This window comes from Puma concolor, chromosome B1 (assembly GCF_028749965.1).
Source record: "Puma concolor isolate L17-30 chromosome B1, mPumCon1.1.hap2, whole genome shotgun sequence".
Taxonomy (NCBI): domain Eukaryota; kingdom Metazoa; phylum Chordata; class Mammalia; order Carnivora; family Felidae; genus Puma; species Puma concolor.
In genome coordinates, this window is record NC_141670.1 from 138,751,432 (window position 1) to 138,823,284 (window position 71,853).

At 40.6% G+C, this 71,853-nt stretch overlaps 2 protein-coding genes across 6 annotated transcripts in view; both read left to right on the forward strand.

Moving 5' to 3' along the window:
• The first annotated feature begins 1,523 nt into the window (after positions 1-1,523).
• Positions 1,524-42,208, forward strand: HPSE (heparanase). 3 transcript variants are annotated; one of them, XR_015250369.1, is made up of 13 exons: positions 1,599-1,856; positions 14,668-14,813; positions 16,799-16,924; positions 22,707-22,880; positions 25,107-25,275; positions 25,603-25,650; positions 26,213-26,306; positions 27,173-27,279; positions 28,987-29,101; positions 32,881-32,999; positions 33,863-34,009; positions 40,094-41,715; positions 42,054-42,208. XR_015250369.1 is itself a non-coding variant. In XM_025921779.2 (12 exons), exons 1-12 carry the CDS (start codon positions 1,630-1,632, stop codon positions 40,251-40,253), a joined length of 1,632 nt encoding a protein of 543 aa, XP_025777564.1. In that variant the 5' UTR covers positions 1,524-1,629; the 3' UTR covers positions 40,254-41,923. The 3 variants fall into 3 exon arrangements, 2 of the variants coding, with proteins under 2 accessions (XP_025777564.1, XP_086560823.1); XM_025921779.2 differs by lacking the exon at positions 42,054-42,208 and having other exon boundaries at positions 1,524-1,856; positions 40,094-41,923; XM_086704697.1 differs by lacking the exons at positions 26,213-26,306; positions 27,173-27,279; positions 42,054-42,208 and having other exon boundaries at positions 1,524-1,856; positions 40,094-41,923.
• A 12,137-nt stretch (positions 42,209-54,345) lies between these two features.
• COQ2 (coenzyme Q2, polyprenyltransferase) overlaps positions 54,346-71,853 on the forward strand; it is a 23,094-nt gene continuing 5,586 nt past the window's right edge. The window contains exons 1-5 of one of the 3 annotated variants that reach the window (XM_086704708.1): positions 54,346-54,638; positions 59,395-59,561; positions 68,952-68,995; positions 70,259-70,344; positions 71,752-71,853. The exon at positions 71,752-71,853 is cut by the window's right edge and continues 32 nt beyond it. In XM_086704708.1, the coding sequence (XP_086560834.1) occupies positions 54,392-54,638; positions 59,395-59,561; positions 68,952-68,995; positions 70,259-70,344; positions 71,752-71,853 (646 nt within the window). In that variant the 5' untranslated portion in view covers positions 54,346-54,391. Of the gene's footprint in view, positions 54,639-59,394; positions 59,562-68,873; positions 68,996-70,258; positions 70,345-71,751 lie in introns of all 3 variants that reach the window. The other 2 variants (XM_086704709.1, XM_025921621.2) reach the window with 2 other exon arrangements.

Below are 71,853 nucleotides of genomic sequence, written 5' to 3' on the forward strand. Positions count from 1 at the left end.
TTTCATTCAAGTTGCAAAGTAGTAAATGATACACACAATTCTGAAACCGTCACCTTCCTCAACTAACTATATAGTTAAATTTAAGTTCCCTAATATACACATCTATGCAAATTAGATATACATTTTAAAAGAATCCGTTTTTATTTACCTATTTTTTAAAGTAAGCTTTTCACCCACCATGGGGTTTGAACTCGTAATCTTGAGATCAAGAAACAGTTGCATGCTCTACCGAACGAGCCAGCCGGGTGCCCCCAATCCATTTTTATTGATTGCTTTATAGGTGGTGCAATCTCAGTAGAAAATTCTAAGGGTTTTGGTGTCACTCACTTGTTAACTCAACAAATATTTATTGGAAGCCCGCTAAGTGCCAAGCACAAAGTCATGAGGTTTAGTGAGTGCGATGGACAAGACAAACCCCATCTCTGCTTTCATGGAGTCTGTAATGTAGCAGATGAGCCCAATATGGGAGCAATAGTCACAATACTAGCAAATGTGGTAAGTTCTAGCCAATTCGGGGTGCGGTGAGAGTGTGTCATGGGGACATTCAGCTGCCTGGAGGTTCAGGCATAGCTTCTTTGAGGAAGTTATGTTTCAGCTGAGACAGGCTGCCATTTGCTAGGGGTTTGTGTAACTTTCTTCACATCCCAATTTGACACTTGGACAGAGCCCGGGCCCTCATGTGTAAACGGGGCATAAAGTGCACTTGGCAGAGTTGTGGGAATGAAGAGAATACAAGTAAAGCACTTCTTAGGGCATCTGGCCTAGAGTAAGCCCTAAGTGCGAGGTGCTAGTGACCCTTATTTATCAGTGTAAGGCACCAGGGGAAAACTGAAGGAGTTTGCCCAACAGCTAAAGATAAATGTACAGAGGGGGAATTTGGCATTGGCTCCAAATTCAAGAGACAGTCACTACCCCGGACTTGTCTGGAGGCTTCACGGCCTGAGTTTCAGATGCTGGAGCACCTGACACGTTAAGGCTCTGCCCAGCACTGTTTCCATGGTTAAATTGGTGAGGAATTTTTGAGGGTTGATCTCTTTCTAGCTGTAGGTGAGCCGACGCCCAGGTCAGATTTTTTCACGTAAAAGTAATACGCCTGGGAAACAGCTCTCTGGTCAAAGGACACACGGTTAATCAAGTGACAAGCAAGTGTTGCTGAGCCAGATGCGAGGGGGAGTGACGAAGGCTCAACTGGAGGTTTTAGCTGAGGGTCAGAAGACCCGGCGCCACCCCGATGACGCCTGGAAGTGGGGCACGTGGGCCACGACCCTGCGCTCCGGGGTTCGGGATGCCCAGCGCTGGTCCGCGAGCGCTCCCCCCCCCAGGCCTCCTGGACGCACGTATCCGGCCACGTCCGCACCCTCCGAGCGCGAGTGGGTGATTTCGAAAGTGGGCGTGACCGGCCCCGAGGGGAAAGCGTGCTAGGAAGTGGGAGTGAGCGGGGGAGGCGGGGCGGCGAGAAGAGGGAGCCGGGGGAGGGATGCAGGGCAGGAGTGGGAGGGTTGCAGGGCGCGGTGGGAGGGGTGAGGCGCGAGGGAGAAAAGGGCGCTGTGGCGCGGCGGGAGGAAGTGCGCCAGGTCCCGGCTCCCGCTGCGAGGCGCCCCGCGGGTGGGCCGGCCAGGTGAGCCTGAGATGCCGCTGCGCTGGAAGCCGGGGCCGCCGCTGCCGCAGCTGCTGCTGCTCCTGGGGCCGCTCGGCCCCTTCTCCCCGCGCGCCCCGATGGGACTCGCGCAGGCGGACGCCGCCGCGGAGCTGGACTTCTCCACCGAGCGGCCGGTGCACCTGGTGAGCCCCGCCTTCCTGTCCTTCACCATCGACGCCAACCTGGCCACGGACCCGCGGTTCCTCACCTTCCTGGGGTAAGCGCCGGCCTCTGCCTGTCCCTGGGTCCTGTCTTCCTGACAGCCATGCCCGGGAACCTTGATCTCTCTGTCTCTGCATCTCTCCTTCCATCCCGCCTTTCCTCCCTCCCTCTCCTGTGACAGCCGCCCCCAAACCGCTCGTTCCCGCCTGCATTCATTCAGCGAGTGCTGCCTGAGCGCCAACTGAGGGCCAGGTATTACGGGGAAATTTGGAAAAGAAACTTGCCACCTGCCCCAGAAACACTTCTGGAGGAGGGGACTCGGGCAGTGTACCTGGAGCCTGTGAGCCCTTGAATTTGCAGCACAGTGTAGGACAGGTAAGATTGTGGACCAGGCGTCCTTCGCTTAAACTCTGTTAGGAAGGTTAAAAGGAAAAAAGAAAAAGAAAAGAAGTCAGATGTTGAAAGTCTCAAAGAAGAGTAAGTGTGTGTGCTGTGTGTGTGTATGTGTGTGTAAAATATAATTTTATATATTTTAAAATAAACTTTCAAAGAGCAGTTTTAGGTTCACAGCAAAGTTGAGCACAAGGTACAGAGATTTCCAGGATTACACTATATTTTTTTAAAAATATTAGAGGCACCTGTGTGGCTCAGTTGGTTAAGCCTCCGACTCTTGGTTTGGGCTCAGGTCATGATCTCACGGTTTCATGAGTTCAAGCCCCTTATGGGGCTCTGTGCTGACTGCAGAGCCTGCTTGGGATTCTCTCTCCCCCCCACTCTCTCTGTCCCTCCCCGACTTTCACTGCCTCTGTCTCTCTCAAAATAAAGAAATAAACTTAAAAAAAAAAATCTAAATATTAAGTAAAGGAGACCTAGGAGACTATTGCAGTGACTTACAGAGCCTTAATAAAAAGATATTTTTCCAACACGAGACTGCAAAATCAGCTGTAATTTTTTTTCTCCCCTGAAAGAGACAAACTGGTGCATGTTCACTGCCCCCGCCTCCTAAATGCAGGCTGATCCCAGGACAGGGAGCTTCAGGGACAGTCCCAGGTCATCTAGGCCACTCATCTAGATCATGAGAGCCTCCAGAGATAGCCACACCTCAGCCAACACACACAGCTGGGAATCTCATCATTGCCAAACACCCACACCCTGTCCTTTCTGTGCCCACTCTGTCAGCTGAACTGCCATTGCTAATTTCAGTCATTTGTTCTGTCCATAAAAGCAGGTAGCCTAATGGTTAAGAGATTGGCAGTCTGACTACACTAACTTGATTCCCATCTCTGCCAGAGTTGGGTGGCTTGCTCGTTACAGGTTGCTTGGCAACCCCAAGCCTCAATTCCTTCACCTGTAGAATAGAACTTCTAAAGCCTTTTGGTGGGATTGTTCTGAGGACTTCATGAGACAATATAGAAGTACTTAGCACAGTGTTTGACACACAGTGTTCAAAATTTAAGCTCATTGCTTCTTGGACAATGAGGAGTATTGCTAACCACTCACCAGTTCTCTGTGTGTTTCTTTCCATCAGAGTTAACCTCCATGTTTCCCTGGGGTAGCAGAGGGAGAATTTCCTGGTGGAGAGGAACCCCCATGTTTTGCCCTTCCCCTTGGGAATAGGAAGCTGAATACCACACAGCAGGTCGTTGGAGACAGATTACTCTGCAGAAATGCTGAACTACAGGGCCCCATGTGTGAGCACCTCAGGCTAGCTTGGGAAGTGGTGGGGGGGTGATGATAGGAAAAGAGAGGGTGTTGGGGGTGCCTTGCTAAAAACAGAGGCACTGACTAAACCACTTTCCTGAAACGGGAGAACTCAAGTCCTGTGCTGCTGCTGCAGCTAGCCTGTGCCCACCCCTCCCCAAGGAAGGGCATCTGGGGATTCTTCCTGGAGAAACACGTCCAAAGGAAAAAACCTACAGCATGACTTTTAGGGTCCAGGCCTGATGGCCCTGCAGTCAAGCTAACACATGGACTAGCTCCATCCTCATCCTCCCAACCCCCAACACACACAGAATTTCCAGTCTGCAGTTCAGCAAGGGTGATACCTTTGTCTTGTGTCTCCCATAGCGCTCTTTCTTCCCTGTTGGCCCCACCTTTTGGTTGAAAGCTGGAGGATAATGAAAACCAAAAGACTATATTGTGCAGTAGATAAAACTCCGTGTATTCCTGCTCATACGGGCTCCTGACCACACCAGTCCACTCCCTTGGCAGCGGCTGTCTTCATGCCTGCTCCTCAGGGGCATCTGCAAGCCCTTCCATACTATTCCCAGCGAGATCTGAAAAGACTGAGGCTCAGATAAGCAGGAGCTCCCTCCCTCTCGCTCTCAGCTAAGACCTAGCTTCTGAATGAGGGTCTGAGAGTCCCTCTCGCCAGGGTGGTTAGCACAGTGCCCAAAGTGACCTGGCCATCTCAGAAGGCAACACTAAGCTTAATAGCTGTGAGATGGGTGTTGTTCTGGTACCGTTCCTCAAAGGGGAAGCCGCTCAGGCAAAGATGGCAACGGCTGAGCAGAGGAAAGCTCAAGTAATAAGGAGAGGGTAATTAAAATAATTGAGCCTTTGTCATATGCCAGGCCCCATTCGTAGCATTTCCTAGGTGTTAATGCATTTATTCCTTCCTACAAAACTATGAGGTCAGTGATATTATCATCTCCATTTTAAAAAATGAAGAGGGGCGCTGGGGTGGCTCGGTTGCATAAGCGTCTGACTTCGGCTCAGGTCATGATCTCACGGTTCGTGGGTGCGAGCCCCGCATCGGGCTCTGGGCTGACAGCTCAGAGCCTGGAGCCTGCTTCGGATTCTGTGTCTCCCTCTCTCTCTGCCCCTCCCCTGCTCACGCTCTGTCTCTCAATAATAAATAAACATTGAAAATTAAAAAAAAGAAAAGAAAAGAAAACATTGAGGTTTAGGGAAACTCTGTAACTGGCCCCTAGTCAGTCAGCTGTTCATGAAGGAGCAGAGTCTGGACCTAGATACTAATTGCAGGGACAAGATTATACAAAAACAAAGTAAGAAGTTTATATTTCTTAAAGCAGTAGGGTAGGGTATAGAGGAAAAAGATTGTCCAGAAACAAATTGAGGAGATTGATATAATGAAAAGAAGCACTGACCCGAGAGTAGGAGAATCAGGGCCCAAACCTCTGAGGTGCTTCAACAGAATCCTAAGCAAATTTAATCAGATGGCGTGGTCTGGTTTCCCATCACAGCAAACAGATGTGTTTTGTTTTGTTTTTCCACATTTGCAGTTAGGGAACATAGAGTGTGCAGAACTTAAGTGCCAATGATAGAACAATCTAGAATTGGAAAGGAACATCTTTTCAGTTTGCCTTCTTCCCAGAGGTAATCAAGAACCTGATCAAAAACTTCCTAAGCCGATGTGCAGAGCTCTGAACAGGCACTGACCCTCAAAGAAGGGAGTGTTGAGACCAGCACTGCTCAACAGATAGAACGTGAGCCTCATATGCAAACTACATGTGCAATTTAAAACTTTTTGGTGGGACGCCTGGGTGGCTCAGTCGGTTAAGCATACAACTTCGGCCCGGGTCATGATCTCACAGTTTGTGAGTTTGAGCATCAGGCTCTATGCTGATAGCTCAGAGCCTGGAGCCTGCTTTGGATTCTGTGTCTCCCTCTCTCTCTGCCCCTCCCCTGCTTGCTCTCTGTCTCTCTCTCTCTCAAAAATAAATAAAAACATTAAAAAAAAAAATAAAAACAAATTTTTTTTGGTAAGTCACGTTTAAAAGTAAAAGAAACAGGTGAAGTTAATTTTAATAATATATTTTATGTAACACAAAATATCCAAAGTTTATCATTTCAACATGTCATCAATATAAAAATATTAATGAGATCTCTTACGCTCCTTTTCACATCAGGTCTTCAAAATCTGGGGTCTATCTTATGCTCCTAGCACATCTCAATTCAGACTAGCCACATTTCAAATCCTAGCTACATTGGCTAGTGGTTACCATCTTGGCAATGAAGCCCACACTGCAAACAAGGTACAGACACAAGCACAGTCCTCTAACACGAGGTAAAAAAGGAGAGTGCGAGTCAGTGCTAGAGTTCGTAGGGACTACAGAGCGGGAAAGGTGGTGCTAAATGTCGACAGCAGTAATAATGCAGTTGTGCTTGCTTTTCATAAAGGTTTGCTTATTTTTTTCCAGCAAAGTTCATTCCTTTTTGCCAGTCTGATGAATAGTTATTAATAATGACTTTCAGTAATCAGATTCCTGCATCTTCATGGACAAAATTGCTTTTCTTATTTGGAAAGTCACTTATAATCAATGTCAGGTGCACATTTTGAAAACTGATGTTGGAAATAACCTCAGGCCCTCTGCGTGCCTATTGCTGAGAGAATGAACCACAGCCAGAGAAACAGAACTGAGGACAGTTACAAGCCATAGACTCACATTTCCTGACCCCCAAGAAGCACTCTCTCCCTGATTAAGTGCTCATTGTTCCCTTCTCTCCCAAACCTTTCATTGTGCTCTCTGGAGCCCTTTGCATAGTACCCCTGCTTTATCCTCCTCACAGACTATTCCCACCCTAGCTAAAACTTGGCTCTTCTCTGAAGACCCAAGTGGAGAAAGAGACGTGGCTACTTCCCTGAGGTAGCCCTTTGGGGTAGAAACTATGCATTCTCCAATATCGCAGCCCTTTTCCCATTCACCAATGTACCTTCTAGGTGATTGCCCACCATTTTGAATGTAGTTCAAATCCCTACTGGATTGTTACCTTGGGCAATAGCCTCCTTTTGTTCAGATTCCTTGTCTGTAAAAAGAGGATAATAATGATACCTACCTCTCTGGTTTGTTTCGGGATTGAGTAAAATATTTTATGCCAGGTGTCCAAAACACTGAGTTTGCACAAACCTAGTGCATGCTAGAGATGACGGTCATGACTCCAGTGTGAGGTACACTCCTCTATGTCTGGCTCTCATCCTATGCTCCTTATCACTGCGCTGTGCTTTATTCTGACTCATTCTCCTTATCGATGAAAGATTGGCACTGATTTCACAGTTTTCTCTCCCCTCCCACGTTCCACCGTCATCCTAGATGACTTCAAATGCACTTGCATAAACTGTCTCTCAATCTCTTCACACCCATGCTTCATAATACTCGTCACTCACTGTTATATTGGAACCAGCTTGTACTATCTTATGAAATGTGTGCAACTCTTCCCAATTCCACATTCACTGGCATCAATGCTGCCATCTTGAATCAGCCCTGGTGGGTATTTACACCACGGAAATTGGCAAGTGCTAAGAAACAGGGCACTTGCTATTAGGGAGCCAGCTTGCTAGCACACACCGCTTCACCCCATTTCAACCACTTCATGCCACGGCCATGCCTCTTTTCATCATTAAGAACATTTTAACATCTGAAGTCGTAAATGAAAATCTCCCATTCTTGGACCACACTCTTTACCCTCTTACATTTTCACTCTGTGGATCCACCACAACTATTTGTTACTTAACCTCCACTGGACAGCCTTTTCCTGTCTCTCCTTCTTCCACATCTCATTTGGGCTTCTTGGTTTGCCACATGAATCATTCTTGTGATAACATCCCCAAACTGCTGCTCCATGGTTCTTCCTGCCAAACCCAAACCTATAGCTCCGAACCTAGCTACAGTTTCCCTTTTCGGGGGAAGGTTTCCATGAAGTCTGGGGAGGAAAAATATTGCCTGATTATGAATTATAGTGCCTATTAATAAGCCACTTTTTTGTATTTGTCTTTGCCTGCTGTCTTAGTGTGCCTCCCTAAATAGCTGGGCTATCAGCTCTTGGGGCAGAGGGGAATGTCCCAGCCACATGGGTTGCCCTATAAATTCGTGGCCTCCAGACTTACTTGGCCCTAGGGCTACCCCTCAATTCTTCATTTCTCTGCCTCTGTCATTCTCCACGTCCTTACAACTCTGATCCCATTTCCACCTCATCACTTTTAACCCATGTATGACCACCTTTCTGTTTCCCAAAGAAAATGAAGTCACTGGACAAGAACTTCCTTTTCTTCTTGCCACCAAATCTGCATATATACCATGGCCACGTCTAGCTTTCTTCCTTTCTCTCTCCTCACGCCAGCGCTTCTAGCTCTGCTGTGTGCCCTGTAGCCTCCCCAAGGACTTTGCTCTATCAGTCATCTCTTCTCTTCTCCCCCATATTTAATCTCTCCCTTTTGACTGAGTCCTTCCCCACAGTGTAGAAAAATCTCAAGTCTTTCCTGTCTCAAACACCACCCTGTATGTATGCCTCTGCAGTAACTGCCCTCTTTCTCTCTTCCCCTTTGTGGCCTTCCTTACTGCCTGCCCACTCCTTCCTTGGTCCACCTTCACGATGTCCCTATCATAGTGTCATAAAATCAATGTCTCCAGTATCACAATGGCCTTTTGTTGCAAAATCCAATAAACACCTTTCAGTCTGTATCTTATTTGGTCTCAGTCATGGGTTTAATTTCTCAGTGTCCCCCACAATTCATACATTGAAGTCTTAACCCCGTATCCCAGCATGAGACCTTATTTGGAAATAGTGCCACTGAGGATATAATTAGTTAAGAACTAGTCGTACCAGAATGGAAGGGGCCCTAATCCATTATGACTGATGTCCTTGCAAGTAGAGGAAATCTGGAGACCGATATGCACACAGAGAGAGCACTGTGTGAAGACTGGAGTAAACGCTGCCACAGGGAAATCAGAAGCTGGGAGAGAACCTGGAACGGATCCTTCCCCGGTAACTTTAGAGGATGCATGGCCTTGCCAACACCTTGATTTCAGATTTCTAGCCTCCACATCTAAAAGAAAGTAAATTTATGGGGCGCCTGGATGGCTCAGTCGGTTAGGTGTCTGATTTCGGCTCAGGTCATGATCTCACAGTGCACGAGTTTGAGCCCCTCATCAGGCTCTGTGCTGACAGCTCAGAGTCTGGAGCCTGCTTCAGATTCTGTGTCTCCCTCTCTGTGTGCCCCTACCTGGCTTGTGCTCGGTCTTTCTCAGTCTCTCAAAAATGAATAAACGTTAAAAAAAATTTTTTTTTTTAAGAAAGTAAATTTCCCTGTGTAAGCCACTGGTTTGTGGTACTTTGTTACCGCATCCCGAGCAAAGTAATGGAGGCTCTTGGAAGCATTTGGCAAGGTTGACGATTGAAACTCTATGTTGCCTCCATTTCTGGGGGTTTCCCGTGCCTCTTTAACACTTCGTCTCTTTCTCTAGCTTGTCTCAAATGTTGGATATTCCTCAGGCCTCTGGCTTAGGCCTTCTTTTCACATCACGGAATCTCCTGAGTGGTCTCACCCACTTTCAGGGCTCGAATTCATGCAGTGGTATGCTGGGAAGTGTTTAGCAATTGGCTCTTGGGGACGAGGGGAAACTGATTTACGGTGTTTTGTGTTTTTGTTTTTGTTTTTCTTTTTTTCTGATTTCTGTGGTATATATACTCCCACCATGGCTGGTTTCAAACTGCCAAGAGTTTAACAACTTGTTCTCAAAATATAACAACTGGCTCTCACAGCTGGTATGAGCCAGTACGAGCTGGCTGCAGCATCTCTGCTTTTGTGTCAGAGACAAGCAGTTTATTTTTACACGTAAGGTAAGATAAAAATACCTGTAGTCTTTTCTTTCCCTTAACAAACTGCTCCCTAAATGGAATATCTGCGGCTGCTTTTATGTGTCCTTTTGTTATTTCCATACCGCTGTGGTGGTGGTAGAGGCCCCGCCCCCTTTTCTTTTTTCTGTCTGTGATAGAAACAGTGTATTTCTGATCAATTTTGTTTTTAGGACTCGTTTTGCAGCTGTTTAAAGTCTGGTTTTTGTCAGAGGACATCAGTCTTGTATTCTTAAAATAAGGAAATGTTCCCCTGCAAAGAAGATAGTGAAAAAGGTCTTTAATACAAACACTTTGCAACACGTGACTTCCTTTACTTGGCAGGAGCTATAGCACTGAGTTTCTATTGTGCTCAGAAAACAGTCTTTGTCTGGCTCTACTTGCCCTTTCACCAGGGAGCACTCGCTTATTCATTCACTTAACAAATATTTATTAAGCGCCAGCTGTGTGCCTTGCACTTATGTAGGTGCTAAGGAGATTCTGATGAGTCAGACAGATAAGAACTTACAGGGGTGGAGGGGAGACAGGTAGTAAACCAAGCAAATAAGTAAGTTAATTTCAGAAAGTGGTGAATCCTTTGAAGAACATTCAGGGCAATGTGACCGAGAGTGACCCGAGGTGGTATAGTCACTGTCTCTGGGAAGCAGGCTCTGGGACTCGGGCATCTGACACGGGCTGTGCACAGATATGTATCTTGAGGTACCATAGCTCCTTCTACATTGTGCTAGTTTTCCCTCCATTTCCCAGAGAGCACCAGTGTCTGGTATTGCTTGAGAATACCAGCTACATAACAAATCTAAATGAGCTTCCTCTATCATCCAATGCAATCAAAATGCCGAGGAATGAAATCAGTGCCTGGCCAAAGGCAGGGGAACAGAACCAGTCTCAAGAGACTCTGAGGAAGTACCTTATATCAGTTTTAGGGCTGTGTCTCTGCACCTGTGGGCTGGGGGTTACTAGTCACCGACATTTAGATCGAGGACTGTACATCCTGCACCTCGCCTAGATGTGTCCCTGAGCTCCTGTGACACATGGCCAAGGGCCAGATGGAAGTATGTTTTTTTTTGGTTTTCCTTTAGCATCTCAAATTCTACAAAACTGCGCCCCTTCCCCGCCCTCATGGCCATCTCCAGTCTATCACCTGTTCTTTATCTCAGCAAATATTACCATTTTCCAACATGCTTCCCAGGGGTAATCCTTGACTCTTCTGCAATATCCAATTAAACACCGAATCTAGTAGTTCTACCTCCACAGGTATCCTGAATGTATCCACCTCTCTCCATCCCCACTGCTGTTCTCTTACCTCAGCGCATCACTTTCAGTTTATATAAATGTGACCACAGTCTCAGTCCTTCTCTTCAGTTATTTACACTACAGCCTGAGATTCTTTTCTAAAATGGAAGGCTAGTGAGGCCATTCCACTGCTTTAAATCCTTCCATAGTTCCATATTGCCCTCACAGAAAATTGGATTCCAGGACATGGGGGCTCATAGTCCCTACATGGTACAGCCCTATCTGCCTCTCCAGTCTGTCCTCTCCCTGCTCTCAATCTGTAGGCTCTAACTACACCCATTAGCTCTTCAGCGGTGCCATATTCTCTTCTACCTCTGGTCTTTATGGACATTTCCCTACACCTGGAACACTTGCTTCAATCCCATCTATCTTTGATCTGGATTAGATTTATTCCTTTTGAATGTCTAACAGTGAAACTACTTCTCCTGAAAACCCCTAACCACACATGATCCCCAGCCCAAAGTCTGGGTTAGGATCCCCTTTGTATGTTCTCATAATACTGTTTTGGAATTGCCTACTTACTTGCTTATATATATATATATATATATATATATATATATATATACGTATATATATATGTATACATATACATATATATATGTATATATGTATGTATGTATATGTATATATGTATATATGTATACATGTATACATATACATGTATACATATGTATATATATATGTATATATATATACGTATATATATATGTATACATATACATATATATATATGTATATACGTATGTATGTATGTATATGTATATATGTATACATATGTATATATGTATGTATGTATATATATGTATATGTATGTGTGTATATATGTATATGTATATGCAAGATTGTAAATTATATGAGAGCTATCTCTGTTTTATTTGCTATTGTATCCCCAGAAACTAGCATAATGCCTGGCAGAGTGGGCCTGCCATGTATATTTATTGATTAATGAATGGATAGCTATGTGTCCCTTCACTAAATTTTGGTTTCTTCACCTCGTCTTAAAACAATAGAAACATATACACAAAACTACCTTGTATAAATTAAAATGTCATTTGCTTATTATGGAAAACTCATAAAATCAGAAAAGAGTCTACCATCCATCTCAGTACATAGTAATGACCCATTATCTCCTTCTATATATATTATTTTCATTGCTGAAATCACACAATGCAGTTTTTTTTTTAATTGTGGTAAAATATACCAAACATAAAACTTACCATTTAACCATTTTAAGTGTGTAACTCAGTGCCATTAAGTACATCCGCTGTTAGGGCACCTGGGTGGCTCAGTTGGTTAAGTGTCTGATTTCAGCTCAGGTCATGATCTCGTGGTTCTTGAGTTTAAGCCCCGCGTCGCGCTCTGTGGTGACAGCTCAGAGCCTGGAGCCTGCGTGGGATTCTGTGTCTCCCTCTCTCTCTGCCCCTCCCCTGCTTGCACTCTGTCTCTCTCTTTCTCAAAAATAAACATTAAAAAAGTTTTTTTTTAAAAGTATATCCACTGTTGTGCAACCATTACCATCACCCATCTTCAAACTTTATCTTCCCAAACTAAAACTCTGTGCCCGTCAAATAACAGTGCTCTCTTCCCCTCCCTACAGCTTTTTTTATTGGGGTTTGTAGCAAAGTGGAAGTGGGTTTCTTCTGATCCTGACATAGTCCAAGTTAGCATTTCCGTTTATTTTCAAGTGGTTTGAGGATTTCATGGCAGAGGCCATCCTTCCTGGTGTTCTTTGGTGCCAACAGATGTCTCCGTCAGTGCCAAATCCCAGGCTGATAACATTTTGGAAGCCTCACTTTGTGCTGCATTTCCTCATTCTAGGATCTACGACATATTTAGGCACCCATGAAAATATTCTAAGTTTTTTTTTTAAGATTTATTTGTTTATTTTTGAGAGAGAAAGCTCGAGCAGGGGAGGGGCAGAGATGAAGAGGGGGAGAATACCAAGCAGGCTCTGTGCTGACAGCCCCAATGTGGGGCTCAAACTCACAAACTCGAGATCATGACCTAAGCAAAGTCTGATGCTTAACCAACTGAGCCACCTAGGAGCTCCTCTAAGTTCTTTTAAGATCCACAGAAAATGAACTTTTAGGTCGAAGAAAATATTTTAATACAATAGTGTCTGTCTTTATAGAAATATCATCATAAAATATAATTTTCAGTATTTTTTAATGGAGGAATTGGACCATGAAGGCAAAAGTGCCTGTAGTACAGTAAAAATGGTGAGGAGGAATCACTGAAGTTTTTAATGCAGGAGACTTATCCTTTGGTCTATTTCCATCTTTGAATTTCTCTTACCTAAGCATAAATAAAGATATCTTTAAAAAAATTATTTATTTTGAGAAGGAGAGACAGCGAGCAGGGGAGAGGCAGAGAGAGAGGGAGAGAGAGAATCCCAAGCAGGCTCTGTGCTCTTAGCACAGAGGCCAATATGGGGCTCAAACTCATGAACCGTGAGATCATGACCTGAGCCAAAACCAAGAGTCGGGTGCTTAACTGACTGAGCCACCCAGACATCCCTGAAGACATCTTTGAAACATTTTACATAGCAGTGTATATAGTTAAGCAATATCCTAAAATTTTAGATTTAAAAAAATTTAAATTTTAGGTAAGGTCTCTATTTATTAGGATGTTAAGAGGTATTGTCAATTAGTCCTCCTAGAATGATTTTCCAATTTGAAAGAACCTACATGTAAGTTAATTAATTGGACCATTCCAAAGAACTACACAGCATTGGTTTTATGTGTTTTAAGAGAATTCAGAGCACAGTGTGGCCATAATCACATGTATGAGACTTCAGAAATGTATGGCAACCATCCCTGTTATCTGGCTCTCCTATTTTCTTAATTTTGTTTAAATATTCATGACATGTTCACCTTTCTGAGAGAAAGGATTATAAATCATTCTACTTCCACTCTATAGCATTTGGTACCATCTGAGCACATACTAGGCACCTATCAGGAGCATTTTTGACTTGATGAGATATGCATTTATAATTGCTTGAATTGAAGGGGTGCCAGGGTGGCTCAGTCAGTTGAGTATCTGACTTCGGCTCAGGTCATGATCTCACGGTTGGTGGGTTCAAGCCCCGAGTCAGGCTTTGTGCTGACAGCTTGGAGCCTGGAGCCTGCTTTGGATTATGTGTCTCCCTCTATCTCTGCCCCTCCCCTGCTCACACTCTGTCTGTCTCTCAATAAATAAATAAATACATAATAAATAAATAAAAATAAAAAAGAATTGCTCAAATTGGAGTTGTTGATGATAGGAATTAGAATCTTATCTATCTAATTCATTTGACTTAAATTTAGAAGTAAGGTTTTCCTTGAAAGCTGGAGCTAGGGAGAAGAGGAAGAATCCTAAGTCATTTATGAACTTCTCTGGAACATAAATTTTTGAAGACAGTCTATTTTTCAAAAAACACAGAGTCATCTTTCCCATAGGTTCTAGTCTCTTAACCTCTTTTCCTCCATCAATCATAAAAGGTTACAAGTTTTTTGAAAGTACTGAATGCTAGCCTACTTGTAAGTTAAAATATAAGTTCTTGCCAGAGTCAGAGGTCCCAGTTGCCTGCAGGTGCCGAGAAGTGCGACCGTGCAATTATATTCAGACTAAAGGGTGCCTGGATGGCTTAGTCGGTTGAGCATCCAACTCTCGATATCAGCTCAGGTCATAATCTCACGGTTCATGGGTTCTGGCCCTGTGTTGGGCTCTGCATTAATGGTACAGAGCCTGCTTGGGATTCTCTCTCTCTCTTTCTCTCTCTGCCCCTTCCCCATTCTCTCTCTCTAAATAAATAAACTTAAAAAAAAAATATTCAGACTGAGAAGATTTCCCGGTGATAGCCATTGGACTTCTCCCTCCCTCCCTCCTGTATAGCTAGATATTAAGAAATAGGTCCATCTAGAGAGAAGAGAGTAAACATGTTTCACTGGATTGTCTTGGAAAAAAATAACTTTAATTTCTTGCTTGTCTTCCAACAGTTCTACAAAGCTTCGTACTTTGGCCAGAGGTTTGTCTCCTGCATACCTGAGATTTGGTGGCACCAAGACAGACTTTCTCATTTTTGATCCCAAGAAAGAACCAACCTTTGAAGAGAGAAGTTACTGGCAGTCTCAAGTCAACCAGGGTGAACTTTTTAAAGATTCACGATATGTTTTGATTCACTTGAGTCAGGCTTGAGCGTTCTCAGAGAAGTGTTATTGCTGATATCTGAAAATTAATAAGAAATCAAGGGTTCCCAACTGGCCAATGAAGGCACCCACACAAAAGGAGGAGGCAGTGGGCAGGTTTCCTCCTCCTGGTGTCTTCATGAATGTGAAACCTCACCAAAAAAATGTGTGCTGGGCATAACTGAGAGTTAATTGTGCTGTAAATAGGACAATGGTTGTAGCTGAAGGACACAGCTGCTTAGCAGGAGTGTGTGGGTAGAAATGTGTCAATTTGAAAAGAGTACTTCCAGCTGAAGACATAAGTGATCGACTGAAACCCATTTATTTTGAAAATAGAATGTGGATGAAGGGTATAACAAGAGGCTGTTGAGGTACACTCTGCTTCTTAGAATGGATTTTAAGACTTCACTGATTGGGCAGTGATTGTCAAATGTTATTGACAATCCACAGTCACCTGGGGTGAGTTTGAATATTTGGATTCTGTGTTCCAACCTTAGATTATGAGTTTAGAAGCTTCTCGGGTGATTCTGATATTTGAAGTCTGTTGGTTCCCCCTGAGAAACCTGCCTTAGTGAGCGATGAGGATTTGCTCTATGTCTTTCATAAGTGCTATGCAGACATCAAATGGAAGTTGAGTCATTATCTTACCAATTATGAGAAATAAGGTGTACATCATTGAATTACAATAATGTCAGTATAATGTATATATTAGTGAATAATATGTCATTATTTCATACATTACATATTTTCCCTCTGTTTTCTTCAGTTAGGAAGTTTCCAGAACAGTTCATCAGTAATTGGGCCAAAACTAATAGAAGACTAATTAGAAAAAAATGAAAAAAAAAAAAAAAAGCAGGAGAGTTCTCTTAACATAACATATGGGAATAGTTGATGTTGGGACTTGACCATTCCCATCTGTCATGTGTATCTGCAAGGTCTCTTAAGTTCAGACAGGAAACTGGCCTTTCCCCATCAATTTTCTCCATCCTGTGTGTATATGTGGTGGAAGAGGGGAGGTGCCAGTGCCTCTGAAGCATCCTTTGTGAGCCCGGGGATGGATGAGGCACCAGCTGCCAGAAAGTCAGAATGTGCAGCTTCCCAGAAAGGAAGTTATGGGCGGGTCGCCAGTCCTGGCAGCAGGCGTGCAGCGGCTGTGCTGCCTTGTGATAAAGAAGCACAGTCAACCGACAGTTTAGTGACTGAGTTTTCCAAGCACACGTGCTGTGGTCTCAGAAGCTTTGAGGATAACATATTTGAAGGAAAAGAAAAAGTCACCATTTCCTGTCCTACTATTACGGCAAGAAGAAATCATCACAAAGCAGCTATAGTCCAGCGAAACAAATTTTTATGTATTTTGAAAGCGAACTGTAAGAGAATTGAATTGTTATCTTTTTTTAAAATGTTTATTTATTTTGAGACAGAGGGAGAGCGCAAGCGGGGGAGGGGCAGAGAGAGAGGGAGAGAGAGAATCCCAAGCAGGCTCCTCGCTGTGAAGTGCAGAGTCCAACATGGGGCTTGAACCCACAAACTGTGAGATCATGACCTTAGCCAAAATCAAAAGTCGGATGCTTACCCAACTGAGCCACCAGGTGCCCTGAACTGTTTTCTTCAGTGGGATTCTCTAGTAATTTCAAGTTTCTGAGGAATTTTCTGAATTGTTAAGTAACTTGAAGTTATGTCCAGTATATCTGTGTCCAATGTATGTCCAGTGTTTCTTAGGAAACCTGCCCTTGGTTGTTTGTGTGTGTGTGTGTGTGTGTGGTGATTGGTTAGCTGCAAATTTGACATGTAACAGAATATATCTTTTTCTGATCTCCCACCTAAAAACCAGGAACATAATTATCCTGCTTTAGTCACATAAATAGGTAACTAAATAAATGTGTGGGACTTCAACCTTATCACCGTGAAAACAGATTCTCGAAACTATTTCTTCCCTTTGCAGATATGTGTGAATCTGGATCCATCCCTTCCGACGTAGAGAAGAGATTACAGTTGGAATGGCCCTTCCAGGAGCAATTGCTTCTCAGAGAACAGTATCAGAAAAAGTTCAACAATAGCACTTACTCAAGTAAGAGATGAAAGGCACCTGCAAGTGTCCCAGCCCCCAGAATACATGGATAGTTTGAACTTGGGCTTGAATCACATAAGCCCTACTGCAGTTGTATAAAGCTGCATAATACTCAAATGTTATCAGGAGTTAATGGGAAATCTTGAATTTCTGTTTTGTTTTGTTTTGTTTTTCTTTTCTTCACCTGACTTTGCCTATTAGCCATGAAGTGAAAAATCATTCATTCATGAGCTAATAGTGACCATTCCTGCTCTGAAGAACTAGGAAGTCAAGGAAGACATGGATAGATTCCTCATGGAACAGTAAAATACAAAAGTATGAAGAATAAATAGTGGAGGTGCCTGGCTAGCTCAATCTGTAGAGCACGCAACTCTTTTTTTTAAATTTTTTAATGTTTATTTATTTGAGAGAGAGAGACAGAGAGACAGACAGAGCATGAGCAGGGGAGGGGCAGAGAGAGAGACACACACACAGAATCTGAAGCGCACTCCAGGCTCTGAGCTGTCAGCACAGAGCCCAACGTGGGGCTCGAACCCACAAGCCGTGAGATCATGACCTGAGCTGAAGTCGGACACTTAACCGACCGAGCCACCCAGGCGCCCCTGTAGAGCACGCAACTCTTAATCTTGGAGTTGTGAGTTTGAGCCCCACGTTGGGTGGACAGGTTACTTAAAAATAAAATCTTTTTTTTTAAAGAGTAAATTGTGAAAACCATTCACACCTCGTCATCCATTCTCTCTCTCTCCTTCCAGAAGCAACCCCTATTATGAGTAGGTGTACCATTAGGTAGTGGAAGACTGAGTCATATCAGACAGTCTTGGCTATCAAGAAGCGCTCTCTTTTTTTTTATTTCCTCTTTGGCTTTGTGTAGAACTAGCTCGACTAACCAGGAATTTATTTCCATTCACTGAAACAGTTTTCCAGTCTTCAAAATGGGATGATGGTGGCATGCAGAGCTTCAAAACAACTGGAACCAAGCAATCCTTACTTAACTATGAGAACTATTTTTATCTGAAAGTTGATGTTTTATACCCAACTAAGGGATGATGTTGCCCCAGATCTCAGTTAAGGAAATAATCTGCTCAGATACAACTGTCTTCTTTTGATTTTTGAAAAATAAATTATCTTGAAGTTAATTTGGGTCCGTCGGCATTTCTAAGAGTACATTACTGAAAGTAGATTATTTATCTTTGTAAGATTTTTCTGTATACTGTCTGGATTTCAATGTATCCAGTGGATTTTAATTTTTGTATTTTTTATTTATAAGGTACAGAAAGAAATGTGACACATAAGAAATCAGAAAATAGTTTACATGTTAGTAGAGTCCTCTAAATTGTTTATTACATTTAAAATTTTTTTTTTCAACGTTTATTTATTTTTGGGACAGAGAGAGACAGAGCATGAACGGGCGAGGGGCAGAGAGAGAGGGAGACACAGAATCAGAAACAGGCTCCAGGCTCTGAGCCATCAGCCCAGAGCCCGACGCGGGGCTCGAACTCACGGACCGTGAGATCGTGACCTGGTTGAAGTCGGATGCTTAACCGACTGCGCCACCCAGGCGCCCCTGTTTATTACATTTTAAAGGAGGGGGACTACTCTGACATTTTAATTAAATGACCTGTGGTTGAATGGAATTTGGCATAAGGCAGGCCTGTTTCAGATCCCAAGAAAGGAGTGACAGGAGACCCATATCAGTAAGGTCTCGCCTGTAATAAATCATTGTGATACAGGTCTGTTAAGAGAAGATTCCATGGTATTAGATAATCTATTAATTTCTACTTTATTTTGTATCGTGTTAAACTTTATACTAGTTTATCTTCAATTTTTCTAAAAAAAAAAAAAAGATTTCCTAGCTCACATGATCTTTCTGGAATCAAGATAGTACGTTTCTACCATCTTCCCCTGCCTCTGGGACTAGGACCTTCATAGTTCCTGTCCCAGAAGAAGTTCCTTCACTAACTATGTAACTGGGTCATTATAACTGCAGCTACCCTGTCGGCAATGCTCAAATATCTAACAAATACAGATTGTTGATTTGTATTTGGAAACATGTGACTCCTGGTTTGAATTTTTTTATTTTAATATACGTGTCTTAGAAACATATAGATGGGAATCTATTGTGTTCATCTGGGCATCAACTCAATATAGTGATAAGTATCTCAGTAGCTCATAGGTGTTTTCACACATTGTTCCACACTGATGACTGAGGTTGGTAATGTGTGAGTACCTTGGGCTGGCATTGTCCAATGGAGGAAATAGCAAAAGTCCACTGTGGCAAGGAGAGGTTAATTGCTTAGTCAGTGGCCTGCACCCTTAAAACAGGTGTCTTAGAAGATATAGGTAAGTTTTCTAATTACAGGACCCATTAGGTGGTGGGTTTCACTTAAGTAGAAGATGACAGAAACATTTGTCACAAGACTACAAACTTTGTAAACCTGTTTAGGCAGGAAAAGGAAGCAATGTTATAGATGTAATTCTGGGTGTGGCTGACTGCATAATGAAATTTCTTATTACAATAGTTATATTTAATGAGCTAATTCTTTGTTCTCCTTCTTCTCTACCTCTCTTCCTCATCGCCTGACTCCTCCACCTCTATCACTCACTAGAACTGGACACATTTATATAAACGGACAAGGCATAATGCCAGGGAAAGAGTCAGTGCCAGTTTTTTTGTTTTGTTTCTTCTTGTTTGTTTTTTTTTTTCTTTCAGTGCCAGCTTTTAATGTGCCATTTAGATTATCTTTGTCCCAGGGGTCTTTCTACCCCTCATAAAGTAAGAGACAAGAGACTGGGTAATGATTGGGAATTAGAAAATTAACTGTGAGTTTTCTTATTCTTATTTTGAGGAGGGAGTAGGCTGGGTGGTGTTTTGGTTGGTTTTATTTTTAAGAGTAGAGTCTAACTGAGTAGTATACAGCCCATATTCTAGGAGATGTTACTATTCTGTTGTAGGAGGTGTACAATAGAATTTTAAGCTATGTAAATTCCAATTGCATTTGGAAAAAGGAAATAGAAAAAGAGTAGAGCATAAGTTGAATAAATACTCCAAAATGCAAACATTCCAGGCTTTGTGGAAATGCCATAGAGGGAGTATGTAATAACAGTGCCTAATATGTATAAGGACTTTTTATGATTTACAAAGAGTTTTCACATATGTTGTCTCAACCTCAATTTTGTGAGTAGGCACACGATGGTGCTAGTTCCAGGATCGTGGATGCATAGCTGAGGCTTATGCAGGGCGAAGGCGTCACCTCGTTGTACAATCTGTAAGTGGGAGAGCAGGGCTGGAACTCAGGTGTTAGGATTCCTGATCCAGGAAACTTTCTGCTGCATGATTTTGCAATACACAAGTCTAACACGGGGCTGTGACTAAGACAGTCGAGTCACCCCTTGACAACAGGCTCTCGTAATGGCACTGCCACCAAATAGCCATGTGTATTGGGCAAAGCACTTCATTTCTTTGGTGCCAGTTTCCTCAGAGAAAAATGGGGGTGGAGGTTTGGGAAGAAGTCAATAACCCTGGAGGTTCTGTGTTGGCCCAAAGTGTGGCTCAAGATCCAGTGGAATGCTGGGCCACAGGACGGGAGAGCTTTTCAGCCCCTGTTGTCTGTAACTCCTTGATGATAGGCAGCAGTCCTGTGGAAGTGGGTGACACAGCAAACACCCTAAATAACTCAAACAACTTGCTAGAGCCGTTCTGCCCCCAGCCTTTATCGGCAGTATTAAATTTAGGTTTCATTGTTATGCTGATCCAAGGAATTCACTTAGATTTTTTTTTTAAGTTTATTTATTAGAGAGAGAGAGAGAGAGAAGGCATGAGTGGGGAGGGGCAGAGAGAGAAGGAGAAAGAGAGAATCCCAAGCAGGCTCTTCACTGTCAGCACAGAGCCCGATTTGTGGCTTGAACTCACAAACTGAGAGATCATGACCTGAGCTGGAACCAAGACCAAGAGTCAGTCGCTTAACCAACTGAGCTAGCCACGTGCCCCTCACTTAGATGTTTTTAAACTAGGAGAGTTCAAGGGGTGCCTGGGTGGCGCAGTCGGTTAAGCGTCCGACTTCAGCCAGGTCACGATCTCGCGGTCCGGGAGTTCGAGCCCCGCGTCAGGCTCTGGGCTGATGGCTCAGAGCCTGGAGCCTGTTTCTGATTCTGTGTCTCCCTCTCTCTCTCTGCCCCTCCCCCGTTCATGCTCTGTCTCTCTCTGTCCCAAAAATAAATAAACGTTAAAAAAAAAAATTAAAAAAAATAAATAAACTAGGAGAGTTCGAGAGTGAATTTCTTTTCAGCAAATGACTCTAACTATACCTGAAAATTACAGACTTCTGCATATGATACCTGACTTAAAGATGATATTCGGACCGACATTGTTGCCACTCTGAAGAAGTGATTTTAGACAAGCTAATGGTTAGAAAAGCAGAGTTCAAAAGTTCCCAAAAGTGTATGGCACTGTAGTGACTCAGTAAGTTTTTTTCACATCTTATTTAGCCCCAAGGAAATACCTAAGTGTTTCAATTACTAAGTTGTTAGGTCCAAACAACCTAATAGTAATAGTTCTCATCGTGTCCAACACGGTTGATATTTCCCTTGTAAATTGTTTATTTATTTTTATTAAACAATTTTTTTAATGTTTATTTTTGAGAGAGAGAGAGAGAGAGAGGGAGACAGAACGTGAGCAGGGGAGGGACAAAGAGAGACAGAGAAACAGAATCCGAATCGGGCTCCAGGCTCTGAGCTGTCAGCACAGAGCCTGAAGCGGGGCTCGAATCCACGAACCGTGAGATCATGACCTGAGCAGGAGTCAGAGGCTTAACTGACTGAACCACATAGGTGTCCCTCTTTATTTATTTTTAAAGTTTATTTATTTATTTTGAGAGAGCGAGTGAGTGGGGGAGGGGCAGAGAAGGAGAGAAGGAATCCCAAGCAGCCTTCGAACTCAGTGCAAAGCTCCTACACAGGGCTTGAACTCACAAACTGTGAGATCATGACCTGAGCTAAAATCAAGAGTCAGACACTTAACCAACTGAGCCACCCAGGAACCCTGTTTCCCTCATAAGTTTAAAGGCTCCTGTAGTGCCCCTGTGAGTAGGGTTCCTGGTTAACTTTGAATTTCAGATAAGTGAATTTTTTTATTGTAGTTCTCAAATATTGCATAGACCTGCATTAAAAATTACTCATTATTTGTCTGAAGTTCAAATTTAACCAGATGCCTGTATCTTCATTTGCTAAATCTGACAACCATGTGGTGAATGTATTGAGGTTTGCCAGGATCCCTTGGCACATAGTTTGGAAACCACAGATCTATAGCCCTAGGCCAATTTTTAAAGTCTAATTTTACTTATTTAAAATTAATAAATCATATACATGAATTTTCCAAAAAATAATTTTAAATATAGCTAAATTTCCCAAAATATTTTGTGACTGAGTTTGTAAGTAGACATGTTTAAATTATGAGGAGCGGGGCTTATGTTGACTAATGACAGTCTGGCCTGTGTGTGAAGTCACCTGAGGTCATTTGAATCAACAAAACCTGAGTGCCAGACCAAAGCTTCTGGTACTTTACATGGTTCAGCACGGAAAGTTGATTCAAAAGCTGAAGTAATTAAGTCATATTAATTTTTAATCTTTTAATTTGCCTGTGCGTTTTTTGTCTCTCACTTATAACTCAGGATTGTAATTCCCTCAATTTTACAACCAAAATGGTAATTCACTGGAGAACAAATCTGGAGGCCTTCATTATTGTGGTGCTGACCTAACCATTAAATCGCCACTATTTTTCTTTTAGGGAGCTCCGTGGATATGCTGTATACTTTTGCAAATTGCTCAGGACTGGACTTGATCTTTGGTCTAAATGCCTTACTACGAACAGCAGACTTGCAGTGGAACAGTTCTAATGCTCAGTTGCTCCTGGATTATTGCTCTTCCAAGAATTATAACATTTCTTGGGAACTAGGCAATGGTAAGTGCCCCCAGGGACATTTCACTAATAAGGAGATTACCCTTTGGCATTAGTTGTTCCTATGTATGACATTCTTTTTAATATTAGCAAATATTCTTCTGGCTTGGCACACTTGCACCCGTGCTCAACAGTGCAACTTTTCTGCTTATGCCAGAAAACTCCTTCATACATCCCAGAGCCTATTGTTAATCCCAGTTTTGTTTTACTTGAGCTGAAGACAACTAGTTGGACCCAGAAACTTCCACAGCTCCCAGGTTCACTTGACATTTTTAGGGTCACTGAATCCTATTATGGATGGCAGGCTGGACTCAGCAAAACTGTAAAGCAGGCACTTTGCTTTTACCCCCCTTCCATTTCTTTCTCTGTTTCTCCACCTGTCAGTTTATCTTAGCAACTCCATCCCAACCGTCATGATATGCTTAAGCTAGAAATTCCTAGTATAGAATCCTACCCAGGTCAAGCTCCTGATTGTTTCCTTCCTTCTTCACTTTTTTGCAAGGAACTTGTAAATTCTAACTAAAGTACTAATGATCAACCACATTCATTTAAACATATTTATGGTGCTTTTTCCACACATGAGCCAATGGAACTGAAAAAAAATGGGAAATGAGATGTAGTGATGTCATGGACACATACTCCATTCCCGGAACAGCTCTGAGCATTTAATAAGTATTATTTTACCTTTATAACCACCCTGCGGTGGATACAATTATGACTTTCATTTTACACATGACCAAAGCAGGCACAAAAATTGAGATAAATAACTGTGTGATGCTGGGCTACCAAGTGGAGGACTTGGGATTTGAACCCAGGTAGTCTGGCTCCTGAGCAAGGTCCCTGCTTTCTTGGGAGATCCATTCTAGAGGAAGGGAAGCAGATCAACAAGAAGGCAAGCAAAGAAATAAGATATATGTCTATAGTGGTGTGTATTATAGTAATGTCTAGAGGCAGATTTAGAGATCAGGTTGCTGAGAGTTACTGGCAAATTGAAGCACAGAACATAAATATAGGGGTAGAGGTAACCATATCTTAGCTGGATGCTGAACAACTTTGACTAATGGCAGCCACGTGGACAATGGGTCATCTGAACCCATCCTTACACATCTCTATATATCCCTCTCTCCCTACTTTTCTACTGAACCCATTCCCCACCCGTGCTCTTCAGAGTAAGATAAAAGAGCTATGCCATCATGATTTCCTCTTCTTGGGCTCCATTTTGCAAGGAAGAGGTCTGTTTTCCAGAGACAAGGAGAAGGGAGAGCCTGGGCAAGGTGTTTTGGGGAAGTAGATTGAACACTTCTGTGTCCCCCTCCCTTGTGTTCAGCATGGCCATTTCTAAGCTCACCTGTACATCTGATTTGTGAATGAACAGTCTTTTTTTTTTCAATTTTTTAAAATGTTGATTTATTTTTGAGAGAGAGACAGAGACAGAGAGCAGGGGAAGGGCAGAGAGAGGGAGACACAGAATCTGAAGCAGGCTCCAGGCTCTGAGCTGTCAGCACAGAGCCTGACGTGAGGCTGGAACTCACAGACCTCGAGATCATGACCTGAACTGAAGTCAGAGGCTTAACCAACTGAGCCACCCAGGTGCCTGTGAATGAACAGTCTTAATAAGGCCTTTAATGGCATTGAGAAATCAATTTTTAAATGTCTTCCCCTCCTACCCAAACTTTTTGTCTTTTTAAAGTAAATTAGTTTATTAAAGACTGGATGTAGACTATTTCCAAAATACCCATTAGTTTAATATCCCCATTAATTAACTTCAAATTGTTTTAGTGCCCTCTCACACTTCAGTTTTGTCACTTAAATTTTTGTTTTACTGAAGTATCTTCTTTATAAAAAGGGAGGTTTTACTATTCTTGCCTTTGGACTCTAAATTTTTGTAATTGGGAAATGTTTTCCTGCTTTTATATGCTGCCATTTTGTTTGTGATTTTTTTTTCATTTTATTAAAATTTTTTTTTTTAACATTTATTTATTTTTGAGACAGAGACAGAGCATGAACAGGGGAGGGTCAGAGAGAAAGAGACACAGAATCTGAAACAGGCTCCAGGCTCTGAGCTGTCAGCACAGAGCCCGACGCGGGGCTCGAACTCACGGAGCGCTAGATCATGACCTGAGGTGAAGTCGGCCGCTTAACGGACTGAGCCACCCAGGCGCCCCTTTGTTTGCTTTTAAATGCAAAATTTCTAGATACGTGATTATTTTGAGAATTGCTGTCTTTCAGAACCTAACAGTTTCCGGAAGAAGGCTGGTATTTTCATCGATGGATTGCAGTTAGGAAAAGATTTTGTCAAGTTGCATAAGCTTCTAGCAAAATCCACTTTCAAAACTGTGAATCTCTATGGTCCTGATATTGGCCAGCCTCGAGGAAAGACTGTCAAGATGCTAACGAGGTAGGAACTAGAGGAAGCAGAACCACTTTTCTTAAAAATAATATTGCTCTCTGGTGGAGAATCCTCATGTTATTAAACCATTTGCTACCTAAGCAAATGTTTTACCAAAAGAGGAAAAGATTGACTGGCTCAGAATACCAAGAATCTGGGGGCAAATGGAACCTACAATATAATTTGTATAAGAATTAGGAAGTTTGTACTTGGCCTGATACTAAAGCAGTAACCAGCCCATTTCTAAGAAATGAAACTCCTGTGCATATATTGTGTACATATATACACTGTGCATATGAGGATTAAGTGAAGATCATAATAGATTTCTTTTTCTAGTTTCCTGAAGGCTGGGGGAGAAGTGATTGATTCAGTTACATGGCACCAGTAAGTATGTCTCCTGCTCTTAGTACTTAGAAACTAATGCTAGTTTTACTTATTACTTAGTTTTCAAAAACATGTTTTCATTTAACTGCTAATGCATAGTTCCAGTAAGAAACAAATAATATCTCAAGCAGCACTGTACTACACACTTAATATTAATAAAACAAAAGTTTTAACTTTATTTTAAATAATGTGGTAGGTTCTATAAGATCAAGGCATACTATCATTTAAATCATGGAGCAGATAAGTAGCTAAGATCAATATGCTTGCCCGTAAGTACCTGCACTGTGACTATGTCTTTTCAAAACAGAGTAACTGATTCCCTTCCATCTTGGTCTTTTCTTACTAGAACAACTCTTCCTCCTCCTCCTCCTCCTCCTCCTCCTCCTCCTCTCCCTCCTTCTTCTTCTTCTTCTTCTTCTTCTTCTTCTTCTTCTTCTTCTTCTTAATAACAGAGGGGTGGGAAGAGGTAGGAAGGAGAGCAAGGGAGCCAACTAACTTAAAAGCAGAAAGTAAAGTTTGTTTGTTTGTTTGTTTGTTTCTGAATATTTTCTGAATAATTTAGCTACTACTTGAATGGACGAATTGCTACCAAAGAGGATTTTCTAAACCCTGATGTGTTAGACACTTTTGCTTCATCTGTGCAAAAAATTTTCCAGGTAATAGTCTTTTTTTTTTTTTTAATGTAGAGTGGTCCCCTTTATCTGTAGGGTATATGGTCCCAGACCCTCAGTAGATGCCTGGAACCACAGGTAATATCAAAACCTAAATATACTTTTTCCTATACATACATTCCTATGATAAAGTTTAATTTATAAGTTAGGCACAGTAAGAGATTAACAACAACTAATAATAAAATAGGACAATTATAATAATATACTGTAATAAAAGTTATATGAATGTGTTCTCTCAAAATATCTTCTCATACTGCACTCACTCTTCTTGTGGTGATGTGAGATGATAAAATGCCTACGTGATGAGAGGAAGTGAGGCAAATGACATTTGTATTGTGACATAGCATTAGGCTACTATTGACTTTCTGATGATAGGTCAGAAGGAGGATCATCTGCTTCCAGACCACGGTTGACTATGGGTAACCGAAACTGCAAAATCGCAGATAAGGAGGCACGTCTGTAAAACCAGTCCTTATTGTGTAGTCTAGCTAATTCTAAATTCTATAAGTATATAAATTTACATGTTTTTCCAATTTTAGATAACAGGTACTTATTCACCATCAGTCCCCCTTACCATCAGATCTTATCCATGCACATCGATTAAAAATTAAAAATACCTCCTTATGGAATAGCCTCACGGGCCATAGGAATGGGATTATTTAAATTCCTTCCACAATTTAGTATTCCAATAAAAGTAAATTGCCCAAGACCTCAATGACCACGAACATGTTTTGTTGTAACTATATTGGACAAATCAGTCTGGGAACACAAAGTTTTAAACGTCATTAATCTTCAACACCGTATTTGGTCAGCTTGTTTGCAAATATAATGGGGACTTTCCTGTTCCACAGGTTGTTGAGGAGACCAGACCCCACAAGAAAGTTTGGTTAGGAGAAACAAGCTCTGCATACGGGGGTGGAGCGCCGCTGCTGTCCAACACCTTTGCGGCTGGCTTTATGTGAGTGAAGCAGCACCGCCTCAGGGGCCAGGCTGCAGCATTCTCCTGGCCTTTCATTAAACAGATTCTACTGAGACGGCTCATCAGCCAAAAAGCTGATCAAAGAAAGTTTCTAGGGCTGAGACCCAAAATTCATGCCGCATTTTGTAAGAAATCATTTTATTCAAGTTTGTTGGACATCTTTAATGGGTGTCCCTAATTAATCATCGTATGAATGAATTGCTTTAGAAGTGTTGTTCCTTAATTATGGCCCATAAATATGCCAAGGATTCCTTCCTCCATAAGCGAATGTAAAAGAGTGCCTCTAGAGGTTTGAGTCTGAGAAGGATTCTTAGTGTACTTTTATAGTAGCTTTATTCATAGATTCCCAAGGAGTTTAGAGTCGGAAGTGTGAGGTCTCACCAGAGGAACTACCAATGAGTTTAAAGACTTACTAAATCACCTCTTTATCCAACCACCAGAAACTTGATTGCTTTTTTTTTTTTTTTTTAATTTAAATTTAAGTTAGTTAACATACAGTGTAGTATTGGTTTCGGGAGTAAAACCCAGTGATTCATCACTTACATGCAACACCCAGTGCTCATCCCAACAAGTGCCCTCCTTAATACCCATCACCCTTCAGCCCATTCCCCTACCCACCTCCCCTCCAGCAACCCTCAGCTTGTTCTACAGAGAACAAACTCTCTGTTTTTAATCTTATTTCATTTTTCCTTCCCTTCCCCATGTCCTTCTGTTTTGTTTCTTAAATTCCACGTATGAGTGAAGTCATATGATATTTATCTTTCTCTGACTTATTTCACTTAGCATAATACCCTCTAGTTCCATCCACGTTGTTGCAAATGGCAAGATTTCATTCTTTTTGATCACTGAGTAATATCCCATTGTATGTATCTACCACATTTTCTTTATCCATTCATCATCAGTCGATGGACATTTGGGCTCTTTCCATACTTTGGCTATTATTGATAGTGCTGCTATAAACATTGGGGTTTAGATGCCCTTTTGAATCAGCATTTTTGTCTCCTTTGGACAAGTATCTATTACAAATCTGATTGCTTTAAACAACTGGTTTACTTATATTCCATAACTCCATTAACACTCTTAATCTATAGTTCTATATCCTCACACTGAGACTTATTCTCTTTCCTCTCCTATCCTCATTCTTATAAATCCATAATAAAAAAAATCATTTTTGCTCATGAGGGGCATGAGGAGGAGAATGAAGGATAAAAGTGTTTGTTTTGCCATCCACCAAAGATGGAGGGAGTGGAGGGGGACAGCCATAAAGTCTAGGTGTGATTTTACTTATTTCACATTGTACTACTGTTGACTACAAGCAGCCTTTTCTTTAGCCCTTACATGGGTCTGGGAGTGGGGAAGTGGGGAGGGTGTCCAGCAAGATGGAGAACGATTGCCTGTAGGGTGAGAATTTGTCTACTCTGCTTTGCAGAAGTTTTTTTACCCCGAAAGAAACTCATATGGCATATTAATAGTATTCTAGGATTTATTATCATGCTCAAGTGTGGGAACATGTAAAGGAAAGGATAGTCTCCATTGCATTTGAATAGCTTCTTTGTAATTAATACCACTTTTCTGGTTTCCTGTCAATTCCTCCCACATAGATGAATAAATCAGAATAGTGTGTAATTAGAATTGAGTTTTTTTGTTTTCCAAACCTGGAGAAAGCTGGTCCTCCCTCCCTTTCAGGTGGCTGGATAAATTGGGCCTGTCGGCTAGAATGGGCATAGAAGTGGTGATGAGGCAAGTGCTCTTTGGAGCCGGAAACTACCACTTAGTGGATCAAAACTTCGAACCTTTACCTGTAAGTGATTGTTATTTTCCTATTGCTATGAGTAGAATAGAGTATATTGAGCACCCCTGTATCAAGCTCCTAATAAAAGTCAATCCTGTCAATAAATTCAGTATTCTTAACAAGTAGACCCTGAAATGATGAATTGGAAGAAACCTTAGAGGTCACCCATTCTAATGTGTGCTACCTGGGGTGTGTTATGGGTTTGGTTTTTTCCTAATGTTTATTTATTTATTTTGAGAGTGAGAGAGTGAGCAAGGGAGGGGGAGAGAGAGAGAGAGAGAGGGAGAGAGAGAGAGAGAGAGAGAGAGAAAGAGAGAGAGAGAGAGAGAGAGAGAGAGAGAATCCCAAGCAGGCTCCATGCTGTCAGCACAGAGCCCAATGTGGGGCTCAAACCTGTAAACTGTGTGATCATGACCTGAGCAGAAATCAAGAATCAGATGTTTAGCCAACTGACCCACCCAGGGACTCCGGGATTTTTTTTTTAAAGGGACAATTTGAAACTTTGTGACTCCGATTTTACAAGATAACAAACTTGGGTCAAAAACAATGTTTTGCAAATTAAATCAAAGTTAAAATTACCTACATTATCCAAAGCTTCAAAAGTTTTTTATGCATGAAATTATAATTTATTTAACTTTGAGATAAATCAGTACTATCTATTTGTTCAAAAATCTCACCCTAAGAATTGGCTATCTTGTTAATAATCTTCAAGATATTTATGAATACAGTGTCCGTTTTACCCTACCTCTGACTGCATCTGGTGCTAAATCAGGAGATGTAGACTTTTTATATAAAAAGCCACCTGGAAATATATGTCTAAAACTTGGAATAGTATAGATACAGCCCTGAGAAGTAGGACCCTTGATTTTTGTAGTCTAAAATGGCAGTTGAGGATATGTATTTTCAAAGAATAATTCCTAAGGGAATTATTTGAATACTGTAGGAAAGCTAAGAAAGTTTGGCAGAAAGCACATGCCAAAAAATAAGCTAGGTTTTTGTGGTTTGTAGATAGATTTCCCAACAAAGTTGCTTTTAATCTATAGTAGTCCAAACTCACAAAGCACCGGTTCATAACTTTTAAAAAATTTTTACAAAATGACCTTGTAACAAGTGGAATATATCTTGGCCAAGTGTATTATAAATCAACTATAGAGTTAAACCAAACATGATAATTTCATTAGACAAATATCCCAAATCTGCTGCTGGCCCTTTCTGAAATGGACCTTGAACAAGGACGGTACATAAATAGTTTCTACAAAATTTACTTTGCCTAGAAATTAGCCAGCTTATCTTGTCAGTCCTTGTAAATAGTACTATGTTGTCTATATCTTTTCAGTGCCCAAACATAAACCTTTGGCTTAAGATCCTTTGTGTTTTTTTGTTTGCTTGTTTTTTAATTAGTTAATTAATATTTTAGTTTTAGAGAGAGAGCGCAAGCAGGGGAGTGGGGCAGAGAGGGAGAGAGAGAATCCCAAGCAGGCTTCATGCTCAGTGCTGAGCCCAAAGAGAGGTTTGATCCCACGACCCTGGGATCATGACCTGAGCCGAAATCAAGAGTCAACCAACTGAGCCGCCCAGGCACCCCCTTCCTCAAGATTCACAGTCATCTAGAAAAACTTGCAAGAGTAAATGGTACCCTTGACATCTGCAGGGTCCAAGGGAATCAGTCTTAAATCCAACATACATGGCTGTTTTCTTATTTGATTTGTATAACAATCTTGGAAGCTGGCAAAGCAGGTGTCTTAGATCAATTGTCCAGATGAAGAAGTTCAAACTGAGACAAGGTTTTGGGATAAGCTGGCTGTCACACAGTTGTCCCATGTTACTCTAGAATTCCGTACAAATCCTGGCTCTGAGGCCTGAATGCTTTCTATCCTACCAGTCACCAAACCATGCTGAAGTTATGTCTCCTTGTTAAATGTTTAGTTGATTCTGCTCTTGTCTCCAGTGAAAATTTTGAATGTAAGCAGAGAAACAAAAGCTGTTTGCCCTGTTGAGGCTACATTTCCTCAGCTCAAGAAGGAAGAGTTGGAATATACATTGAGTATATTCTTCAAAAAAAATTAACAACTAGGCACCTGAGTGGCTTAGTCAGATAAGCCTTCAACTCTGAATTTCAGCTCAGGTTATGATCTCAAGGTTGTGAGATTGATCCCTGCTCTCTCTGTGCCCCTCCCTTGTGTGCACACTCATGTGTGTGCTCTCTCTCTCTCTCTTAAATAAATAAATAAACCCCAACAAACTTTTTATTACGGAAAATTTCAAGTAGAGAGAAAAGCATTTAATCCTCAGTTTTGTTTAATCCATAATCCTACCCACTCCTCACCTCCCACCTACTGGATTACTTTCAAGCAAATCTCAGATGTATCACTATCCATCAGTAGGTCAGTATGTATCTCCCTTAGACAAACATAAAATATTATCATACTTTAAAATATTAACAGTAATTCCTCAGTATCATCAAATGTTTAGTCGGTGGGTGTTTCACGTTTTCCTTACTGTCACAAATGTTTTTATTTATTTATTTTTCAAATGTATTTAATAGTTGGCCTAGTCACTTCAGGATACAAACAACATCTATATATTGCATTTGGTTGAAATATCTCTTAAGTCTGCTAATCTTGAAGTTTCCCTTCCCACTCCTTTTTTGTGTTATGGAATTAATTATTGAAAGAGAGCAGGCAATTTGTTCTGTGGTGTTTCCCACATTCTGAATTTTGCTGCATTTCTTCCTGCACTGTCCTTTAGTATGTTCCTCTGTTTCTTGTAAACTGGCAGTTAGATCTAGAGGCTTGAGCTTATTCAGATTTTTGGTTTTTGTTTTGTTTTGCAATACAAAACTTTTTTTTAAAAGAATTTTTAAAATGTGTTTTATTTATTTATTTTTTTTGAGAGAGAGCAGGAGAGGTGCACAGAGAGAGGGAGAGAGAGGATCCCAAGCAGGCTCCATGATGTCAGCTCAGAGCCCAACACGAGGCTCGAACTCAACAAACCGTGAGATCATGACCTGAGCTGAGATCAAGAGTCAGACGCTTAACTGACTGAGCCACCCAGGCGCCCCTGCAATAATTCTTCAAAGGAGATGTGGCATGCTTCCATCAACAGGCACATGATCTCTGGTTGTCTCTCTCTCTTTCCTTTTTTTTTTTTGTTTTTAAAACCTTGATAGCTAGCGATGATTGTTGCCTAACCCATTCAGGAATGGGGATGATAAGGTTCTAAAAGAAATTATTTTACGGGCACCTGGCTGACTCAGTCCGTGGAGTGTGTGACTCTCAATCTCCGGGTTGTGGGTTTGAGCCCCATATTGGGTGTAGAGATTGCTTAAAAATTAAAAAAAAAAAAAAAGTAAAGAAATAAAGTATTTTAATCTCTTAAGCAGATAGAAGTTTTATTGTAAAAACCTGCCTTTGTGTGTAGGTGAGTGTGTGTACATGTGCATACCTAAAAGTTCTGCTTTGAGCTTTGCTTTGAATTCTTGGTGATAGATAATAAAGAACATTTAAACTCTCTCAGCAATGAATTGCATTCTTGAAGATATAACTCGTAGTGGTCATGGCCTTCAGAATTGTGGGAATACAGTCCTCCCGTGATAAAAATCAGCGAACAAGAAATTGCCCTCAGATTCATGGTGGGAACATGGATCAAAAGATGTATTCCATTTAAATACCTCTAGGATAACAGTCACAGTCTTTGTAAGGTTAACTATTTGCTCACACTGTTTTTGATACATAAAGAAATAAGTAAAGATCTACTTTTGTCCCTCCTCTCCCCAACCACCCAACTAGGATTATTGGCTATCTCTTCTGTTCAAGAAATTGGTGGGCACCAATGTATTAAGGGCAAGCGTGAAAGGTCCAGACAGCAGGAAACTTCGAGTATACCTTCACTGTACCAACATCAACCAGTAAGTATGTAACACACCATTTTCCAGTCAAGTTTTAATCAGTAATATGTCCTTCCTGATAGGATGATACTAAAATAATAACTGTAGCTACAAAAAAAAAAAGCCATCTGTCATTTCTGGTGAATGAGAACTCTTTAAATAGTGAGGACCCACTAGGAAGTAGGGGAATGATCTGGATGGAAATTCTGAAAAGTGTCAATAGATTTAATTTTATTGTTTGTTTTATTTTTTTTTTTAAATAATGATAGAAAAAGCTGCTGTTTGTATGGTTTATAATTTGAATTCATAGGAACCCACAAAATTCACTTTATTATTTAACCTTTCTGTGTCTGAACATGGGTGGGCTGACCAGCTTCCTGGCAACTCAGTCTGGCTAAGCAGCAAAGATCTCAGAATGCTGTCACCCAGAAAATGGTAGTGTGAAGAAAAATATTGTTTAAATTATCTTTTCAGGGGCGCCTGGGTGGCTCAGTCGGTTGAGCGTCCGACTTCGGCTCAGGTCATGATCTCACAGTCTGTGAGTTCGAGCCCCGCATCGGGCTCTGTGCTGATGGCTAAGAGCCTGGAGCCTGCCTCAGATTCTGTGTCTCCCTCTCTCTCTGCCCCTCCCCTGCTCATGCTCTGTCTCTCTCTGTCTCAAAAATAAATAAAAACATTAAGAAAAAAAAATTTTTAAAAATTAAATTATCTTTTCAAATAGGACCACATGAGTTGTCCAATGTAATCATGAAAGGAAGGATAAAAAGAGGGCCCATCATCATTATAGATACTAATACTTAGTCTCCATGAGTATGTTTGTAATTGAGTTTTTAATTGCTTAAGTTAGATAACTATTTTTATTGAGTTAATCTATTTGCTTTTAGCCCAAGGTATAAAGAAGGAGATTTAACCCTGTATGCCTTAAACCTCCATAATGTCACCAAACGCTTGCAGTTGCCGTATCACTTATTTGACAAACAAGTGGACAAATACCTCGTAAAACCTTTAGGTCCTGATGGATTACTTTCTAAGTGAGTAATTTTCCTTTCTTCATTTCAAACTTTCACAAAATTCATTGGTATTTATCAGAATAGAGTGTTGATAGGGAGCAAAAAAAAAAAGTCAACGATTTCAAGTTCTAACAATTCTTAATATTCGTGAAGTTTATAGATGAATACTTATCCATACAGGTATAACTCACTCAGAGTCCAACGCAGAAGGATATGAAAACATTTAGCAGTTAACTTAGGGAATATTTTGCATTTCAAAACAACTTGATACTTCAAAATCCCCTCAAGACATTGAGATTATTTGCTCAAAAAAGAGTTATAATTCTTGGTAACAGAGTCAGTAAAGCAAAACATACCTAAGTATGATTGTACTAAGGGCACAATATTACACCATGTAAGCTGAGTGTCACTCTCTTACCGTGTTAAAGTAGTTTTATATTGGCTAGAGTAAGAAAATAAAATGTCCAGAAGTATAGCTTTGAGGTGAATTATTTGAAGTTGGTCATAATGATTATGGTTTTATTTTATTATTTTTTTTTAAATTTTTTTGTTTAACGTTTATTTATTTTTGAGACAGAGAGAGACAGAGCATGAATGGGGGAGGGGCAGAGAGAGAGGGAGACACAGAATTGGAAGCAGGCTCCAGGCTCTGAGCCATCAGCCCAGAGCCCGACGCGGGGCTCGAACTCACGGACCGTGAGATTGTGACCTGAGCTGAAGTCGGACGCTTAACCGACTGAGCCACCCAGGCGCCCCAATCATTATGGTTTTAAAAGCCAGTAATTGGATATGTCTTATAAGAGACCGTATTCAACAGAATACCCTAAATAACTATGACCCTTGAAGAGTCAGGCCCAAAACCATTGTACGATTCTGTCCAATGTGTGTTGGAAGGAGCTCTTTTCATCGTGACTCTTCTCACATTGGAGAATAAAAAATTATAAGAGTTTACAACATTCTCATCATCTCCTCCTGTCTTTGCAAATGAGTGATGTTTTCAGTGATAATTAGCATCAGAACCTGACAAAGGACAGTAAGCATGCTTTCTCCAAAGACCTATCTTCCATAGGCAAACATCATTAACATTGGGTACCATTGTTTATTTTTCCCCTATGCTTTATTTTACCACAACTGTAATCACACAATGCCTAATGGGAAAAGAAAAAGGGAGGGCACCCACAAGTTTTCCAAAATGTCTTTCCATACATAGCCTTTGTAGACATTTTTAATGGGCTACATGTTTTATGAAATATCATGGTTTACTTACCCATTTTCTTGCTGTTTAAACCTCTTCTTTTTTGTAAAGTAAATAATACATATTTGGGTAACCCATCCTTTTTTTTTTATTTGGGTTCTAAGTTTTGGAAATGGGTATTTTTAGCATATTTGTGTCTGATGCTGACAAGGGAAAAGCTTTTCTGAAGTAACTGAATAATAGTTGTAGAGTTGGAAGTGTGTTAAGAGATATTTTAGTCCAACCTTAGATGGGTAGTTTAAGCCATTCAGCTGTTTGATGGCTCATCTGTTGGATCTCGAAGCCTCTCCAGGCAGCTGTCCTCTCAAGGGTAATGTGAGCCTCTCTCTGCTTTTCATCTCCTGTTTTGAGTTCTGTCCTGGAGAGCAGAGGTCGGAAACTGCACCTCATGCCTATGGACAAGTGGGTTTAGAGAGCTTTTTTTCCCTCTTTTTCTCGTGGTAGGGGAGGTTGGCATGCACTCCGTATTCTTATTTTTACTAAGTTATGAACATTTTAAAATTGACAACTATGAAAATATCTGGATTTCTATCTTTTCTTTTCTTTTTTTTTTTTTTTTTTTAAATTTTTTTTTCAACGTTTATTTATTTTTGGGACAGAGAGAGACAGAGCATGAACGGGGGAGGGGCAGAGAGAGAGGGAGACACAGAATCGGAAACAGGCTCCAGGCTCTGAGCCATCAGCCCAGAGCCTGATGCGACTATCTTTTCTTTAAAAGATAGATACTCTGGCAACTCTGGGCTTATTTCCCCAAGTAGATGGAGTTGAATTGGGGTTGTTTACTTGAGACAGGTTCTTCACAGTCCCTCCATGATCCTGTTACCTCTATGACCCTGTCCTACTGCACTTGCACATATAAATTCCTTGGCTCTTGTGGGCCCTTGAGTTTGCTACCCTTAATCTGGAACAATACCAAATACCTCATTTCCTCCAGAATAACTCCAATATCTGAAGGACAATTGGATTGTCGTCTCTCCAGGCTAAATATGCCATTTCTTCAATGATTCTTCTCTTTGTTTATCAGACCCTGTTGCATTCTGATCACACATTTCATGCTTATCAATTATTAATGGAAAATTCGTGAAATTATGGATTATGTTTTTTTACCCTAACTTCTCTGTGATGAGTGTATGTTACTTATACTTTTATCTCTTTAAAATGTTGCAAAAAATAAAATAAAATGTTGTGAAAGTACCGCAGATAAGTTTGATGAGTGTACAGTCTGGACACTTGTTCATTCTAATGACCTCAGAGGGTTCAACGATGATCATCTTTAAAAAAAATCATTTTTTAATGTTTATTTATTTTTGAGAGAAAGAGAGAGAGAGAGGCAGAGTGTGAGCAGGGTCGGGCTGAGAGAGAGGGAGACACAGAATCCAAAGCAGGCTCCAGGCTCTGAGCTGTCAGCAGAGGGCCCAATGCGGGGCTCAAACTCACCAACTGCGAGATCATGACCTGAGCTGAAGTCGGACACTTAATCAACTGAGCCACCCAGGCGCCCCCCAAAAAATCATTTTTTAGTTGAACAACTTGTATAATACCGACAGAAGGTCCTCCATAGTAAGCGTTTAGTATAATACCGACAGAAGGTCCTCCATAGTAAGCGTTTAGTATAATACCGACAGAAGGTCCTCCATAGTAAGCGTTGAGTGAATATATTTTTAATATAAAAGCAGTATTCTATATTTATCTCAGATCAATTTTGTCCAGAATCCCTAATTCAGATTACTTTTGCTTGCTAATTCTGTTCAGCTCTGTTTCATCTGAAACTTGACAAGCATGCCTTCTATTTCTTGTCATCATGTTACTGACTTCAAAATATGAAACAAGATACTAATCTTGAATAAAATCCTACCCTGATTTACCCAGCCTGATGCAGAAATAACCAGCATGCTTTAAGCTTATACTCAATATATTGATAGCATACTTTAGTGATTTTTACAGCCGATTAAACAACATAGCCAGATGGTATAGGGTATTATCTTGCCCATGTTTTATCGTCTTAACCCACAGCAGTATTAATTTATAATGATGAGGTTTACCTTTAAGCTCAATGGCCTCTCCTAAAGCATTTCTGAAACTTTTTTATGTACCCTTGAAAATGGTTCTCAATTGCGTGCAGAACAGCTCTTACTACTGACATATAGAGATGTTTTCAAGGCCTATTTTTGTTTGTGGTTTCCTGATGATGGTCATGGCATTTCCTCCCCAATCTCCTCTAAAAATTGATGTGATATAGGTACTAAAACAAAACTCACGCGCATGTGGACCGAGTGTAAATGCAGTGCAGGCTTGATGGCCTCTAGTACAATCATGGTTATCTTTTATTTAAGACTTTAGGTACAGCCCCCAGAGCAGGGCACCTAACAAAGGTTAAATGGAAACTAATTTTTCTGCTGATACTTAGGATAGAGTTTCAGGGATCTTTGGTTTTTGGTTTTTGGTTTTGTTTTTTTTTTTAGTGTTTATTTTGAGAGAGACAGAGAACGAGCAGGAGAGGGGCAGAGAGAGAGGGGGACACAGAATCTGAAGAGGCTCTAGGCTCTGAGCTATCAGCACAGAGCCCAACACAGGGCTGAAATCCACAAACTGTGAGATCACATCCTAAGCTGAAGTTGGATGCTTAATCGACTGAGCCACCCAGGTGCCCCGAGTTTGAGGGATCTTTGATAATTCTAAATTGTAAACAACCAAACACTAGACAACTAATAAGCTAATATGCTCACACAGTGAAATCCTGTACGGCTTTTAAAATGATGTGGTGGATGAATGTTTAATGGTGTGAGCAAATGTTAACATGTGCTAAGGGAAAAAGAATCAAGTTTTAAGAGACTGGGGCACCTGGGTGGTTCGGTTGGTCAAGTGTCCCGACTTCGCCCCAGGTCATGATCTCAGGGTTTGTGATTTTGAGTCCCACATCGGGGTCTGTGCTGTTAGCACAGAGCCCACTTTGAATCCTCTGTCCTCCTCTCTTTGCCACACCCCCCTCAAAAATAAACATAAAAAAAAAGAGGGAGAGACTACATATTGTATCTCCATTTTTGTTTAAATGAAAATATGGGTGTACGCACATAAAAGAGATGAAGGATATATTAAAAATGATTATGGTGAGCGGCACCTGGGTGGCTTAGTCAGTTAAGCATCCGACTCCTGATTTCAGCCCAAATCATAATCTCGAGATTTGTGGGATTGTGCCTCACATTGGACTCAGTGCTGCAGCATGGTGCCTGCTTCGGATTCTTTCTCTCCCTCTCTCTCTCTCTCTGCTCTTCCCTGCTCTTTCTCTCTCAAAATAAAAACTTAAAAAAAGAAAAAGAAAAAAATGGTTATGATGAATTAACCAGTTACATTTATCAGAATAATGGTGATCATAGATATTTTTGTAGTGCTTACTATATGCAAGGCAATCTTATAAGTGTTCTACATATATTACATGTATTACATACATATAACTCTGACATTAACCAATTTTCAACAATAAAATTTGGGGGGGGGCACCTGGGTGGCTCAGTCAGCTGAGTGTCTGACTTTGGCTCAGGTCATGATCTCATGGATTGTAAGTTCGAGCCCTGCATCAGGCTCTCTGCTGTCAGTGTAGAGCCCACTTTGGATCCTCTGTCCTCCTCTCTTTCTGCATCTCCCCTGCTTGCTCTCTCTCTCAAAATATTTTAAAAAAGAAAATAATATAAAATAAAAATTATTTTCGTATTGTAAAAACTTCATAGTGTTAAAATCACTTGAGAACAAGATCATAGAAATGTAAGCCATGTTTAGAATTATGGAATTAACTATCAGTGGAACTAAAAGCAGACTGAAGGTTTTCTTTTTAAGTCCCTGTTTATATTGGATCTGTTGCTGTGAGCATGTATTAATTTGATTTAAACAATAGTAAATGTGCATAAAAGATAACATTTGTCCTTAAGATATTTTTTACATTTCTTGACTTCGTTTTGAATTTGAATTCCAACAGTGGAATGCAAAGAAAACGTCGCTTTTTGGAAGCTTTTGGTTTAGTGAACCCTAAACCTAACCCTAACCTACAAAATAATTTTGTTGTTGGGGCGCATGGGTGGCGCAGTCGGTTAAGCGTCTGACTTCGGCCAGGTCACGATCTCGCGGTCCGTGAGTTCGAGCCCCGCGTCGGGCTCTGGGCTGATGGCTCAGAGCCTGGAGCCTGTTTCCGATTCTGTGTCTCCCTCTCTCTCTGCCCCTCCCCCGTTCATGCTCTGTCTCTCTCTGTCCCAAAAATAAATAATAAAAAACGTTGAAAAAAAAATATCCCCAAACAAAATAATTTTGTTGCACTCCAACGATATATATTCTACCAGAATATCTTAACAACATAAGAAATGCAAAATGAATGCATATCGCCTGGCGGAAAGGGAGTGAGAAGGTTTATGGGCACGGTGACAAGTGGGAAATTTTATGTCATTTTGCATGTTAAATTTGTGATATTTACATTCCCTTCTACCTATTTGCTTTATCGAAAAATGTTTTCAGTTACTTACCATCAAATAAAATTGCCACAAATCAGAAGTTATGTCATGTTTATCCTTTTTATACCACCATAGTAGTGCCTACTATATAGATTATGTATGTTCCATTTTCTATAAAGGGCTAGATAGTAAGTATTTCAGGCTTTGCAGGCCATATGGTCTCTGTCAGAATGACTTAGCTCTCCCAGTGTAGCTTAAAGATCATCTGGGTCAAATACCCAATATAGAATTGAAACAAGTTATATAATACAGGCTGTCACCATTCTTTTGGCCTTAAAAAGATGTCACAACTTTTGCAAAGAAGGTGGAGCATACACCACTTGGCTAACCTGGATTTATCTTTCCCCTTTGCAGATCTGTCCAACTCAATGGTCAAACTCTGAAGATGGTAGATGATCATACCCTCCCGGCTTTGACAGAAAAACCTCTCCGCCCAGGAAGTACACTGGGCTTGCCAGCTTTCTCATATGGATTTTTTGTGATAAGAAATGCCAAAGTTACCGCTTGCCTCTGAAAATGAAAGGCATACACCATCCCTGAGATTGAATTTTTCAAGTGTATTGATAAGAGGAAAGCAAAACCCAAGCTATAGGAAGGCAAGCAGATACATTACAAATCAACTAGGGAAGCTTTAGGGACACTGGGACACTCGCGGTGCTAGATTTAGCACAGTCTTTTGTTCTAAGTAGACCACTGCTAATAATAATACCTGGTGCCAAACACTACGCTCAGTGCTTTGCATGTTCTATTTTTACTTAAAGTTATTAAAAAGGTATATGGATGCTCCCAATACAGCCAGGAGGCAAGTAAGTGAGGGATACAGCACTATTTTTAAGAAAGTGCTTCATTTTTATTTTAAAAAACAGTTATTAAAAGACTGCAGGATTCTTTATATGCTGTTTCTATGGGCTCCCGTCAGAAAAAGTGTACTGCCACAATCTTCAAATTGTCTATAGATGAGAGAGTCTCTTTTCACCTTAACAGAGAGCTAGATTTATCTGCTGCTTCTCTTCTCGTTGTTCTTTGTCAACAATACTGCATGAGAGGACAGATGGTTAGAAGTGATAGTATAAAAAAAGAATTAACGACAATTCAGAGGGACTGGATTATGTAAACTTCAAATGAAATTTTAAAGCGACTGTAAATGAAATTGACCTACTTACCAAGAGGAGAAAATGTAATTCGATACATTATAACTACCTGTTGATGTTTACTTTTTTTTTATAATTTTTTTTTAATGTTTTATTTATTTTTGAGACCCAGAGAGACAGAGCATGAACGGGGGAGGGGCAGAGAGAGAGGGAGACACAGAATCGGAAACAGGCTCCAGGCTCTGAGCCTTCAGCCCAGAGCCCGACTCGGGGCTCGAACTCCCGGACCGCAAGATCGTGACCTGAGCTGAAGTCGGACGCTTAACCGACTGAGCCACCCAGGTGCCCCTGTTGATGTTTACTTTTAATCCACCTTTAGTTCTTGTTTTAGTTGGGAAATTTTCGGATGCAAGTGGCAGAAAACCCTGATTCAAATGGCTTAGACCATGAGGACATTTATAATCCTACATAACAAGAAGTTCAAGTAGGGCGGGCTCAGAATGTCATCTGGGAATCAGGTCCTTTCGACTCTGGTCTGTCACCTTTAATGTTGGCTTCATTCTCCAGCTGGTGACATGATGGCTGGAGCCGTGCCATAGACCCATTCGGACCCAGCAGCAGCCAGAGAAAGAAGATGAGCAACTTTTTCTGCATCTCCTTCATAGACTTGAAGAACCCTTTCTCAGAGGTTCTCTCAGCGAACCTCGTTTCATGTCTCCTCATGTCTTATTGGTCAGGAATGGGTCATGTGGCCATTCTCCCCAGTTACTCCAACATCAGTGAGATCCCTGTAATTGTCTCCTAGTGGTCTTTTGGAATGGAGAGCGTGTTGGGAAGTCCATGGCACTGACCACTATGTTGCTGTGCTTTTATCAGTGACAGAAGGTATTGTTTTCTCCTATATCTTAATTTCTAGAGATAGAATTCTCTTTATATTTATGTCTGCTATGAATATTGTCTCTATTAAATTTAAGTACATTTATAAAGAGATAAAGACAACCCAGAGTCTGAATGCTTCAATACCCCTAAATTTTATATATAAGTAGTTTTTTATATTTTCACATTTGAAATAAAGTAATTTTTATAACCTCAATATTGCATGATTATTCTTTTAATAAAACTTAAGCCTGGAAAAAAAAAAAAAAGCCTACAGATCCCTCCATTTGCAAGCCTTATTTTCCTTCAGCACTTTGTTTATACCTCCTACTTTTCTGTCCCTTCAGCTTCCCCCACATCAGAAGAGCTGACCTTGAAGAAAAGAGCTCATCAGGCACAAACACCATTTCCTCCCTGATCATGTCAACTCAATCATGAGCAAAGTCATGTCCAATTTTTCTTTTTGCTGTCCCCTCTGCCACTTAATAAATTTAAAGCCTAATCTCTCACTTGTATTATTTTTTTGGTAACATTTATTTATTTTTAAGAGACAGCGCAGGAGCAGGGGAGGGGCAGAAGGAGAGGGAGACACAGAATCTGGAACAGGCTCTGGGCTCTGAGCTGTCAGCACAGAGCCTGATGCAGGGCTCGAACCCACAAACCGTGAGATCATGACCTGAGCCGAAGTCAGATGCTTAACCGACTGAGCCACCCAGGCGCCCCGCTCTCACTTGTATTATTATAATAATCTCTTAATTGTTCTCCCTGACTTTGCTTAAAATTCTTAAATGGTTCCCCACTTCGTATAGTCACAATAAGGTGCTTCATAACCTGGCACCTGCCTCTTTCTTCAGCCTCAACTCTTGTTACTCTGACCATGGATTCTGTTCCCCTGCCAACGCATTGGTTGGGGGTCTGAACCTTTGGTGCTGCTCCTTCTGTTCTTCACCCAGACCAGTCTCCTAACTCTCCTCTCTGTGTGGCAAACTTGCATGTTTTTTGTTTTGTTTAGTCACTAAATTTATTCATTTATTTATTTTAATCTAGTAATTTACTTATTTTTTTTATAATTTACATCCAAGTTAGTTACCACATGGTGTGACAATGATCTCAGGAGTAGATTCCTTAAGCCCCTTACCCATTTAGCCCATCCCCCACCCCAAACCCCTCCAGCAACCCTTTGTTCTCTATATTTAAGAGTCTAATGTCTTGTCACCCTCCCTGTTTTAATATTATTTTTGCTTCCCTTGTGTTCATCTGCTTTGTATCTTAATGTCCTTATATGAGTGAAGTCATATGATATTTGTCTTCTCTGACTAATTTCGCTTAGCATAATACCCTCTAGTTCCATCCATGTAGTTGCAAATGGCAAGATTTCATTCTTTTTGATTGCCAAGTAATATTTCATCATATATATATACCACATCTTCTTTATCCATTCATCCATTGATGGACATTTGGGCTCTTTCCATACTTAGGCTATTGTTGATAGTGGTGCTATAAACATTGGGGTGCATGTATCCCTCCTAAACAGCATACTTGTATCCCTTGGATAAATACCTAGTAGTGCAGTTGCTGGGTTGTAGGGTTGTTCCATTTTTAATTTTTTGAGGAGCCTCCATACTGTTTTCCAGAGTGGCTGCACCAGCTTACATTCCCACAAGTAGTACAAAAGAGATCCTCTTTCTCCACATTCTCACCAACATCTGTTGTTGCCTGGGTTGTTAATGTTAGCCATTCTGACAGGTGTGAGGTGGTTGGTATCCAAAATGGTTTTGATTTGTATTTCCTGGATGATAAGTGATGTTGAGCATTTTTTCATGTGTCCATTGGCCATCTGGATGTCTTTGGAGAAGGGTCTATTCATGTCTTGGGCCCATTTCTTCACTGGATTATTTGTTTTTTGGGTGTTGAGTTTGATAAGTTCTCTGTAGATTTTGGATACTAACCCTTTATCTGATATGTCATTTGCAAGAATCTTCTCCCATTCCGTCAGTTGCCTTTTAGTTTTGCCGATTATTTCCTTTGCTGTGCAGATTTTTATTTTAATGAGGTCCCAATAGTTCATTTTTGCTTTTGTTTTCCTTGCCTCTGGAGACATGTTGAGTAAGAAGTTGCTGCGGCCAAGATCAAAGAGGTTTTTGCCTGATTTCTCCTCTAGGATTTTGATGGCTTCCTGTCTTATGTTTAGGTATTTCATCTGTTTTGAGTTTATTTTTGTGTATGGTGTAAGAAAGTGGTCCAGGTTCATTTTTCTGCATGTTGCTGTCCAGTTTTCCCAGCACCATTTGCTGAAGAGACTGTCTTTATTCCATTGGGTATTCTTTCCTGCTCTGTCAAAGATTAATTGGCCATATGTTTGTGGGACCATTTCTGGATTCTCTATTCTGTTCCATCGATCTGAGTTTCTGTTTTTGTGCCAGTATCATACTGTCTTGATGATTACAGCTTTGTAATACATCTTGAAGTCCAGGATTGTGATGCCTCCAGCTTTGGTTTTCTTTTTCAAGATTGCTTTGGCTATTCAGGGTCTTTTCTGGTTCCATACAAATTTTAAGATTGTTTGTTCTAACTCTGAAGAATGTTGGTATTATTTTGATAGGTATTGCATTGAATATGTAGATTGCTTTTTAACAATATTAGTTCTTCCTTTCCAGGAGCATGGGATATTTTTCCTTTTTTTTTTTTTTTTTTTTTGGTGTCTTCTTCAATTTCTTTCATAAGCTTTCTATAGTTTTCAGTGTATAGATTCTTCATATCTTTGGTTAGATTTATTCCTGGGTATTTTATGGCTTTTGGTGCAATTGTAAATGGGATTGATTCCTTGATTTCTCTTTCTGTTGCTTCATTATTGGTGTATAGGGATGCAACCGATTTCTGTGCATTGATTTTATATCCTACAACTGCTGAATTCATGAATCAGTTCTAGCAGTTTTTGGTGGAATCTTTTGGGTTTTCCATATAGAGTATCATGTCATCTGTGAAGAGTGAAAGTTTGACCTTCCTGGCTGATTTGGATGCCTTTTATTTCTTTGTGTTGTCTGATGGCTGAAGCTAAGACTTCCAATACTGTGTTGAATAACAGTGGTGAGAGTGAACATCCCTGTCTTGTTCCTGACCTTTAGGGGAAAGCTCTCTGTCCCCATTGAGGATGATATTAGCAGTGGGTTTTTCAGATATGGCTTTTATGATCTTGAGGTATGATCCTTCTATCCCTACTCTCTGGAGAGTTTTTTTATCAAGAAAGGATGCTGTATTTTGTCAAATGCTTTCTCTGCATCTATTGAGAGGATTATCTGGTTCTTGTCCTTTCTTTTATCGATGTGATGCATCACATTGATTGTTTTGCAGATATTGAACCAACCCTGAATCCGAGGTATAAATTCCACTTGGTCATGGTGAGTAATTGTTTTAATGTATTGTTGGATCCGGTTGGCTAGTATCTTGTTGAGGATTTTTGAGTCCTTGTTCATCAGGGAAATTGGTCTGTAGTTCTCCTTTTTAGTGGAGACTTTGGTTTTGGAATCAAGGTAATGCTGGCTTCATAGAAAGAGTTTGGAAGTTTTCCTTCCATTTATGTTTTTTGGAACAGCTTCAAGAAAATAGGTGTTAACTCTTCTTTAAATCAAACCTTCATGTTTATTAAGACCTTCTCTGGGGCACCTCGTGGCTCAGGCCTCTGACTCTTGATTTTGGCTCAAGGCATGATCTCATGGTTTGTGGGATCAAGCCCCTCATTGGGCTCTGCACTGACAGCATAGAGCCTCCTTGGGATTCTCTCCCTCCCTCTCTCTCTGTCCCTCCCCTGCTCATGTACACACATGGACTAAATAAATAAATAAATAAATAAGACCTTCTCAAACACCGGTTTCTATAACTCTCCTGTCCTTTAAGAAGCTTTAGTCCCATTTCTCTGTTCCTTTGGCAGTTGAACATTTACTATGTCACTTATGATGCATTTTATTGGATCCATATATCTTTCCAACTTGACTCTAAGCTTATAAGAAAGAGGTACAATATCTAAATAATCTTTGCATTCCCTGTAATTATCATATTATTTGGCACACAGTAGCCACTCAGATGTTTCCTTAATGACAGAAAAGAACAAATTTGAAACTAGCCTAGGTATTTTAATTTTTAATATGCAAATAAAATTAATGATACTTCAATCTGAGAAGGTATTGTCTATTAACATTTAAGAGTCTTTTAAAGGGGCACCTGGGTGGCTCAGGTGGTTAAGCATCTGACTTCAGTTCAGGTCATGATCTCATGGTCATGAGTTTGAGTTCCATGTTGGGCTCTGTGCTGACAGCTCAGAGCCTGTAGCCTCCTTCGGAATCTGTGACTCCCTCTCTCTCTGCCCCTCCCCCGCTCACACTCTGCCTTACAAAAGATAAATAAATGTTTTTTAAAAATCTGAAAAGAAGAGAGTCTTTTAAAAATGATTACTGGTGAGCTCTTACTAATGGCAGATGGTTATGGGGACATGGTTATGTGAGGAAAGGAATGCTCTTAAATATTGATGAATATTAAATGTATTAACATTAAGGTTTTCTTAAGCTTCCTTAGAGGAAACTCTTGCTTATAGTGTCAGTGAGACATTTTAAGCCCATGCCCTTTCACTGGTATTTAATTAATCAAATACGTTTATTTCCTACATCTTCTTATATTGGTTCAAACATATTTTTGTCCTTTATCACTTCATCTCCCTGATATTGGTATGTTCTAAGTCCTGTTGTGAAACTTGCGTGCTCAGCGCTTGTCCAGTCATTAATGGTACTCATTTTCCTTTTCTCTTTTAAAAACTCTTGGGGCGCCTGGGTGGCGCAGTCGGTTAAGCGTCCGACTTCAGCCAGGTCACGATCTCGCGGTCCGGGAGTTCGAGCCCCGCGTCGGGCTCTGGGCTGATGGCTCGGAGCCTGGAGCCTGTTTCTGATTCTGTGTCTCCCTCTCTCTCTGCCCCTCCCCCGTTCATGCTCTGTCTCTCTCTGTCCCAAAAATAAATAAACGTTGAAAAAAAAAAAATTAAAAAAAAAAAAAAACAAACAAAAAACTCTGATGTATCTCATCAATCTGTTGAATCACCTCATGGTTGGTCAATCTTTTAATTGTCCTTCTGGCCTTAATTTGATTACCAACAAAACTAACACAAACACCCATTTGTCTAATCTGACAGTGCAATACAAAATCAAAGCAGGAGTGTTTAAAATTAAATATCAGCATGAATAACTCCTTTCAACTGCAGATATCTTTAGTGATCTTTCAGAAAATGTTACTGATGAGGTGCAGACCAACTCACACTCCATGTTTGGGTTAGAGACTTAGGGTTCTTTCAAGGATAAAATACTCTGGTCTTGTCCTTTTCCAATTTTATAACATTCTCAATTTTACAGACTTATGGGTTAGAAAACCCTGGAGAAATTTAGATACTTAAAAATTTAGCATTATTTTAAAAACCTTTTCTATTATTGTCATTATTATCATAATATTAAATGCTATAGGTTTTTATGACACTCTTGATTTAAATCAGATTTGTTCTTTATTTTCATACATTTGATGATAGCCAGCTAGGTTTTTTGGTTTTTTTTTTTTAATTGGTTTTAGGTTCCTTTTTTTTTTCGGGGATAGGTTACTTTGTTAAATCCAACTTACCTATCTATTTCAATTCCCACAGACCTTTCAAAGGACAATAACAAGGCTAATTTATCCCATTCTACAGCACTCCAAACTTAGCAAGGCAAACTCGCATATTTAACATATTATTTCAAACACATTTTTAAAATTCTTACACATCTAATAAATCACACACAAAGTTAGTAGATTTAAGTGTCCTAAGCATTTATTTTGTTTAAGCTCCCTAAACATGTAAACATCTTTAAAAACCAAATGATAAGAGACTCTTAAAAACTGAGAACAAACTGAGGGTTGATGGGGGGTGGGTGATGGGTATTGAAGAGGGCATCTTTTGGGATGAGCACTGGGTGTAGTATGGAAACCAATTTGACAATAAATTTCATATATTAAAAAAAAAACCAAATGAGAGTAAAATCTATATAACTACATCTTGGATAAAAATATCATTTCTCTATCGCAAAGTTATAAACTTACTCCGCCGGCCAGAATTAACAGAATTACCAATTCAGGTCCACTGCTCCGAGTAAGGCAACAATCAGCTTTTTAGAAAGTCTAGAAACAGGATATAGAACCACTAGTATATTGGGTTCAGCCCTTTCTCAGGGGTCGGGTGCTGGGATTGTCCAAAGAAAGCCTGAGATGAGGACTTAGGGTAGGTAATTTTAAGGAGGAGATTTCAGGAAGCAGGGGTGAGAGATCAGGGAGAGTGGAGGGGAAAAGATGGAAATTAGGGTTTGTTGCTGAGTTTACTACATTATGCAATGAGAGCACAGGTCTGCCAGTACTGGTGAGAAGCACACGGGGTGCATCCCAGGTTTTTCTTTTATTGTTCTCATAAGCCTCAGCAGCTATATCATTTTATAGTCACTTAATTGCCAGTTACAATTTCTGTAAAGAACATCGACTTCAAGTAATATTGTTTTAAGGCCTGAAGCAATTACAGATAATGATTCTACTTATTTAAGCTCAAAAGTCACTTTCATAACTTTCCTGTCCCATTTGGGGAGTCAAATGATATCTTTTTTAAAATCTAAAACATCTCTAGGACTCACCCCAAAATCAGATGAAATGTAGTAGAGAAGTAAAAATTGGTCTAAGGATCAAATATTATGATGAACATAGAAGTACTTAAAATAGGTAAATCTGTAAAAATAAAGGATACATATATAGTAGTCTTCTCTTACACACAGGGGATAGTTTTCTAAGACCCCCAGTGAATGCCTAAAACCATGGGTAGTACCAAACCCTAAATACACTGGTTTTTTTTTTTCTATGCACATATGCCTATGATAAAGTTTAGTGTAGAATTTGTAGAGTTAACATTAAAAACGAATAATAAAATAGAAGTTATAACAATATACTATAATAAAAATTATGTGAATGTAGTCTCCCTCTCTCTCCCAAAATATCTTATCGTACTGCACTGACTCTTCTTCTTGTAGGGCAACCTTCTCTTGGGAAATGATAAAAATACCTGCATGATGAGATGAAATGGAGTAAATTATGTAGGCACTGTGATGTAGCCTGAGGCTACATCAGAGGCTGACCTTCAGATGATTTGTCAGGAGGAAAATCATCTGCTTCTGGATGACAATTGACCTCAGGTAAGTGAAACCACTGGAAAGTGAAAGCATGGAGAACAGAGGGGTTGGAGGGGGAGCAGATTACCATAAAATGAAGTGTTCTGGTTAACTCATCATTTAAACAAATATTTGTGGAGTGAATGAATTATTCACTATCTACTAGGTATTATGCTCCTGTTTTAAGTATCTAGAAAAATAAAACCAGATTATATATGTGTATATACATGATATACATATATATAGGATTTATTCTAAGAAATTGGCTCACATGAGTATGGAGGCTGGCAAGTCCCACATCTGCAGAGTAGGGCAGCAAGCTAGAGACCCAGGAAAGAGCCCCAGGAGACAGGAGAGAGGCAAGAGGCTGGAGACTAAGATCAATCACTGATGATCAATGATTTAATCAATAGTGCCTTTATAGTGAAGAATTGATTTCAAAAACTCTGGAACAGCAAGATTCAGAGTGCTTCCTGGTTGTTGGACATGTTGATATGGCAGGGGAGTGGTTCAATCTGACTCCATAGGGACATTTCTGTGTTTTGGACCCTTCTGAACTTTGCCGTATGTATGCCTCTTTATCTGGCTGTTCATTTATATCTTTTACAATAAAATATAATCATAAATGTGATGCTTCCTTGAGTTCTGGATTTCAAACCTGAGGGAGGATCACAGGAATGCTTAAATATGTAATCCATAAGGCAGAAGTAGAGTTATCCTGAATACCCATTTGTTGCTGGCATCTGAAGTAGGGGTAGTCTTGGGGGACTGACTTAAATAATGGGGTCTGCACTAACTCTGTCTGGTGAATTACAGAAATGAGTTGAATTTAGGACACACAGTTGGTTTCAGAGAATAGGAGAATTGAGAATATTTGGGGAAACAACACAGAGCTTAACCTAGGAGCCTAGTTTGGGCTTAACCATGTGTCCATTTCAGGGAGATAAGAAATTTTATTATCTTTCTGGATCAGAGCAATTCACTACACAAAGGGCTATAGATTGGATCTTCATGGTACATAAAAAGTAAAATATTTCTAGGAGGGATGAAGGTGAACATTCTCTATCATTATACTATACACATCTCTGTAGCCCAGAAGGCCAGTTCTTTTCATAGGAGCCCTGAGAAATTCAGGAGGATCTATTTCCCTACTTCTCAGAACTTTGTGTTCTTATTTTATTTATTTTTAAAAATTGTTTATTTATTTTCAAGAGAGAGAGAGAGAGAGACAGAGACAGAGTGCAAGCGAGGGAGGGGAAGAAAGAGAGGGAGACACAGAATCTGACACAGGCTCCAGGCTCTGAGCTTTCAGCACAGAGCCCAATGTGGGGCTCGAACCCATGAACTGTGAGATCACGACCTGAGCCGAAGTTGGACACTTAACCGACGGAGCCCCCCAGGTGCCCCTGTATGTGCTCTTAGACTAGCATGTCCTGCCTCCATCTCCTCTCCTCCTCCTATCCATCCTGGCTTAGTTCATTTGGCCCTGAACCTCAGATCTCAGACCACACATCACTTCTGGAAGACTTTCTTGACCTCACCACTCCAAGCTCAGGATATTCCTCCTGAGCGCGCCTACAGTGCCCTGGGCCTATATAACACAGCACTGCCACCTAGTATCAAATGCTGTCTGTTGTCCCCTCTAGTCTGTTCTCCTTGACAATAGCGCTTTCCCCCTTGACATACCCTGTGCTATGCACAGTGCTTTCATAAAACAAGAATTCAATAAACACCTTGTTAAATTTTGTTAAATACCTAACTTTAAGGGGTTTACAATCAAAATAAGAACATAAAATTAGTATAATACAAAGGAAAATTACTTAAATTCTGTAAAACAGAATAAGCAAAGTTCTCCCGGTGTTTAAGGAGGGAACAATTGCATATAACTGAAGGACTAGGTCTATAACTCTGAAAGCCAGAGTGATAGTAATGGAAAGTCACTGCTCTCTCACATGAGTTTCAGTGGTAGAGAGTGTGGTCAAACAAAATAGAAAACTCAGAAACTCAACTTTCCCCTTCATCTCTTCCCCCTGACCCCAATCCAGTTCTAGGGCTGTTTCTCCAACAAACACAAAACCTGCTCTGCTCACAAGTCTAATGATTGCTCTAGAGCAATGAGCCCACCAAGCAAGCTGGAAGCCTAGCTCCAGATGAGGGCACTCACTGATGATGACAATTGTGGGACCACATCTGCAGTGAGCACTTTTTTGCATTGAGCTGCAGGAAAAAGGCTGTCGGGAGGCTTCAGTTTTCTTTGTATCTCCCCTGGGTTCTTTTCATCAAAGACAGGATAATGTGTATCATTGTTCACTCCAAATTTAAATCTCCTAAAAATGATGAAAAGGAAAGGAAAAGGTGGGATTTTCTCCCCCAAATCTACATATATACTGAGAGGCTTCTAAGACGTATAACTAAGGATCACATTATATTGGTATATTCCGCTTCAGGGACAATCTAAGTCCTCGATATGCCTACAGAAACCCATTTTTCCAAAGGCCAAAGCAATGTCTTTGTTGGGCTTGAGTTTAAGAATTCAGATGAAAAATGCACTGAAACTGTTAAAGGAGAAACTGCGACACATTAAAATATTTAAGAGTTTATTTGAGACTTTACTGGTTTGAATTGGGCAGCTCCAAATGCAAGTGGTTAGGAAAGCTCCCTGGACAGGAGCCAGGGCAAAGTCTTACATGGGAAAAGTGTAGAAGCAAAGAAATTATTTGATTGGCTATAGCTTAAAGCCTAATTGGCTATCTGTGATTGGTTGTTCTTAGTATTTTGATTTCATAATCCTATGGCATTTTATAGGCTTAAATTTTGGCTGTCACAGCATTGGAGCTACATCCATTTAATGGCTTCCTTGCTTAATTAATTTAGCAAGACGTGTATAAGAATGGCTGAATGGCCAGGAGTTCCCCTCCAGTAATGCTGGCCCTGTCTTCCAACTACCCGAGACATCCCACAACGATGCAGATCCCCCAAAAGCACCCTTATCCCAGGACTAACGCAGCCTCAGAAGTTTTTCACTGTCCTCCAATAACCTCCAAGACCTTCTTTCCTTCTGTAGCAAATCTGATCCAGCAAAATATTGTAACTTTCATAACTGGGTGAGAATAGGTAGGAAAAGTCCATGCCACATGGCTGGATCAGCAAGGGCTGTCACTTTAGAGCTTTCCTCATCCCCAGAGGCAGGTTTACAAGTTATTAATTGAAGTGCTTTATCTGCTTTATCTAATTGAAGTGCTTAATCTATTTATTTTGGCTTCAAAAGACTGGCAGTCTCTGTGTTACTGTGCATCAATATGCTCCAGTTACCTGTTCTTAAAAGTGAGCTTATCTGTTTCTAACTTCTGAGAGTAAGCTGCAAAGCCAGCAGGTACAAGTTAGGCTTCAAAATGCCACTGTGCTCTCTCTAAATAAATATTTATAGATTATATTGAATATTATATATATATACATATATATGTGTATATATATATACACATATATATGTGTGTATCTATATCTATATCTATCTACATATATAGATAGATAGATAGATATCTATGGTATAATAAATATACTTGGTCTTTCTCTCTAGTTCCTGGCACAAAGTTCCTAAACTCTTAGAACTTCCTCAGTGATAGGAGTGTCTTTTGTCATTCATAAGGAGCCCCTTTTGAACACACCTGAGGTTTTGTTAACAAGGGGACTTTTGGAAAGTCCTGAAGGCTGGGAGCTGGTTGCCAGAGGAACCACCCCGAGTGTTATTAAAGGATTGGGACTTTTAGCCCAACATCCAACATCCAGGGAAGGAAAAGGGACTAGAGATTGAGTTCAGTCATCAATGGCCAAGGATGTCATCAATCATGCCTATGTAATCAAGTGTCCACAGTAAAACCCAAAACCACAAGGTTCAGAGAGCTTTAGGGTTGGCAAACACATGAAGAGAGTTTAGGGAGAGTAGGAAATGGAAGCTCTGGGCCCTTTCCCACATATGTTGCCCTAAGCATCTCTTCTATCTGGTTGTTCCTGAGTTACACACTTTTATAATAAACCAGTAAGTAATACAGTAAGTAATATATTTTCCTATGTTCTGTGAACCATTCTAGCAAATTAATCAAAGAGAAGGGGTCTTCAGAACCTCCAATCTACAGCCAATAGGTCAGAAGCACAGGTCATAACCTGGACTTGCATTTAGCATCTGAAGTGGGGCAAGGAACTGTCTTGTGGGGCCAAGCCCTTAACCTGTGGGATCTGATGGTATCTTTAGATAGCAGGTGCCAGAATTGAGTTAAACGATAGGATTCCACATTTTGTCACAGAATTACTTGATATGCGGAAAACCCACACATCTGGTTTCAGCAGTGATGTAGTGTTGTAGCGGAGTACTGAGAGTAGAGGTAACACATACAGGAGGAAGTGTGTTTTTTCCTTTACAATTATATAGTAAAACTTCCTGATGCCTTAATCCCTCTGTTGGCAATCAGTGAACAAGTTGTGAGCTAGTTTTGTAGAATTATCAAGGACTGTCCCCTCCTACCACCACTGGAACCTCACGATATCACAGAATCACTGTTCTGGTTTTAAGGAAAGGGGTTTAAAGACTAAAGCAATTGAGGGTGCCTGGGTGGCTCAGTCGGTTGAGCCTCTGACTTCAGCTCTGGTCATGATTTCACGGTCTGTGAGTTAGAGCTCCGGATCGGGCTCCGTACTGACAGCTGAGCCTGGAGCCTGCTTCGGATTCTGTGTCTCCCTCTCTCTACCCCTCCCCTGGTTGTGCTCTCTCTCTCTCAAAAACAAATAAACATTAAAAAAAAAAAAAAAAAAGACTAACGCAATTCTCTACAATACTACAATGCAGATGAGTGACTTACCCATGGTCACTAAGTGGTTAAGTGGGATAATAACGTGCATAGTGCCCGTAACAGTGCCTGGCAAACAGCGCTATCCACGAATTGGCTGTAATTAAGAGCACGACCAGATGTTCTAGCTGCAGCCTCTTACCATCTCACAAGGCTCACTGCCTCTTGATTACAGAAAAGTCCTCTGAATTGACTGTCACATTTAAGATTTTCACTTGTGTAATGAATGTCCCTTAACTCTGAGTGCGGTTTTAATTTACATTCTTACATTTGGCGTTTGGCGCCCTTTTAGCTTTAAAAAGAAAACACCTGCCCGCAATCAATGTTTTGGTAGGTTTTCCGAGGCTTTTTTTTTTTTTTCCTGGTACAACTGTTCCCAATAAATGAACACCATCCTTGTTCATTTATTGAGAAAGCGGATAATGGAATTCCCCTTAACTAAGAAACCGCCCCGGGTTAAAGCGACCACGACAATCCCTACTTCACCATAACTAGAAAGGCTCCGACTGCAACCCCACCCAGTCCGGCAGGCGTGGACCGTCATCCACTGACGTCACTGCGCAAGCCTGCCGCGACCTGACGCCAGAGAACGACCTCAGGCCTGTATGGAGCCACGCCCTCCCGAGCGCCATGCTGGGTGTTCGCGGCGCGGGGCTCGCGCGGGGCCTGCGGGTAATGACGCAGGCGTGGCTGCGGGATTCCGGCGCGCTGGCCCTCGCGCGCGCGGCCGGCACGCCCCGCGCCAGGCACTGGCAGCCTTCTGCCGGGCCGGGACCGCGCAGGCGTCGGCTCAGCCTGTCGGCCGCCGCGGTCGTGAACTCGGCGCCCCGCCCCTTGCAGCCCTACTTGCGCCTCATGCGTTTGGACAAGCCTATTGGTGAGTGCTAGCGGACGCACCGCGGGGATGCGGGAGTAGCGGAGAAGCGGGAGTAGCGGAGAAGCGGGAGTAGCGGTCGATAGTCTCGGAACGCCCGGAGGGGAGGTCCCTGAAGTGGCTCGCGGGCCTTCGCATCCCCCTGAATCCTGAGTGCTCGGGACGGGCAAAAAGTTGGCAGAAAGTTGGCCCTTGTGTAAACAGTGAATCGAGCGGAAGTTCCGTTCTTGTGTCCCTTTTTGTACACAGATTTACAATATCGAAACACGTCCACGTTCATTATGTTTGATCCTTCCTGTAATTCTTTAAGGCTCCCAAAGCAAAAACCTGGAACTGTCATTACAACTGAGGGAAGCAGAGCCAGACCAGGTGAACCTAGTTTTGATGCTGAGTTCTAGCTTTGCCCTCCACCACCCGTAACACAAAAGATTTAATTCAGGTGAATGCAGCAGGTACAGCACTTATGGACCGCCTATCAGCTAACTGTCGCCTCCGAAGATTTCCGTGACCTTTCTATTTAAAATAACATCTGCCACCTCATTCTTTACATCTGTACTCTCCATTTTCCTTCACAATACTCACCACTAACTAACCTGATGCATTTATTGGTTGATTGAGTCTCCAATACAGTCTAAGCGCCACAAAAATGGGACATTTCTGTCTAGTGCCTCCTACATAGCTTGGCAATAGTATCAAACCAGTTCGACCATATCACCTAGCCTCAGGGACGGAAAGAGCTATACACACTCACCGCTTTTAAGGAACTCCTAGTCTTGGTGGAAAAAGACAAATTATTGGGTGAGCTGGGAAAGAAGGAGATCAAACGTTAGTGGTACAGATGGCCAAGTGCTGTAGGAAAAGGAGTAATTAGTGTGGATCTCGATTGTATCTCAGAGGACAGGTAGATTTTGCAGAGGAGATATCTTCATGGTTGGGGGAAATGTTTTTGCAAAGACTCAAGGGTGGAGAGTTGGAACATCAAGAATATGAGTTGATCTAGAATGGCAGGTGGGTGTAGAAAATACTGGGAGGCGAGGCTGGGTAAGAGCTGAACCAAAGAAGGATGGACAGTGGTGAGGGAGGGGCAGAGCTTAAACTCCAGGTCATCTAAGATGATAGCATTTGCCATTGCAATGCAGGGAAATACATTCAGATGCCTGGATGCATTCACTCCACCTTGGCCTAGCCAAGACCCAAATGTAGGTCTTGCTTGTGGTATTCTAGGTTTATGCACTACTTATTTGGGATCAGAGCACTAAGAGTTATAACGATTGGCTATTAAAGTATAAAAGCAAATTAAATAATAGGGACAGTCCTGCCATCATGACCCCTTGCATTTTGGGTCCAGATACAAGTTGATAGGCATAAATTTCCAAGCCTAGGTCTAATCTAAAGCATAACTATAATTCTGTTTTGGTGTCTGACAGAGCTGCAGTGTAGGCTTACAGACATCCAGGACAGATCAACAGCTGCCATTATTCCCATAGCCATAAACCTCTGGCTTTTTGCATTTGTGGCTGACCATCCCACCACATAAGAGGCTAGCTACATAGTTGTTCCAAGTAAAGCTCTGGAATCAGACCTCTTCTTTTCTCATCTATAAAATGAAGATACTGATAATACGGACTTTATAAGGTTGTCATGAAAATTATTTTATATATATATATGTGTGTTGAGTCCTTAGACCAATGACTGACATAATAAGTGCTCAAGAAAATGTTTGGCATTAATACCTGAGAAGAGGGAATTGGAGAAGACTGGGTTAATAGTTATGTATGTTAAGAAGATACCAGCTTGCACGTTCTAGTTCTAAATAAAGTGATAATTGTAGGTTTTTTTAAGACAATTTACTAATAGTACTGTGTTGCAATTCATTCAACAAACATTTTTTGAGCCCTACTGTATGCCAGGAACAATAAATTGACAGAATTTATAAGTTTGGTATTTCTTCATTTAAATTCTTCTTTTGTGGGGTAAGTTGTATGTTCATTGTTTTACTTTGCTATAGTTGATTTGTTTTTATAAACCAAAGTGGGTTTCATTGTTTTTCAGAATGGATTGCAGCTTCTTTCAGATGTGTCACAAACTATAGTATTCCAGAAAGTTTCAGCAGGTGGCACTCTTTACACTAAATTGATGGTGTAATTTTTGTTTTACTGCCTCTATGGGTAATTACGTTGTCTTGAAGATAATATGTAATTTAGTAAAGTTCTTGGAGTCAGTTTACACAGGCTTTTTGGTCTGCCCATTCTGCCCACACCTCTCAGAACTTGCTCATTTTATTTCCTCTCCCAGAGAATTTTTCCTTTTCCTACAATAGGCCTTTCTTTCTGTTTGCGTCCTTGTCACCTCTGCATCCTTCTTCATGGAAGAGAGAATAAGGACAGTGTAATAGGGAAGAAAGAAAAGAGCTGTTGCTGAGAATCAGGAGCACAAAGGAGCAATAGGAACTTAAGTGTTTGTAGAGATTTAGGTATACTGAGTTATCACTCAGCATTGACCTTGGACAGACTAGAACCAGACCAAAGTCTACAGACCTAACTTTACATGTCAACTCTGCCACTTTTTGCCTTTGTGACCTTGGGCAAATTACTTTTTCTGTGCTTCAGCTTTTGTATTTGTTAAGTGGGTATATTGAAAATAGTGCCTATCTCATAGGTTTGTCGTGAGAATCAAGTGTTCCATGACAGCACATAGTAACAGCTGTGTATTTGCTATTACTATTTGTATATTCATCATCACTAGTATTGTTTCCTCCTACCAACTCTGAGAGGTAGATATTCTTTCCCCTCATTTGTACTCGAGGAAGACTGAACCTTAAAGTTTAGTATACTTTAGTGTCCAGCATCACTCCACTTATTAGTGGCAGACATCAAACCGAATGTCTGACCTTCCCCTTGATTATAGAAACCCCCCTCATCCATAGGGATGCCCTACTGGTTCCTATAGGTAAGTGCCTATAGTACCTATAATATAGACTGATGGCAAAGGAAGTCTTGTTCCTGACACGAAATGCTATAGGTGATTACACATCTTTTCTCTCCAGAATTCTTTTTTAAATAGACTCATTCTAATTGCACCAGGAAAATAATGCCTTTCAAGTGGTATTCTTTTGTTTCAGAGTAACCCTGCCCCTCTGAGCTGTCCTGGTAGGTCCAGGAAAAAGGAAGTAGTTCAACCCGTTGTTTCACTTGTTTCACGTAACCTCTCTGTGCATTTGTTTCCTCATCTGTAAAATAGAAACAGTAATAGAGTTTACTCTGTAAGGGTGTGGTTGAGGATTAAATGAGTTTGCGTGAATAAAGCATTTAAAACAGTGGCTAACATTTCCTGAACCTGCAGTAAATGTGAGCGGTTGTTGCTGTTGTTTTATAAGGGACACACCCAATATGAGTCAGTCCCAGACACCCTGAACCCGAATTTGAGTCTGGACTCAAATTTCTTGTTTTCAGCCTCTCCTTATCTTTTCTTCTGTGTCCTCCCTGATCCCTCCCCCAGTGACTTGGGTGGCACTGTTTTATGCCTTTACAGGACCCTGTATTTGCCCTGTTTTTGAATTGATCTATTTTGTTGTTGTTATTTCTTTAGTTGTATTTCTTCCTTTTCATTTATAAGCTGGGTGAAGGCAGGAAGTCTCTCTCTTTTAGTCACTGTTGTATTCTTAGTTCCCATATGTGCTTTATAAATTCCTGTAAATGAATAAAGGTTAAACTTATGAAGCAGAAATATGATTATAGGCACTTTGTCATTTGGCCATTTTTGTATAGGATCTCACCTTTATTTAGCCACATCCCCTTTTTCTCTTACGTGGCTGAATTGGGAAGGAAAGCTCAGAATTTATCTTAATAGGCACCATAGCCAAACATTTGTTGAAAGACTTTCTTTTGCAAGTAGAATATCAGAGTTCACATGTGAAGTCTCCCATCTGTATGGTCTATTTGGTTTTAGCTTAATTTCATCTAGCTTTTGGGCTGTGTGCCAAGAATGAATCCCATTTGTGCATGTAGCTGCAAAATATTTAAAAAACAGTAGGTTAATGATCTCTCTCCCTCAAGCCTATTTTATTTTATTGTGCTAGCAACAGTAAAGAAAGTTTTACTAACTTTTTTTTAGAGGTAATGCATGCATATGACACAAAATTCAGAAAGTGCAAAGACGTAGAATGAAAACTAAGTCTTCCTCCCCTGTTTCCCAGCCACCCATTTCCCATCCCCAGAGACCAATATTATTATCAGTTTCTAATGTATCCTCCCTGACATGGTCTATGAACATACTGACATGCAAATACATGTATTTGGTGAGTGGGGGTGAGCACACACAGGGTAAAAATTTTTTGGTTGTCCTCCATATGGGTTGGACCACTTGGTGACCTCATGAGAAATGCGTATCAGACACTTCGGGGTGTGTTGTCAGACTTTGGGTTTTGCCCATCTGACATGTGAAAAATGTTATCTCAATGTAATTTTGATGTGTATTTCTCAAAGGTGATCTTTCATATAAAGAAGAATCATTTGTAGTTCTTTGTGAACTTTATCTTTTTTGTCTGTTTTTCCATTGGACTAGTGATCTCTTTCCAGTTTCTAGGAACCCTACATCTTGGGCCGAAGATTCCTTTGTGATATGAGTTGTAAATTTATTTTCACGGTTTTGTCATGTGTTTTTGACTTTGTGTTCTTTACTTCTCTGGGATGTAGTGTTTAAACTAAAGACAGATAACTAACTTGAATATGCATCTTTTTTGTCTTTTATCTTTGCTTAGGAACCTGGCTGTTGTACCTGCCATGTACTTGGAGCATTGGTTTAGCAGCTGAACCAGGTTGTTTTCCAGATTGGTACATGTTGTCCCTCTTTGGCACTGGAGCTGTTCTGATGCGTGGAGCAGGCTGTACTATTAATGACATGTGGGACCGGGACTATGATAAAAAGGTAGTTTCTTGGGGCGCCTGGGTGGCTCAGTCGGTTGAGCAGCCGACTTCGGCTCAGGTCATGATCTCACGGTCCGTGAGTTCGAGCCCTGCGTCGGGCTCTGGGCTGACAGCTCAGAGCCTGGAGCCTGTTTCGGATTCTGTGTCTCCCTCTCTCTCTGACCCTCCCCCGTTCATGCTCTGTCTCTCTCTGTCTCAAAAATAAATAAACGTTAAAAAAAAAAAAAGGTAGTTTCTTCCTGGAAAGGGATAGGGAGGCTCCTCTCAATTCTGCAGAGTAACATGGTGGCATCACTTTCCACAAAAAGCAAAGGTTTTTTTTAGTGTACTTTAGTGTACCAGCATAATAAGTGCCATTTTTCAGTTGAATGGCAGGTGTCGCAAAGTGCAATGTACTTCCTTTCTCGACAGGAGCAGCCATGCAGGCAGGGCGTGTACTTCATTTTTACAAAATGAGTTAGAATTTAGAAGGCCAAGGTACGGATGTGAGGAGCGAAGGAAAAGTTCATCCTGAACCTTCAGGGATCCAAAACAACCATCATTCTTTCCTGTAAGATATATATTAGGGTCATGGGCACCTGGGTAGCTCAGTAGGTTAAGCTTCCGACTTTGGCTTAGGTCGTGAGCTCACAGTTTGTGAGTTCAAGCCCCACGTCGGGCTCTGCACTGACAGCTCAGAGCCTGGAGCCTGCTTGTGATTCTCTCTCTCCCTCTCTCTCTGCCCCTCCTTCACTCATTCTCTCTCTCTCTCTCTCTCTCTAAAAATAAATAAACATTAAAAAACAAAGTTACTTGGGGCACCTGGGTGGCTCAGTCGGTTAAGTGTCGGACTCTTTGATTTCGGCTCAGGTCATGATCTCACGATAGTGAGATCAAGCCCCACTTCAGGCTGTGTACTGACAGTGTGGAGCCTGCTTGGGATTTTCTCTCTCCCTCTCTCTCTGCCCCTCCCCTGCATTTTCTCTCTCTCACTCAAAATAAATAAACTTAAAAAAAATTATTATTCAAGAATAGCAAAATTAAAAGTAAACCACAGAAGAAATATGTGGGATACAAGAGGCAGTGATAATCAACTACACAGGTGCCTGAGTCACTCAGTTGGTTAAGCCACCGACTTCGGCTCAGGTCATGATCTTACCACCTGAGTTTGAGCCTCATATTTGTCTCTGTGCTGACAGCTCTGAGCCTGGAGCCTGCTTCAGAGTCTGTGTCTCCCTCTCTCTGCCCCTTCCCCTGCTCACGCTCTCTCTCTCTGTCTCTCTCTCTCTCTCTCTCTCTCAAAAATAAATAAACATTTAAAAATATTTTTTAGGATATATATTAGAGTTGTAACTATTCTTCTATAAATCAAATATTTACTTAAAAAATTTTTTAATATAATTTATTGTCAAGTTAGCTAACATACAGTATGTACAGTGTCCTCTTGGTTTTGTGAATAGATTCCTGTGATTTATTGTTTACATACAACACCCAGTGCTCATCCCAACGAGTGCCCTCCTCAATGCCCATCACCCATTTTCTCCTCTTCTTCACCCCCACCCCATCAACTCTCAGTTTGTTCTCTGTATTTAAGAGCCCTTATGGTTTGCCTCCCTCTCTGTTTGAAACTATGTTTTCCCCTTCCATTCCCCTGTGGTCTTCTGTTAAATTTCTCAAGTTCCACGTATGAGTGAAGTCATATGATTTTTGTCTTTCTCTGACTGACATATTTCACTTAGCATAATACCCTCCAGCTCTACCCATGTTGTTGCAAATGGCAGGATCAAATCTGAATTTAAACAAGCCAAGGAAGCCCCTGTTAGCATTTGCTATGATTATTTCTTTTAAAAAATGCAATTTTATTATTATTTTTTCTCCTTAGAAAAATAGTACTTGTTCGTTTAATCTGAAAAATTCAGACAGTACCAAAATAGAAAGTATAGAAAGTACAAGTGTTCCTTATTTCCTCTCCCAAACGCCCAGAGAAACTTCATGTAACCATTTGATGCATTGTATTTCTCTCGATTATTTTCTATGCATACTCTAATGCGTGTGTATAATTATTTCTTTCTTCCTCAACAGACTGTTATTTTCTCAAGGGAAGCATCCATCTCGTTTGCCTTTTATCTTAGCAATTGTGCATAACAAGTACAAGATCATTCATTAAATCTTTGAATAAATAATCAAGTAAACTTTCGATTTATTTATTTATTTTTTAAAAAGCACTTTATTTATTTATTTATTTTTTGAAATTTATTGTCAAATTGGTTTCCATACAACACCCAGTGCTCATCCCAAAAGGTGCCCTCCTCAGTAAACTTTCGATTTAGAAGAAAGCCATGGTGGGGGCCTCTGGGTCATTCAATCAGTTAAGCATCCTAGTCTTGATTTCAGCTCAGGTCATGATCTCTCAATTCATGAGATCAAGCCCTGCCTCTGGCTCTGCACTGACAACACAGAGCCTGCTTGGGATTCTCTCTCCCTCTCTCTCTCTGCCCTTTCCATGCACGTGCATATACTCTCTTGAATAAATAAACATTAAAAAAAATAATAAAGCCATAGTGAATATATAAAGTGAATACTCTTCTATACATTTATGTAAAGTGAATAATCGTCCCTAGTTTGCCTTTCATACTGGTCTGAATTTTCCTTCAGCAGGGCACACCTGTAACGATTTTTAGTTCATAAGAACGATATCATAATGTATTTTTTAATTCAAAAAAATGTTTATTGAATACTTGCTGTGTGTGAGACGCAGTGACAGGTTTTAGGATTGCATGGATGAGAGACAGTATTTCTGACCTCACAATTTCATGGTTACACTACAGCAGCACTATCGTGAGAGTGGCGTCCGCAAGGGAACTTACGGAAGACCACCTACTTCAGCCTAAGAAGCAGAGAGAACTTCTTTCCAGGGGCGTGAACTTTGAACTGTGTCAGAACAAGATGGCAAAAAAGGGTGGGCTGTAGGGCGAAGGTCACTCTGTGCAGAAGGAACAGTAGATACGGAGGCTTGGCTGTGAGATGAAGTATAAAGCTTAACAACTGGAGCATTGTGGTTGGTGTGTGGCTGGAAGATAGGATAGTGGCAAGTGGCAGGAACTGCCTGATAAAACATTTCTGTCCCGCTGGCCCCATTGGGATAGGTTAGTCCATGCCAGGAGAAGCATGCTTGGTTGATTTGGGGTTCCTACACCTGGTTAGTTTTTCCTTCTGCATAACCATAGGATTGCAGCTTCTGGGATGTATCGCTTCAAAATACTTCTTGAACGTGTTTAGAGCAGCTGATGTCAAAGTCCTGGCTGTAGTATTTTACTGTAATGTAAAGTTTTGCAAATGTGAGTTACTCTTGGGGGAAACTGGATAAAGGGCATATGCAATCTCTATATTTTTAAAAACTAGAGATTTGGGGGGGGGTTCTTTTGTTTTTTAGATAGAGAGAGAGAAAGAGCAGGGGAAGGATAGAAAGAGAGGGAGAGAGAGACTCTCAAGCAGGCTCCATGCCCAGTGCAGAGCCCGATGTGGGGCTGGATCTCATGACCACGAGATCCTGACCTGAGCCGAAATCAAGAGTCAGATGCTTAACCAACTGAGTCACCTAGGCACCCCAAAATGCAGAGATGTTTTTAAAAACTGAATATAAATCTACAGTTATCTCAAAAGAAAAAGGTTAATTAAAAAAATATTCAAACCAACCAGCTTTTAAAATTTTTTTTTTTTTTCAACGTTTATTTATTTTTGGGACAGAGAGAGACAGAGCATGAACGGGGGAGGGGCAGAGAGAGAGGGAGACACAGAATCAGAAACAGGCTCCAGGCTCCGAGCCATCAGCCCAGAGCCTGACGCGGGGCTCGAACTCACGGACCGCGAGATCGTGACCTGGCTGAAGTCGGACGCTTAACCGACTGTGCCACCCAGGCGCCCCTCAAACCAACCAGCTTTTAATTAACAAAACAGAACGATTTTAGTTTCCCTTTAAGTGATTTTTTTTCTCCTTTGGTAAAAGGTTATTGATTAGGTATATCTCCCCCATGACATTTTTCTCTGATTAGAAGATTACAGTTTCTATTTAGTTTTTTAAAAATTTTAATGTTTGGGGCGCAGTCGGTTAAGTGTCCGACTTCAGCCAGGTCACGATCTCGCGGTCCGGGAGTTCGAGCCCCGCGTCAGGCTCTGGGCTGATGGCTCAGAGCCTGGAGCCTGTTTCCGATTCTGTGTCTCCCTCTCTCTCTGCCCCTCCCCCGTTCATGCTCTGTCTCTCTCTGTCCCAAAAATAAATAAACGTTGAAAAAAAAAATTAAAAAAAAATTTTTTAATGTTTATTTTTGAGAGAGAGAGACAGAGACAGAGTGTGAGCAGGGGAGAGGCAGAGAGAGAGGGAGACATAGAATCCGAAACAGGCTCCAGGCTCCCTGCTGTCGGCACAGAACCTGACCCGGGGCTTGAACTCAGGAACCGTGACATCAGGACCTGAACCGAAATTGGATATTAACCAACTGAGCCACCTAGGCGCCCTGAGTCCAGATTCTATATAGACATATAACAAAGTTCTTAAATGAGTATTTTATAACTATTAAAGAGATTTTGCTAGCATGACTTAAAATGTTATTGGGGGGTGCCTGGGTGGCTCAGTCAGCTCAGATCATGATCTCAGAGTTTGTGGGTTCGAGCCCCCCATCGGGCTGTGTGCTGACAGCTTAGAGCCTGGAGCCTGCTTCGGATTCTGTGTCTCCCTCTCTCTCTGCTCCTCCCCCGCTCATGCTCTCTCTCTCTCCTTCAAAAATAAATTTTAAAAAAAAGACATTAAAATGTTATCTGCATCTCTCTTTTGTAATCCAAGTTCTTTTCTAAAAAATTGTTGTTCAATTTATTTAAACTGGAGGAAAAAAAAATCAGTTCACCCATTTCTCCCATTCTACTAGGCCTTCGGCCTCTGGCAACCACCAACCTGTTCTCTTTTTCTATGAGCTTGAGTTTTTGTTTTGTTTGTTTTAGATTCCACGTGTAAGGGAGATCATATGGTATTTGTCTTTATGTAGGACTTATTTCACTGAGCATAAAGACCTTGAGATGCAAAATGGTAAGATTTTTTTAATGGCTGAATTGTATTCCATTTTGTGTATATGTGTGTGTGTACCACATTTCTTTTTATCCGTTCATCCATTAACAGACACTTAGATTGTTTCCATATTTTGACCATTGTAAATAATGCTTCAGTGAACATGGGAGTGTATATATCTTTTTGAATTAATGTATTTGTATTCCCTGGATAAATACCCAGAGGTGGAATTCTGGATTAGAGGGTAGTTCTATTTTTAATCTTTTGAGGAGCCTCCATATTGTTTTCCACAGGGGCTGTGTCAATTTACACTCCTGCCAACAGTGCACAGGAGTTCTCTTTTCTCCACATCCTCGGCGATAGGTGTTATTTCTTGTCTCTTTGTCTCTTAGCCACTCTAACAGGTGTGAGGTGATACCTCATTGTGGTTTTATTTGCATTTCTCTGGTGATTAATGATGTTGAGCATCTTTTCATGTGCCTATTGGCCATCTATATGTCTTCTTTGGAAAAATGTCTATCCAGATCTTCTGCCCATTTTTTATTTGGATTTTTTTAGGTTTTTTTTTTACTATTGAGTTATATATGAGTTCTCTATATATTTTGATATTAACCCCTTATCAGGTACACGATTTGCGAACATTTTCCCCCATTCAGTAGGTTGATTTTCATTTTGTTGTGGTTTCCTTTGCTGTGAAGCAGCTTTTTCGTTTGATGTAGTCCCACTTGTTTATTTTTGCTTTTGTCACTTTTGCTTTTGGTCTCAGATCCACAAAATCATTGCCAAGACCTGTGTCAGGGGGCTTATTGCTGTGTTTTCTTCTAGGAGTTTTATGGTTTCAAGTCTTACATGCAAGTCTTTAAACCATTTTGAGTTAATTTTGTGTATGCTATAGGATAGGAGTCCAGATTTATTCTTTTTGCATGTAGCTGTCCAGTTTTCCCAGCACCATTTATTGAAGAGACTGTTCTTTCCCCATTTTATAGGGAATATACTACAGTCTTGGCTACTTGATCATAAATCAACAGACCATATATGTGTGGATTTATTTCTGGGCTCTCTGTTGTATTTCATTGATCTGTTTTTATGCCAAAATCATACTGTTTTAATTATTGTAGCTTTGTAGTCTAGTTTGAAATCAGGAAGTGTGATGCCTCCAGCTTTGTTCTTCTTTCTCAAAATTTCTTTGGCTATTTGGGGTCTTTCATGGTTCCTTACAAATTTTAGGATTGTTCTATTTCTGTGGAAAATGCCATTAGAATTTTGATAGGGATTGCATTGAATCTGTAGATTGTTTTGGGTAGTATGGACATTTTAACAATATGAATTCCTCCAGTGCATGAGCATGGGACATCTTTCCATTTATTTGTGTTTTCTTTAATTTTTCTCATTAATGTTTAGTAGTTTTCAATATACAGGTCTTGCACCCCCTTGGTTAAATCTGTCTCTAGGTATTTTAGTCTTCACTGCAATTGTAAATGAGATTGTTTTCTTAATTTCTCTTTCAGATAGTTCATTATTAGCCTAAAGGAACACAACAGATTTTTGCATTTTTTTTTTTAATTTACATCCAAATTAGTTAGCATACAGTGCAACAATGATTTCAGGAGTAGATTCCTTAATGCCCCTTACCCATTTAGCCCATCCCTCCTCCCACAACCCCTCCCATAACCTTCTGTTTGTTCTCCATATTTAGGAGTTTCTTATGCTTTGTCCCCCTCCCTGTTTTTATATTATTTTTGTTTCCCTTCCCTTAGTTCATCCGTTTTGTCTCTTAAAGTCCTCATATGAGTGAAGTCATATGATATTTGTCTTTCTCTGACTAATTTCCCTCCAGTTCCATCCACGTAGTTGCAAGTGACAAGATTTCATTCTTTTTGATTGCCGAGTAATACTCCACTGTATATATATACCACATCTTCTTTATCCATTCATCCATCGATGGCCATTTGGGCTCTTTCCATACTTAGGCTGTTGTTGATAGTGCTGCTATAAACATTGAGATGCATGTGTCCCTTCGAAACAGCACACCTGTATCCCTTGGGTAAATACCTAGTAGTGCAATTGCTGGGTCATAGGGTAGTTCTATTTTTACTTTTTGAGGAACTGCCATACTGTTTATCAGAGTGGCTGCACCAGCTTGCATTCTCACAGATTTTTGCATGTTAAAGGATGAGTTAAAAAGCTTGGCCATGTTGTCATGCTTATCTCATAGTTTCTTAAAAACTCTATATCAATAAAGATATGATTGTGGCTTGGGTTTTGTTTAGTACATTAGATAATAAGTAAATTGCTCATATATTAAATGATAAGTTGAATTACTATTCGGATATATGGGTTAATGTGTTTTTTTGACATATATAATCTGCCAACCATGCAATGAACGTTAGGTCCGTAAACATTAAAATAATCTCAAGGCACAGGTATTAATGATTTAATTTGACAAGCTGTGAGCAATCTGGTTTCATAAAAACCACATGGAATATGTTTTGATCATCAAATTACATCATTTTTAGTCTTTTGATGGAGTGCTTGTTTATTTTCAGCTTTCGAATTTAGCTAGGTTAATTATTTCGAATTTAGCTAGGTTAATTAATTATCACCACTAAAGCAACAGTATAATCTGTGGTTACTAGTGTGGTCAGTGGGACTAGACAGACTGTTCTACTAATCATCTGTGACCTTGGAAAGTTACCAAGCTTCTTCTGCCTCAGTTTTCTAAAACAAATGGCGGGAACTTGTGAGTGGCTAGAAGTCAGGGTTGTTGTAAGGATTCAGTGGTGTGATGCATACATAGTTGTCAGAATAGTGTCACATTGTGAGCACTCCCGTACTAGCCGGAATAATTGTAACATCCTACAACAAATAAGACATAAATATATTTCCAACTCAGACTCTAGGGACAAAATCAAAGATAAAAGATCCGATTCTGGCACTCTAACCAAGGTGAGTCATTGTAGCTTTTGACAAACTGTTGTATTGCACAGTGAGGCATGCTTATAAATTGGGTCAGCAAATTTTTTCTGTGAAGGACCAGATAGTAAATATTTTAGGCTTTGTGGGCCATACCATCTTTGTTGCAACTGCTTGATTCTGCTGGAGCACAAAAGCAGCCATATGCAATATGTTAACAATATGTTCGTTTCAATAGAATTTTATTTATGGATGCTGAAATTTGAATTTTGTATTATTTTCACATATCATAATACATTACTTTTTTTTTTTTTTAACTTACTTTCAACTGTCTAAAAAAGTAAAATCCATTCTTTTTACTCATGGGCCAAACAAAAATAGGCAGTAGGCTGGATTTGGCCCAAAGGCCATAGTTTGCTAACCCTTGATATAAATCAGAATCAAAACAAAAATATGTTATATTAATAGTAGCTAACATTTATTACATACTTACATGCTTTAGACACTGCATTTACTGTATGAGGTAGGCGTTCTTAATACCCCTTTCTCCTCTTCTTCTCCTTCTCTCTTTCTGTTTTTCTTTTAGCAGGAAAGTAACCTAAGCCCAAGAGAGGTTAAATAATTTGCCAAAATTCATACAGCCAGTAGGTGATGGAACACTGGGCTCTTGGATCCCAGATCCTGAGTTCTTCTAACAATGATGACAATTTGGGTTATTTATTTTTTTTTTTTTAATGGTTCAGTGTATAATGATCACATTTCATGATCTCTACACAGGAAAAGAATAATGTATATTATTTGTCCAAATAATAGCTCTGTCTGTTCATATTCTTACATTGAGTCTGCTCTTTACATTTGGGTACAATTAATATTAGATTATAGACGCATTCTTAAATACCTGGCAAAAGCACTCCCAGTTTCAAACCCAGATAATCTGTCTTCTTTCTGTATTTACATTTGATTTCTAATTGCAGTGCTTCCTGTAATCAAAACATTCACTGCAATTTCCTTTTTCCTGAGAATTATCATTATTATTGTCTCTCCTTGCTCTCTGAAAATTAGGCATATACTTGCTAATAAGCTGGGTAGCTAAATAGCCAGATAAGGAAGTTGCTTTGTTTTGTCTGTTTGGAGATGGAGATGGGAGAAGGAAAGGAAGTGGAATGAGTGGTGGGAATTTTTGGTGCTTTTCAAAGCTGTTTTAAATATGAAGTTTCGTTTTTGGCAGTGTTTCCAATGTTGATTTCACTTTTTATTCATATTTTTGCTTTAGTGCTTGCCATGGCCATTCTGTTGATTGCATGTTTAAATCCATGATGGAATCATTACATGAGGCTAAGGTATCTGGTTTTATGTATTAAGGTTGTAAGAACAGCAAATCGTCCAATAGCTGCTGGAGACATCTCAATTTTTCAATCCTTTATTTTCCTCGGGGGACAGCTGACCTTGGCACTGGGTGTTCTTCTGTGTCTGAATTACTACAGGTATAGTGAATGTCTCTTTCAGAATCGTGTATAAAAATCTCTCTTTTGGAAGTGGAGAAAGTAGAAATAAATAAAATAGAAATATCTTTGTCACAGAATTGTTTATTGGTTACCTATTGAGCATCTGTAAGTTAGCAAGTATAAATAAGTTGCCACATGTTGTAAAATCAGGAATGTTTTCAGCCAAAGGAATTGGAAGAGCAGCATCTAATTTATCCTGAGCCACCATTATACTTTCATTGCATGTTCCCTGGGGAACACACGGCACCTTCATAGCTTTTCCAGATACATACATGGATGTGTGTATATACCCTTATGTGTAATTTTATTTATCCTGACAGTATCTCTAAAGTAGATAGAAGTAATTATACTCATTTTGCAAAAAGATTAACTGGGTCTTTCCCAGAGTCATGTTCATTATCAATGACAAAGGAAAAAAAATGGAAGAATTCATTCCTATGTCTCTTAAATAGAGACAGAATTAAACTTTTGTGCGTCAGATAGCTGCTTAGAAAGTACTTAAATGAGAAAAAAAAGGACAAAAAGTAAGTGTCACTTTATAGAAACTAGACTCAACTGCGTACTTTGCCCTGATAGCATCACGTGAAAATGCTTTTGGAAGGTCTGTCCTGGGAGGGCGGTGTTAGATGAGCTGGTGCCTAAGAACATCTTATGCTGTCATCCTTTTATAGGTGCTTTGTGACCTTGTCCTCTTCTGAGGAGTAGCACCCATCGTGCACATAGGGAGGAGTGTGTTGACTCTGATTCTGTTTGGACATCTCCAGTAATCTAAAACAACATTTAGAGAGGCACTAGCATAGAGTGGGTGTTAAGTTGGACTTTGGAGCCATCCTGCCTTAGGTTTGAATCCTGGCCCTGCTACTGACTGGCTCTGTGACAGTCGAGAAAGTACTTAATCTCTTTGTGCTTTAGTTTCCTCTTCTGCAAAAGCAAGTAGAATAAAACTGTCTGCCTCTTAGGTTTGTTGTGAAGATTATAATGAGTTAGCATATGTAAAGCAGTTAGAACAGCACCTAATGTATGAAAGCACTATATGCATTATTATTTTGTTTGATTGTTTTATAATACTTAAAATACCTTCTAATCATCTTTTATCCTAATCAAGGTCCAGGAAAATAATTTTACGTAACAAAATATATAATTTAAGATCAATCATTTCCAATTAGTATTATTACTGTTGTCTTATTTAGCAATTTCTAACAGATGGTGACATTAATCTTTAATGTTTTTTCTTGATTTCAGTATAGCTCTGGGAGCAGCATCCCTACTTCTTGTCATCACCTACCCGCTAATGAAAAGAATTACATACTGGCCTCAATTAGCCTTGGGTGAGCTTGAAATAACTACAAGTATTTCCTTGGATACCCTCAAACTTCTTTGTGTGTGTGTGTGTGTGTGTGTGTGTGTGTGTGTGTGTGTGTGTGTGTAATGCGGCAGTGATAAAATGTCCAGTCAGTCATAAAGTTTTCTAAACCAAGAATAGAATTTCATATTTTAAGGGAGGGTAATTAGCCATTTTTATTGGCTAAGAAACCTTATACATTTATTAAGATTATCATCATTATTATTTCCTGAAATGCTTTTTTTAAAATCTGGTATGTCATGAAGAAGAAAATTAACGGATTTGACCATACCCTTCTCTTTAGGTGACTGACCTGGATGCCCTGAGCACTTGGAGGGTTGGGGTGAAAAGCACACTCAGGCAGGAAGGGTTAGTATGTGACAGCTTAGACAGCCCCTGTCTGTGAAGTCTTCCTTAGCCCTCCCAGAGAAAGTTAGCCAGTCTCGCCTCTGGCTCCCACAACACTCCGGAGTGGCACTTCCTCATTTCACCAGCAGTAACTAAACAAGAAGATGCTGGGGGCTTCCTCTGTCTCCCCAGTTATAAATAATAAATGCCTAACAGATAAAGCTTTCTTTGCATGTGGATGGCCCACCACCTACCATAGCACCTGGCACATCACAGGTATTCAATAAATATTTGTTGGTAGAGCAAACAAAAGACGGGTAGGTAAATCAAAATCTATTGCAAAAATGCCTTCTACTAGAATAAGCTAGAATATTCCTAAAGGTATTCTAGATGCTTGAACCATTTTTTCAGTGAATAAAAGAAGAAAGGGGGTTTCTGAGAAAAGACCTGTGAGACCCACTGAGTATGAGGTACCTGAGGGACTTGCAGGTAGAGATGTCGAGCAGACAGTTCTAGGTCCAGTCTGAAGTGTAGAGCCGATCAGAATGCACATAGAGATTTGAGAGTTGTCCGCATGTCGATGTTCGTTTACAGTCCTCAGGATGGGCTTACAGAACGAATAAGTGTTCCCGTCTGTACTCATGTTTCTGTCACTTATGGGGGAAGGAGAGTGATTAAAGGACAGACCACAAGGTTTTGGCTCAGCTAGATCTAAGTTGAAACCCCAGCTTCTACCATTCATTGACTGCCAGGCACCGTGCTAGGTAGGGGGAATGTTCTCGTGAAACCTCCTATTAGGGTGATAGTACTTTTTCTATTACCTGTGTTATTTGAATTGTCAATTAACCTCTCTGAACCCGTTTCCTTTTTTGTGCAGAGTAGCTTGTCATCACCACAGAGAGCTGAGAGAATTTCAGGAATCGACCTAGTAGCAAACAGTGCACAGAATCTGATGCGTAGAAGCACTTGGTACATGCCAATGCCCCCTCCCCCCTTTGGGAGTCTAAAGTGTCTTTGCCCTCTCCCTCTGTCTCACCAATTGTAGGGTTGACTTTTAATTGGGGAGCATTACTTGGATGGTCTGCTATCAAGGGCTCCTGCGACCCATCTGTTTGTCTGCCTCTTTATTTTTCTGGAATTATGTGGA

Coding starts and splice junctions, on each gene's coding strand:
- HPSE (XM_025921779.2), top strand. CDS start 1,630: ATGCCGCTGCGCTGGAAGCCGGGGCCGCCGCTGCCGCAGCTGCTGCTG. Junction 25,651..26,212: donor GATTCAGTTACATGGCACCA/GTAAGTATGTCT, acceptor TGAATAATTTAG/CTACTACTTGAATGGACGAA. Junction 29,102..32,880: donor AAAACTTCGAACCTTTACCT/GTAAGTGATTGT, acceptor CCACCCAACTAG/GATTATTGGCTATCTCTTCT.